This window comes from Electrophorus electricus, chromosome 21 (genome assembly GCF_013358815.1).
Source record: "Electrophorus electricus isolate fEleEle1 chromosome 21, fEleEle1.pri, whole genome shotgun sequence".
Lineage (NCBI taxonomy): Eukaryota > Metazoa > Chordata > Actinopteri > Gymnotiformes > Gymnotidae > Electrophorus > Electrophorus electricus.
This window is the reverse complement of record NC_049555.1, coordinates 13,563,076-13,635,164: the sequence shown is the minus strand read 5'-3', so window position 1 is coordinate 13,635,164 and position 72,089 is coordinate 13,563,076. Positions and strand designations below refer to the sequence as shown.

The 72,089-nt window shown below is 41.9% G+C and overlaps 3 protein-coding genes across 3 annotated transcripts in view; all 3 read right to left on the bottom strand.

Annotated features, from left to right (window-relative positions):
- The window catches only part of slc12a4 (solute carrier family 12 member 4), a 25,969-nt gene extending 4,643 nt beyond the window's left edge, over nt 1–21,326 (bottom strand). The window contains 18 exon segments of the mRNA XM_027031283.2: nt 50–154; nt 349–468; nt 715–813; nt 3,590–3,708; nt 5,075–5,249; nt 5,413–5,470; nt 5,689–5,787; nt 5,964–6,113; nt 6,116–6,127; nt 6,965–7,179; nt 7,644–7,885; nt 8,090–8,220; nt 8,487–8,541; nt 9,892–10,038; nt 12,008–12,139; nt 12,583–12,594; nt 12,597–12,682; nt 20,922–21,326. Of these exon segments, the coding sequence (XP_026887084.2) occupies nt 50–154; nt 349–468; nt 715–813; nt 3,590–3,708; nt 5,075–5,249; nt 5,413–5,470; nt 5,689–5,787; nt 5,964–6,113; nt 6,116–6,127; nt 6,965–7,179; nt 7,644–7,885; nt 8,090–8,220; nt 8,487–8,541; nt 9,892–10,038; nt 12,008–12,139; nt 12,583–12,594; nt 12,597–12,682; nt 20,922–21,060 (2,096 nt within the window). The 5' untranslated portion in view covers nt 21,061–21,326.
- A 20,880-nt stretch (nt 21,327–42,206) lies between these two features.
- Nucleotides 42,207–63,368, bottom strand: slc6a2 (solute carrier family 6 member 2). The gene is made up of 14 exons (XM_027031287.2): nt 63,049–63,368; nt 61,946–62,077; nt 61,464–61,701; nt 51,588–51,726; nt 51,224–51,358; nt 50,937–51,040; nt 48,819–48,943; nt 48,096–48,208; nt 47,345–47,473; nt 46,799–46,898; nt 45,580–45,680; nt 43,442–43,609; nt 43,088–43,159; nt 42,207–42,278 (listed from the first exon to the last, which is right to left on the bottom strand). The coding sequence occupies exons 1-14, from the start codon at nt 63,350–63,352 to the stop codon at nt 42,255–42,257; spliced, it is 1,884 nt and encodes a 627-aa protein (XP_026887088.1). The 5' UTR covers nt 63,353–63,368; the 3' UTR covers nt 42,207–42,254.
- A 7,717-nt stretch (nt 63,369–71,085) lies between these two features.
- Nucleotides 71,086–72,089, bottom strand: part of lpcat2 (lysophosphatidylcholine acyltransferase 2) — a 9,903-nt gene continuing 8,899 nt past the window's right edge. Inside the window, exon 14 of the mRNA XM_027031286.2 lies at nt 71,086–71,936. Coding sequence (XP_026887087.2) covers nt 71,749–71,936 — 188 coding nt within the window. The 3' untranslated portion in view covers nt 71,086–71,748. The remainder of the gene's footprint in view (nt 71,937–72,089) is intronic.

The window sequence follows — 72,089 nt, the reverse complement described above, 5'->3', positions numbered from 1 at the left end:
GGAGTACAAGGCGGGCTTGGCCTTTGCTTGTGCGAGTGGGAAGGCAAACCTCCAGTTTTTGGTGTGCGGAGGTCCAGCTTCCAAACGAAGGAGGGAATATCGAGCAGCACTGAGAGACAGACCCCGTATCCCATCACCCCATTCCTTCTCTGCTCTGAATCGGAGAGAGAGAGAGAGAGGTAGAAAGGGAGAGGGAGATAGCGAGGGAGGGAGATGGAGGCAGAGAGGGAGGGAGAGAGAAGGAGTGAGAATGAGGGAGGAGAGAGAGAGAAAGGCAGAAAGACTACATAAAGCTGGAACATAAGGATGTTCTTTCATGTTGCTAATGGAAACAGGATCATCACTCACCCCTGGTACTCAATGTATTTATAGATCATTCCAGCGATTCCCATCGCTACAATGGCATAATACCAGGACGAGATGAACATGAGGGCCAGACACATACTCATGCCCAGGAACGACAGAGCCCTGGAAGACAGACATACAGCTGTCAGGATGGAGCAGAGTGCCTCCAACAGACACACTGCAAAATACTTAAGTGTTTACGAGCAGTGACTGACTCTTCTCTGCCTCACGCCTCGTAAAACAATTGACGACTACCTTCAAACCTTCACCTTTGTGAGCTCACTTCAAAGATGTAAGGACGAGAACCACAGCTCAAGCACTGATTACGGTGACGCCCTCACACACCCACCCACACCCACCCACACGTACCAGTGGTAGTACTTAAACCTTGGCCTCCAGTTTGGGGTTCGTAAAAGAGTTTGTACAGCACACGCCAAATTTACAAACAGGTAGCACATCAAGAAAAACCTGTAAGGAATACAAAATGAGAAGTGTAAAAACCATGAAGAATAAGGGGGAAAAAAGAGAGAACAGAGCTGGTTAGATTACAGCATCAGAGATGACTGGTGAGATTACGGTATCTTTGCCTACTGCAGAAACTGAAAATTGATTATTTCACTTTTAAAAGAGCACATTTTAGAAAATTATGCACAAAATCTAGAATACAAATGCAAAGATACAATCCACACACACACACACACACACACACACACACACACACACACACACACACACACACACACACACATACACACACATACACACACATACACACACATACACACACACACACACACATACACACACACACACACACATACATACACACACACACACACACACACACACACACAGGCTTTTATCCCTTAACCTTTTTAACCATCTGAACATGAATGGCCACATGAGCAAGTTCCAGTATGTGTGCAGAGACCTGGGTCTCTGCGCCATTATTTAGGACTGTTCCCGAAAGTTCCTGGTGTGGTCTGTGGTATGAAATGCTGCCCTGAGATCAGTAGTAGGACAGTAGTAAGGATTTTAAGGGTTGTGTCTGCTAGTGGCAGTGCTTGGTTTAAAAGAGAACTTTGGGGAGGGGGAGAGGCTGGGACACCAGACCTCACTGTTGAGCCTTCTGGAGGTGTCGAGGGCTTAATATAACAAAACACAGATGAAGAACAGCTGAGCCCTGAGAACAGCTGAGCCCTGAGAGGAGCCGAGCCCTGAGAACAGCTGAGCCCTGAGAGGAGCCGGCCCGTGAGAACAGCTGAGCCCTGAGAGGAGCCGGCCCGTGAGAACAGCTGAGCCCTGAGAGGAGCCGGCCCGTGAGAACAGCTGAGCCCTGAGAGGAGCCGGCCCGTGAGAACAGCTGAGCCCTGAGAGGAGCCGGCCCGTGAGAACAGCTGAGCCCTGAGAGGAGCCGGCCCGTGAGAACAGCTGAGCCCTGAGAGGAGCCGGCCCGTGAGAACAGCTGAGCCCTGAGAGGAGCCGGCCCGTGAGAACAGCTGAGCCCTGAGAGGAGCCGGCCCGTGAGAACAGCTGAGCCCTGAGAGGAGCCGGCCCGTGAGAACAGCTGAGCCCTGAGAGGAGCCGGCCCGTGAGAACAGCTGAGCCCTGAGAGGAGCCGACCCGTGAGAACAGCTGAGCCCTGAGAGGAGCCGACCCGTGAGAACAGCTGAGCCCTGAGAGGAGCCGACCCGTGAGAACAGCTGAGCCCTGAGAGGAGCCGACCCGTGAGAACAGCTGAGCCCTGAGAGGAGCCGACCCGTGAGAACAGCTGAGCCCTGAGAGGAGCCGACCCGTGAGAACAGCTGAGCCCTGAGAGGAGCCGACCCGTGAGAACAGCGGAGCCCTGAGAGGAGCCGACCCGTGAGAACAGCGGAGCCCTGAGAGGAGCCGACCCGTGAGAACAGCGGAGCCCTGAGAGGAGCCGACCCGTGAGAACAGCGGAGCCCTGAGAGGAGCCGACCCGTGAGAACAGCGGAGCCCTGAGAGGAGCCGACCCGTGAGAACAGCGGAGCCCTGAGAGGAGCCGGCCCGTGAGAACAGCTGAGCCCTGAGAGGAGCCGACCCGTGAGAACAGCTGAGCCCTGAGAGGAGCCGACCCGTGAGAACAGCTGAGCCCTGAGAGGAGCCGACCCGTGAGAACAGCTGAGCCCTGAGAGGAGCTGACCCGTGAGAACAGCGGAGCCCTGAGAGGAGCCGACCCGTGAGAACAGCTGAGCCCTGAGAGGAGCCGACCCGTGAGAACAGCGGAGCCCTGAGAGGAGCTGACCCGTGAGAACAGCTAAGCACTGAGAAGTGCTCGCAGTGTTGTGGTTGTTGGGATGATGAGAGTTAGCAGGGCCTGATGTGAAGCTGTAATGGCGTAGGACCAGTATAGCTATATGACACACTGTAGGGTTACTACCTGTTCTGAACCCTCAGATCATTAGGAATGACTCAGTTAGTCCTGCCTAAGCTACAGACTCATCATGGAGAGGCAGCGTTTAGCTATTATGATTTTTACAGCGTTTAGTTATGGCGCTTCTAAATGGAACCAGTTGTCAGAAGATGTTGGAAGAACCCCGCCACTGCTGAGGTTAAAGCTAAACTAAAGCCGTTTTTCTTTGGCCAGGCTGTGGTCTCAGCTTAAACACTGTTCCCGCACATCCTGTAGCACTGCAGGACTTTTATGCACTACAATATATTTTTATTTATTTTAATGCTTTATTTGTTTATTTTATTTTTATTCTCATTTATTTTTTATATATTTTATTTGATTTTATATACTTTATATATTTTATTTATTATATTTATTTTAAATCAGGTTTTATGTCTAATTTTTCATGTTATTTCTATAAATGAACTTTAGTTCATTTTAACTTTATTTTAATTGATTTGTACATATTCTTATTTGTAATATATTTGTAATATTTTATTTATATTTTCTGGTATAAATTATTTTTTGAGCTGATAGATCTCGGGATGTCATTTGTATTATTTTATTACTTTATTATTTTTCCATGGCTTATACGAAGCCGCTGTGTATGCAAACTTCCCTTGCCCGTGTACGTTTGGTTCTGTTTTGCATGTGTATGCTTGTTCAGGTGACTCTCTAGTTTTATATGTGTGTACATTCTCATGTCTTATTCTCATTTTGTTCACATGTTCCTGAGGTTTTGCATGCAAATTTGTGTTCGCATGACGCTGTGATTTTGCGCATGAGCTCGTATGCATTTCCTGCACTGTGTTTTCGTCATGTCCTCACATGGAGAGAATGGGGGCCACCATGTCCAGGGAGGCGATGAGAATGCCCAACTCTGCTATGAGTGCCGTCAGGAGCAGGGCCCATGTGGGCTCTCCATTCGCTTTCCCGTGCCCAAACACCTAAAGGGTTAAAACACACACACACACACACAGACACACACAGACACACACAGACACACAGACACACACAGATGTTCTTATCCAGAAAACCATACTTTACATACTGGCATACAAATCTGTCTGACTCGACTGAAGCTTACCAGATATAAACAACGCACACATGCTCTCACGCAGATTCAAATGATATACTTCCAGGATGTGTAAAGCCCGGAAAAACTGATTATTTCTTTAACAGCCGTAATGAAGCAGTAGTGCAGCTTGAACTGTGCCAGTTTAGGCTTGAACAAGCTGATGTAAGCATGTTTAGCTTCAGCTCAGTTGTCTTTACAGTATGACAGGGGTCACTAAGGTGTTGGTCCCCATCTAAAAAAATGTAAAACAGTCTGGTTATAAAGGATGTTACTCTTTTTCCTGACATTCCTGATTATTTTGTACGTCCATGGGAAGCACATGCACATGCTAAGTAAGGGGCTTGGGAAAGACATTTGAAGGAAAAATGTGGATTGAAGTGTAGACTACTTCAGTCTGGCAGAAGTTAGCGATAACATTAAATATCACTTACAGCAGTTTAAAGAAGTTAGCTGAAATGCACTGTTGATTCTTACAGCAGTTTTAAAGATATGAGCTGAAATGCACTGTTGATCCTTAAAGCAGTTTTAAATATGTGAGCTTAAATGCATTGTTGATTCTTACAGCTGTTTTAAAGATATGAGCTGAAATGCACCGTTGATTCTTACAGCAGTTTTAAAGATATGAGCTGAAATGCACCGTTGATTCTTGCAGCAGTTTTAAATATGAGCTGAAATGCATTGTTGATTCTTGCAGCAGTTTTAAATATTTGAGCTTAAATGCATTGTTGATTCTTACAGCAGTTTGAAATATTTAGAACTGAAATGCATTGTTGATTCTTACAGCAGTTTGAAATATTTGAGCTGAAATGCATTGTTGATTCTTACAGCAGTTTGAAATATTTGAGCTGAAATGCACTGTTGATTCTTACAGCAGTTTTAAATATTTAGAGCTGAAATGCATTGTTGATTCTTACAGCAATTTTAAAGATATGAGCTGAAATGCACTGTTGATTCTTAAAGCAATTTTAAAGATGAGCTGAAATGCACTGTTGATTCTTACAGCAGTTTTAAAGATATGAGCTGAAATGCACTGTTGATTCTTATAGCAGTTTTAAATATTTGAGCTGAAATGCACTGTTGATTCTTACAGCAGTTTTAAATATTTGAGCTGAAATGCACTGTTGATTTTTATAGCAGTTTTAAATATTTGAGCTGAAATGTACTGCTGATTCTTACAGCAGTTTTAAATATTTGAGCTGAAATGCACCGTTGATTCTTGGAGACAGGGTTCTTACTCTGAGGAATGGAATGATGTTGTCCTTAGCAATGGCCTGCAGGAGGCGGGGAGCTCCAGTAAGAGACTGAAGACCTGCCCCCACTGTGGAGAAGAATGAGCCAATCACAATGACCCACGGAGAGGGCCAAGAGAGAGTGCCAACAACCAAGTTTTGCCTGACTGCATCTCCAAACCTACACACACACACACACACACACACACACACACACACACACACACACACACACACACACACACACACAGTCATTCGCAAAAAGCATTCAATAACATATAAACTCAAATTTCATTGTGATGTTCTAAACAGTATCTGGACAAATAGCGCAGGTCCTAACTTACTTGTCTCTAAGAACCACTCCCTCAATACAGGCCCCGAACAGGACCACAGAACTAAAATCTGACAACAGCAGTTTAGGAACACAGTCAGGGTCTGCATGCTTGGAGTCGTGTGGCCTGTTCTCAGCACCGCGTAATACTGGGTCAAGCTGAAACTTCACACCTTCAACCATTTAATAACGTATGTGTCATTTACTATTCAGCACAAGGTTCAACACCGTATTAATAACAAAGAAAGGTGTCAGTAAACAGTGTTCATGTTACTGTTGCTGAGGATACAGACTAGCGAGGTGGTCAGAATGGCCAGTATGGTGCCTACAGGGATGGACCTCTGAGCATCCTTCAGGTCTCCTGATCTATTGGATCCAGCCATAATACCTAAGAAGAGACATAGAAAGAGCAGAGAGAGAGAGAGAGAGAGAGAAGAGGTGAAGGAGACAGGTGAGAGAGGAAGCAGTTCAAGACACAGAAAGGCAAGTCCCAGAACTGACCAAGTTTCCACTTTCATTTTAAAAGGCGTGTTGTTTTTTGAACAAGCACCTGTCTCTTTTTACCTGTGGCTGAAGGAAAGAAGATTCCTACAAGGAGGGTGAAGGAGGTAGCCATGTCTGCAGACACGTACAAGCCAAAGGACTCCATGGAGCCATGCACATCCACAGACTTCAGATGGGCCTTCTCCAGAATCTGACCCTTTTCCAAATAATCCCCCACATATTCTCTGTAACAAACACACTCAGGTTGAAAAAAATCACATATGAACAGTCAGGAGCTCAGAGAGAAAGGATTAAGGACATTTCAGTACTTTGTCATTTATGTAGCTTGCATTTAAACATAATTAAACAATTTGTGTTATTTTAATTACTAATGAAAATAACAGTCATTTTATAAGTTAAAGTCTATAACAGAGTGTTGGATTGGATTGGAATGGAGTGTTGGAGCTATTGATAATACCTCAGAATACCTCTTTTATTAGCTAAGGGGACTCATATACATTACATTACATACCCTTCTGAAAATACCTTGACCCATCATCAGTCAGCTCTCACAGTGCGCGAGGCACCCATCAGGAGGGACAAACTGACATACACACACACATACATACACACACACACATACCTGTCCTGCTTTTTGTTTTGTTTTTGTTTGTTTTGTTCTCTCCTTAATTCAGGTCAGTGCTGATTTCTGGCCTGTCCAGGGTGCGCCTACATCATGCTGACTGCCAGCTAGTTTTCTCACTGTTCTTTCTACAGTTGTGTTCTCTCGCACAACTTATCGTGGAGAATAAAGACTCCACAACTGCAATGGCATCTCCTTCTCTGCTTTCCACCATCACAACATTTACACACAACCAGCAAACCTTAGCACAACTAACATTTGTTAATCCAGTAGAATAATACAAAAATACATTTACAATAACTTTGCTGTTTTATAGATGTTTGGGAATGGAAGTGAGTTTAATAGTCTGATAGCAGACAGGGAAGTGCTCGTCTGCACAAGCTGCTTTGTGACCACATACCACAAGTGTTCATACCACAGTGCGCGGAGACTCATCTACCTCGAATAATTCCGCTGGCAAGCCCAGGAATTCCCTGAATCTCTGTCACGTTGTTCTGGACAAAGTATTCATCACAGTGGGAGCTGCTGGCATTCTCTGAGCTGCAGAATTTCATCCGCAGCTTGCTGGGCAAAGTTTGGTTTTCCGTGACGACCGTCTTCGCACACACATCGAAAAGGTCCCATGCCAGTGTCCGGTTCCCCAACATGCAGATCCTGGGAAGCGCAAGTGACAGGAGGTGGAGGTGAACCAAACATTATCATGAGCGGCACAATGGAGCTCTTTGGGGTCCAGGACAAAGGCATTGGTGCTTTTACTCTGAAGGAAACGTGCAACCATTAAGCAAGTAGATGCTTAAATGCTTTGAGAAAACTGATATTGCATTTTGTTCTACAGCTTTTGTTCTACAGCTTATTGTCTCCACTTTGCTGTGGAGACAATAAGACACTTTGGTAAGTCGCTCTGGAAAGGCGCACTAGCCAAATGCCATAAATAAGAACATTAATGACTGGCTGCAGTCCCAGAGCTGCTCTTTTGGCACCTTGGGTTGGTTCAAAACGATCCCAGCTAGCTGCTTACTTTAGGACAGACTTTCACAGCTTTCTATGGACATATCCATAAATATTCCCAATGAAATCCAACTGTGTCCTGTTTGGACAGCGAATGTGCTGGGACTTACGGAAACTCCGGAGGGTGGAAGATGGACTTGGCTGCGCCGGCGTAGATGGAAACTATAGAGACGATGACGCAGGCTAGGAAGAGCGAGGCAAAGCGGTTAACGTACTTCACCCCCACGAAGACTACCACGGCCATGAGGCCGAGGCACAAGCTGCCGTACACTCGCATGTTGTTCAGCATAGCGCCGTTCACCACGTGGATGTCAGTGGCCTGAAATATGGCTGCCTGTGGCACCAGGTATTTCTGTGGAGAGGCAACATACGTCTGTTGAACAGTTCTAACTATAAAATACTCCCGCTCAGGGCAAACGTCAGGGTTGCGTGCACAAGAAACCACTGTGATTAACAACTTGTTTACATATCATATTGATCATATGTCAACTTACTTATAAATCACTTGTTAATTCTGTGTTTAGTGTTTTGTGGGGATGGGGTGCGTCTGGCTCACCAGTAGTATTTCGATGGCACCCAGGATATACATGGCAGCAGCAAAGGTTGTGCCCAGGTAGAAACAAAGTCCCACTGCGCCTCCAAACTCAGGCCCCAGGGAGCGAGATATCATAAAGTATGCCCCACCAGCTGCAATATGCACGCACACACACACACACACACACACACATGCACACACCGCATACACCGCACACGCACACACGCGCGCACACACACACGCACCGCACACACAGAGAGTATTTCACTGGCTATGGAAATATTAATTATTAAATTACATTTATATGTAAGAGTTTGTTCTAACTTGCCCCACTAATGAAAGAGAAAATCTTGCCAAACTTGATATGAATTCCAGAAAAAGATACTATTAGAACAAACAAGATTAGTCATGTTGTTACCTGGTACAACACCGTTGGTTGCAATAGCACTCATCGATATCGCAGTGAGCATTGTCTGCAAGACAGTATGAAAGTTGTTTAGAGGTTCCCAGTCTTTTAGACTTCAGCAAATACCTATTACATCTGCAGACATAAGGTTTTCATAAATGCTTTAAATGCATCCCAGTCCAGACCTCAGGGGCCATCAGGCATGTATTAGGAGCCAGAAGAGAGCAAAATGTAGACCGTCCAGGGTCCCTGAGGCTTTGACTGGAAAACGCTGGCATGGGAGACCATAGAACAGTGGCCGTGTTTGAAATAGTCTACTACATACTACATACAATCAGTATATACTGGATGCTGGATACTAGTCCCTGTAGTAGTATGCAGTATATTATCCAGTATGTGGCATACGCAAACCATAATATGGGGTCGCGTGATTGTATGAAGTTTCCACCCATTTCAGAAAGATTTTCTGGCAATGCTGCATGATGGGATGCAGTACACCACAGTTGTGTACTGTGCTGGAATACTTGGTAGAAGTATTGTGTCATCTGGGTATCTTTCGTGTACTGAAAAAATGTATTTTGGTTGCATAGGGATACTGATTTGGGGCCCAATCTGTGCCTGAGTATGATGTAGTAGGCTATTTGTAACACAGCCGGTGACTGTAGTGTGGAGACTTCTAAACTTTGTCTTGTAAAAGGGGCAAATCAGAGTCGTGATGCTTTTGTTTTATGTTGGTTTACAGACTGTTCTTGTCAGTTTTTACCACAGCAGCCCAAACCTTTGTCTAGGTGCATCTCTGACAGGCTGTTTTTAAGCAGGTCCACCTTAGGTTCTAGACTTTGGGGTGTTGTGTGTTTGTTGTCTGCATATAGCAGATATTCAGCACATCTATAAGACCAGGGCAAGGGGACAGTGGTGTCTCAGTGGTGAAGGTACTTGCCTAGTAATCAGAAGGTTGCCAGTTCAAGCCCCTCCACCAACTTGCCACTGTTCAATCCCTGAACAAATCCCTTAACTCTCAATTGTTCAAGTTGTATTCAGTCATAATTTGAATAGAAGCATCAGCTAAATGCTGAAAGATGAAAATGTGATAAATAACCCACAAACTCCCTTACAGTGCTCAATTGACTTCTCTGTAACTTATGCTTATTTGCACAACTGTGTAGAGGTTGTTGTTTGCAAATGTTCATATCATTCTGCAATTTTTTTTTTATATAATAGTTTTATCAACACGTCTTACCTGCATATGTGTAGATAGCCATGTATGTACATGTACAGATATTCACACATCCATTAGCTCCCCTACAAGGCTCCTTAGTATGCTTGTGTGTGTGTGTGTGTGTGTGTGTGTGTGTGTGTGTGTGTGTGTGTGTGTGTGTGTGTGTGTGTGTGTGTGTGTGTGTGTGTATCAACTCACACAAGAGCAGCACATCAGGACAATGAGGAAGGACTGCACTACTCCGGCTGTACCTACAATCCAGGTGAGACGTAAGAAAAGGATAACGCCGAATATATTCTGCAAACACGGCAGGTAAACTCCCATCAGTGTCCCCATATTTGGAGACTGCAGAAATGAAAGAGAGCACAGACAGGGAGCATAAGTGAGACTAGTCCATGTTTTTCCCAGATGATGCTGTTTAACTTAAATCAGTCTCAATCTCAATGGGGGGGGAAGTGTCTGACGCCCTCTAGTGGCTGCACAACTGGACGTTAGCGGAAGTGATTATGGATAACTAGTTATCAACCGGGATTAATGTGTTCTTGTATTTTTTGACCATTTGTTACACAAACCATTTAAATTTCTTTACCTTATAAAATTTCAAAAATTCATCACAAAACGTAATGGCCACTAAACTAAACCTGTAGTACGCTATTAACTAGTTTTTACCCGTGTACGTACACTATATTGCCAAAAGTATTCGCTCATCTGAACACATATGAACTTGAGTGACATCTCAATCTGAATCCATGGTGTTTAATATTATGTTGGCCCACCCTTTGCAGCTATAGGAACTTAAACTCTTTTGGGAAGGCTTTCCACAAGGTTTAGGAGTGTGTTTATGGGAATGTTTGACTATTCTCCCAGAAGCACATTTGTGAGGTCAGACACTGATGTTGGACAAGAAGGCCTGGCTCACAGTCTCTGCTCTAATTCATCCCACAAGTGTTCTTTCGGGTCGAGTTCTGGACTCTGTGCAGGCCAGTCAAGTTCTTCCACACAAACCTCACTCATCCATGTCTTTATGGACCTTGCTTTATGGACCTTCCTGTCATGTTGGAACAGGAAGGGGGCATCACCAAAATGTTCCCACAAAGTTGGGAGCATGAAATTGTCCAAAACATCTTGGTGTGCTGAGCATTAGCAGTTCCTTTACTGGAACTAAGGAGCCGAGCCCAACTTATGAAAAACAACCACACACCATAACCACCCCTCACCAAACTTTATACTTGGCACAATGCAATCAGACAAGCACCGTTCTACTGGCAACCAACAAATCCAGACTCGTCTATCAGATTACCAGACGGAGATGCGTGATTTGTCACGCCAGAGAACACGTCTCCACTTCTCAAGAGTCCAGTGGCGGTGTGCTTTACACCACTGCATCCAACGCTTTGCATTGCTTGGTGATGTAAGGCCTGGATGCAGCTGCTCGGCCATGGAAACCCATTCCATGAAGCTCTATATGCACTGTCCACAGTTGACTGTGGAATATTTAATAGTGAGGAAATATCAAAACTGGACTTGTTGCACAGGTGGCATCCTATCACAATACCATGCCGGAATTCACTGAGCTCCTGAAAGTGACCCATCCTTTCACAAATGCTTGTAGAAGCAGCCTGCATGCCTAGGTGCTTGGTTTTATACACCTGTGGCCATGGAAGTGATTGGAACACCTGAATTTAATTATTTGGATGGGTGATTGAATACTTTTGGCAGTATAGTGTATATTGTGTTTGAGCCCTGTATTAAGAGAGAGGGGGCATGCACTAACAAATGTGGGTGGGGTTTCTGAGGAGATAGTCCCTCCTACAGTCTCTACCACGTAACAGCAAGTTTCAGTTTGGACAAAATTGTATTGGAAGCAGGTAATCACCTGGCAAAGTGACAGCAATAGACTGGTCTGCTAGTAGTCACATTAGAATAGTGAATGTATGGTTTTCAATGCAATGGAGTTCCTGTTAAATAGATAATACACTGACTGCTATGCTAATTAGCCTACTGGTTATCAGTCCACTTCCTTTGGTTGCAACCTGAGACTTGACTAAATATATATAAGACTGATGTTGAGTGAAAGGACAGTTAATGAGTTGAGCACTTTAGAAATAATGTTTAGTAGGTCCACGGCATTTACTGCTTGTCATAAACGTCTTATAAGATGTTCAACTGTTAAATTATTATTTCACGTTAGCGTAACTGGACATAATTTTTCATACCTTTAAATTTCAATACTATGTGCTAGAGTTCTGCTTTGCAGTTATGTGTAAGTACATTTTAGTTGTGTGAGATGTTCTGTTGTGTCTGGGCTGTGAACCTTGGGTGGTTTCTTCTTGGAAGCCTCTGCACTCTCTGCCTCCTCGTGCTCCTTCGCTCCCTGGGAGATATTTGTGTAGTTGACCAGACGACTGAGGAAGGAAGAGACCTTTGGTCGAATGTCCAGCTCCTCCTGCCGGATGAGATCCACAACAGAGAGATCGTTTACAGTGCAGGGGTAAGTGAACCTCCCTCCAAAATACACACACACACACACACACACACACACACACACACACACACACACACACACACACACACACACACACACACACACTCACACTCACACACACCACTCACACACACACTCACACACACACTCACACACACACTCACACACACACTCACACACACACTCACACACACACTCACACTCTCACACACGTTGGATGTTGGATAAAGTAGAAACGTTTTGTTTTCTTAATCTTAAATAGAAACGATTGTGCACTGGATGGTCACTTTAGAACACACATATGTACATATTCAACGCACACTGCACACTGCAACGTTGTTTCAACTGAAGGTTCTAGAAAAAAAAAAAATCTACCTCCTAAAAATTCTCCCCATCTCACCTACCTCAAACAAGGCCCAAGTTCTTGTCGTAGTAGTTCGTTCCTCTTTGCAGACACGTCTGTACTGTTGAGGAAGGGACTGTCTTCTTTATGGTTCCCATGGCCTCCAAGAGAGAGGGAGATGATGAGGAGAAGACGAGAATAAAATGAGTGCAAGTGCATTGCATCACCACTGGCGGCCCTGTGTATCTGTTCATTTCTAACGAAGTGCACTTAAAGACCCTACATATTCCAGTGCAACTCCCAATGAGAAACATACTTAAAAAAACAACCCTAGCTTGTGTTCACTATATATTACAACAGTGTGAAGCCTGTGCACTACTAACAACATATCACACACAATGTATAAGAGCAGACAGTATGGCAACATTCCCACGTGACCTTAAGCATGAACCATACTGTAAGCACACAGAAAAACGGCAGCATACCTAAAATCAGCTGGTGCTATTAAACCTGATTATTTCAGACGTGCAGAGGAATGTATGTGGAAACACATTTACATTTAGCAGACTCTCTTATCCAGAGCGACGTATAAAAGTGTCACAAAGAATAATCCATGAAGGAAAATTTGTGAACTTTTTCTGAATGATCTGGGATTCTGCATAAATGGCTGCTAAACATATTATTTTTATTATTATTAAGTTTAATTTGTATACTGCCTTTCACAGAATCAAGGTCGCTTTACAGTGACAGATGGAGAGAGAAAAAGTCAAACCTCCATCTAATCTATAATGGCACATATTGTCTTTATTATTATAAACAATTAACAAACAACACCAGTTTACATTATCATGTGTACTGGGCAAATGGTTTAAAACATTAAGGTTACTGAGGTTGACCTTCCAAATAAATGAATGCGGTGTGTATGAGCATGGATATCATCTAACTGTTCTTTGTGCTGGGCAAACGCATTCGCTCCCTGATCTTGTGTCTCCAGACCATGACACGAGTTCAGAAGGAAATTTGCTCGGACACACCATCTTAGTCATACTTTGCAAAGTATCTGCTATTTGCTTGCAGAAAGCTTATAATTGGGTTGTTTACGCATAATAAAGCAGTCTCCTAGCCAAATTATAACCTCAGTGAAGACATTACAAAAATGTAATGAATGGTTTGATGTCCAGAACAACAGGATCATTAGTCTCTGCTTTATTTCAGGAAGACAAAGCCCTCAGAAGCCTGTAATAATAACAGCATTTTCAAATACAATTCAACCAATAAAGAACATTTGTTTGTTTTTCTTCATTCTTTCTTTCTTTTCCTCTTTTCCAGTTCCCATGCTTTCTCAGTACGTTTTTTTTCCCCAGTAAATCCAGATCTACTTGATTGCTTGTTTTTGTAATGTCCTCTGTGTTTTGTTCAAAATAATAATTTCCCAACAACGGATCTTTAATCTTTAAATTATCTTTAACTCTAAAGTAAACAGCTCACCACTAAACATATTACAGACATTGTTGCATTTAAAGTAATTATGTCCTAGAAATAGGATGATTGTGCGGATGTGTATATGAGCCACTGATATTACATCACCATACCTTTCAGTTCATCTTTACAGTGTATAATCAGGACACGTGCTGCATTCCTCTACAGTGAATTCCCCAAAATCAGTTTTCCGTAATTAAAATGTTCTCCAGAATATGACGTGCGTAATTTCTCATAAACAAATGATATCTCTCTTTAGGTGTTGTCTCTTCTCAACTTGGGAATCTCCAGCACTACTGAAAATATAAAACCTCCCGGGCCAAATTAACTCCCGATAACAAACTCAATACCGGTGACCCATCTTCCCTTTATTTGTCAGCAGGCTACCGACACTGAGGTCAGAACTGCTATCTGATGTGTCCCAGAGTCTGACCCTCTCTGAGGTCTGATGTGTCCCAGAGGTTGACTGTCCCATTTGACCCGGTACCTGGGACATGCCCAGACCCTGATAAAAGCACTAAATCTGAACCAAGCATTTTGTGTTCCGAACACCTCACAAGCGAGTGACTTGGGTGTGGATATGCACCTCCAGCTCACTCCCATTCTGCATACTGTAGGCAAATTTCCACTCACCTTTGTCTTGTGTTAGCTCACCATTGTTGTTAGTATTAGAGTTAGCGTTAGCACCACTGCTGATGAACATGTCTCACTGGGTGATGGAGTGTAAGCAAAGCTATGAGGTTTAGTCCACCTCTAACTCACACTGAGACAGAGAAAGAGCTGGTCCAATACTCAAATAATAATAAAAAAAAAAGAAGGAAAACACACACACACACACACACACACACACACACACATATACTCACACACACACAAAGAATGTGGTAACCCCCATCCCCCCCCATCGTGCAGTCACATACTTTGTCAAGACACATGCAGCAACAGAAACATTAAGTATAAACTGTCACACACACAGAGAATCTGGATGTGTTTAATCAGATCCCTACGAACACATACATGCATAATTGAGATGGAAAGTTAAAACATAAAAAATGACATCTCACACACCCTCACATCTGCATGGATGTGTCACAAATATTTACAGTCAGTTAGACTTACACACAAATTTGGGTTACAACTGTTTGTGTGTGTGTGTGTGTGTGTTCGTATTAGAGAGAGAGACAGGTGGAATAATAATTTTCTTTGAGAATATAGAGACCATTTCATTGTTAATGATGCAAAATTAAAGAATGGAACTTATTTATTTTTAGAAGTGTGTGCGTGTGCGTGTGTGTGTTTGGGAGTGAATGTGGTTTATTGCTTTTGTTGTTTGTTTGTATTTTGCTATTTTCCTCCATTCAGCTCCAACGGCCACTTGTGGAAAGAGAATACATGTGAAATTTGGTATAATGCTGCCCCCTAGTGTCTAGTGACACAACAGAAATATTATTTACATCAGTACTGCCAGTATGTGTAGTTTAGAGCAATACTAAATTTACATTATTGCTATCAGCTTGACTTTGTATTTAGTGACCTTGGTTTATGTTTTCAAGCGTAGTTCCTGTCAAACATCCAAGGTCCTGTTAACATGTCTCTTTTGTGATGCTAGAATGCCCGGAGTAGACCTCTAGTGAAAATAGTTTGACAGGTATTCCGGGCGTGAACTCTCTGTGAGTCTCATTACAGGGATTAAAGTCTAGGAGTAATTTAAGATGGTGAGCTGCAGGAGAGAAAAGAACACACTGAGATGACAAGTCTGAACACATAAAACAAGTCTGTGCAAAACATTCCACACAGCTTTGGAAATCAAAGCCAAGGAACAAAGCTAAGCTTTTGTTCTTACCGCACAGAGTAGACCCAGTGCAGGCTTAACACTTATCTGCTCTGTGTTTTTATGTGTGTGTGTGTATATGCAGTGGGCGTTTATCTTAGGAGAAGGAAACACGTGGCATACAGCTGTAGGCCCTGCTCCGTACACGTGCGTGTGCTACCATGTTCCCATCATCCTCTCAAAGGAATGTCTCACTATGCTGAAAATAGGAATTGTGCTTTTTCTGCCTACTGAGTAAAAGGCAATGCTCACATCCCCAGACATTATGCAAAGAAAACAAAACTGGTGTAATGTTAGTAAAGGCTCTATGAAAAGATTCACAGTGCATTTTATGTGAACAAGACAACATGTATTATGAGTTTGTGTGTCAACATTAAAATGTTTGTGTGTTCTGTCTTCACTCATAATTCATCTATAATTATCTTTGCACACAGGGGGCTAAAACTCCTTTGTGTGTGTCTCTCTGTGTGTGTGTGTGTGTGTGTGTGTGTGTGTGTGTGTGTGTGTGTGTGTGTGTGTGTGTGTTAAAAAACTAAAGCTGATTAACTGCAGAAAACATTTGACCACCATGTTAAGAGCTTAAGTCTGAAATCCTATTGCCCAAAGTTCTCATTTAATGGATTTTTAAAGATTTCATTAAGGGCAGATCATACTGTGTAGGGTGATTACTCACTGAGGTTTGTTGGCTAAGATTCCTGTTTTGGTGGTGCTCTGGACTGTTTGACATAATCATCATGATAATGAACATGGGGGGGGGGTGTGTGCGTATGTGTGTGTTTACGTGCAGTAGGATCTAGCGTTTTAGTATAATCACAAAGCTAAGTACGGATTATTATTTCTTGATGTTTAGAATGCTGCACACATCTGACCAAAGCAGACGTCTGTGTTCTGTAGCTACGGTGGCCCCTAAACTGCCCCCTGACAGGTGGAGGTTTAACCCCCTCTGCTCCTCAGCAGGTGGGACACAGACACCATCACAGAGCAACCTCGGCTTGCGTGGCACAGGTGAGTCAAATGGAACAACTGCAGGTTCTGACAGGAGATGACAGCGATTCCTCTCGCATTAAGTGGTTTCCAAATGCTGTTCACAAAAATGTAATTTTCCCGTGACATATTTTTCTGAGAAGATTATCTGTTATATTTACAAAAGTTAAAAAAGTATTCGGTGAAGCTGTCCGTATAGCCATTTTTATTTCATATATTGTTAGTAATAGTTTCTCTTGTGAATATCAAATTAATCTGATATAGCACAGGAAACTACTTTATATGGTTATTTGTACACTAACAGGCTAATTATATTTGCTGAAATTTGAAATCACATTTTTGTTAATCACAGTTATACAGTGAGCAGCATACAGGATCTTGGTTGCTGTGTAACTTCCTAACTTTACTGAGATAAATGAAGAGTCGTAAAGATTAGTTTGGTGTAGCTAGACAACATTATATAGCACGTAAAGCTCAGGAACCTGACTTCCTTTCATGAGCGTAGCCAGGACCTCCTGTTCTAATATGCAGCCCCACGATCTCAGCTGATCTGATAGCAACTGCATTTCCAAGCGTGAAGTTGTAGCAAACAGTTCACAGGGGACATGCGGTCACAATAAGGGTTTTGTAGGGTCTTGTTAGGAGGAAAGCAGCCAGGCAACAGACCCGTCATGTGACCCGCTTCCTCTGCAGCATCACAACACAGCACAGATCTGGAGGACGCCTGCCTTCCAGATGCTTCCCTAAAGCCTGTCCAAGTCATGACCCCCCCGTGACCTCCCAGCACGGGTGGCCGGGCGCTTGATACCTGTATTCGTGCTGTGTCTCTCCAACTCCTGACTGATAATAAGACTGTAATGGGAAAGTACAGTTGAATTAAGCAAGGAATGCCAGCCTGCTGCGAGAGAAACCTGTGCATGGCCTTTGAAGTGGTAAGGGATAATGCATCAGGGATCTCTCTCTCTCTCTCTCTTTCTGTGTGTGCATGCGTGTGTGTTGTTAGGGATAGAATGTGACTGTGGATGCTGGAAACTCTGATTTTCCCAGGTATAACAACACATATCGCCTTAAAATGTTTGAGTGGTTTGATGTTCCCATGGCATATATTGTAGAGATATGAGGCACTGAAGTCCTATTTTGCATCCCTGTAGTTGAAATTGCACAAAGGGGGTTTAACAGTGACATGAGAGGCCTTGCACTGGTAAACACGGCCTGGTTTAGCATTAAAGAATCCTTAGAGCCTCTCTTACATCACAGTGTATCACAAACGATCAGTACAACAAGCCAATTTCACATCATTAGGTACAGCTGAAAGCAACACTTCAAACAAAGGCAAACTCAACTCTGACAGTAAGTCTTGAGACCAATGCACCTGATATTAATATTACTGCGTCTCTCTATGTGCAGTAAGGGTTAGGTGTAGACACGGGCATTCTTGACCGGACGAGGGCAGGGGGTTCGTGGGGATTAAGGAGTGCTTTAGGACAAGCTCACAGGCCCTGGTCCACTCCTTATTAGGAGGCAGTGAGACAGCAAGGTGCTCTGCAGGTGAGGAGACAGCTGTCTCTCAGCAGAAACTAATAATGTCCCTCTTTCAGAGAGAGGGACCACTGTGGCAGGCTGAAGGGAGGTGAAAACACACATTCCTTCTGGCACGGAGCTCGCACTCCAGAACAGCAGAGAGTTGTTTGGGTGGGGTTTTTTTTTTCCCTGTGTCAGATGACCTTTCTCGCTGTGTCTGAAACAACATTCGAATGCCTCAGCAACTCCTGGGACATGGAGCCTATTGGCAAAGTTTACAGGGTTTTTTTTTTTCTTTCTCACTCTGAAAATTACACTCGATGCTAACCACACACAAAGAGTTGAAATTCCTGTCAGAGAAATGCCATACGAGTGCCATTCGTGTGTCATTTGTTCATGTGTCATGTTGAAAATAGTAATAACTAATTGTCCAATTTAACTCTACGAGATTACCAGTCACATGTTACTGCCTCTTCACTGCATGTGTTTTGAGCTAAAGGTACGACCAACAACTTTAGTCCTTCAGTGAACAGCTGCCCACTGCCTAGTTTTCCAAATAAGCGCACACACACACTCACTCTCACACTCACACTCACTCTCTCATCATCCCTCTTTCTTACCTGGTATGTGTTTATCTTTCCTTGGTGACTGCTGACTGTGCAGTACACAGCAGACTGTTTACGGGGCTGGTGTTGTTACTTCTCTGTAAAACTCAGGAATCTGATTTCATTCAGAAATGTGTTCATTAAGACCTTAAGTGATCTTAAGTGGCACAGATTCATATGTAAATACACAGGTAAATCAGACAGACACACACACACACACACACACACACACACACACACTTACTGAGGTGTGTACAGGCATGAGCACCAGTGCTCTAGCGCTTCCACTGCAGGTCCCGTGCTACACAATATGTGCAGTGTGTACCTGTATCCTGCTGTGTGCTCAGTTCACACTGGAACAAGGTTAGCACTGTGCCCACCCCCTAGTCCACTGCAACGCTAGGCCAGGCTGCTGTGGCCACCAGCACAGACACAGGCGCACACCGGAACATTTCAAACCAAAGCTTTACACACATTGGGCCTCTCATTGCCCGTGAGACAAACGTGCTTATACACATACATAACACTCTACAAACAAAGTGTCGATGTTCTAGTGTTTTTCTCTTTCATCTCTCTCTTCTACCCCCCTTCCTCCACCACATGAAGAAAACTCAACATACATTTTGTGTGTAATTCTGCTAGCACATAAACTCAGAGTCACTGATCCCAGTGGCGCAAGCCAATACTTTTATCCAAAGCGACTTACAATTATGTCTGAATACATCTTTTGCTCAGGGGCCCAACAGTGGCAACCTTCTGATTACTAGTCAAGTACCTTAACCACTGAGTCACCACTGCACCTGATACCCACTGAAAGTTGCTTCTCATTGCAAAAGAACTGATCTGAGATATGCCCATATGGGATAATGGGAGAATAACGGGGGTTGCAATGGGAGTGAAGGGTCTGGTAATGGTTTTACCATAAGGCACTGGGAGTAAACTCTGGAGTCTGTCTTTGCCCTGCTGGGCTCATTCGGTGAAGCGCGTGGGAAGGCAGTTATAATTTGAAAAAGACGATTTTCTGTCGCATGGCATTTAATTATTATTTTTTAAAAATGCATCAGGAAATTGAAAAAAAAAGTGCAAAGACCAAAACTTCAGTGGTATGAAAGCCTTGCAGTAGTGAAGCCCCCCCCACGTGAGACTCTTGGTCAGGCTGAACTCATGTGAGTGCTTGCTTCACATGCAGAGGCACCCTGGATGTGGCAGAGACCCCAGTGAAGGAAGGCAGGCATGAAGGTAGGGCCACACACTGCTTCCTACGGCCAGCGCTGGCCTTACAAACTGCAAACCTTAAAGCCGTATGCGGCGCTAGCACACCCGAGTTTTCCACCTCCTCCTTAAACCCCTCCCCAGTTTTCCCTAGCAGAGAGAGAGAGAGAGAGAGAAGAACAGAGGGGTGGAAAGCGAGAGAGAGAGGGAGAGGGCGTGAGACCAACCCACACAGCTGTCTCCAGAAAAGAAAGACAAGCTCAGCAGCGGGAGGGGGAGGTAGAGTGAGAGAGCTCCATCTTTTGTATGGGAAAGTTTGAGTCCTGTCTCCACCCTGCCTCACACCTCATGTCCTCACCCCCGCTGAAGTTGTTTTCACTGTGTCAACACACTCCTGTCTGGCACGGCAACCCACTAGCGTAAATGGCTGCTACGGTTTATCCCAAATCTTCCCATTGCCCTAAAAATAGAACAATCCCAAAAATCCCAAATGGGATACGAGTTTGGGAAGACTTGGAAAAGTCGGCTGTCAAAAAAATAAATAAATAAAAAGAAAGAAAGGGAGAAAAAACTCCCGTGATCGGAGAGTTACTATGGTTATTATAACTTACACTTAAACTGTCCCACACTCTTAAAAAATCTCGGATACTCCCAGTTGTCAAACTCAAAAGTAGAGTCCCATATGAGTACTTAATAACAGATTAGAAAGTAGACACCAAATCAAGAGTTTTAAGAGTTTCATAAGTGCTCAGCATGTCTGAAACTCACCATCAGAGCTGACTGTATCCCCATGCCCAGGGTATCCTCTCTGCCCCGTGTCTCTGTAATCCACCCAGTTAATTCCCTCCAGGCTGTCATAGTGGGACTGCGAGTTGTCCTCGACAGGCACCACAGTAAAGTGGGGCATGTTTGCTTCCCTTTAGCAGCAGTCACTCTGGTCTGTCTCTCTTTTTGCACAGACAACGGCGGGCTAAGCACTCTCGGCTCAACTCCACCACGTCCAAACGCATTCCTCTGCTCTTTGCTCACTTCCTCCCATTTGCAACACATTAGCATATTCCGCTCCCCCTGTTCCCCTGGCCCTGCCCCGTCTGTCAGGAACAAAGCGGGACTGACACATTGCTCCGATTCTCACTAACCCCTCTCCGTTCAGTCCTAGCTAATTTCTTCCTTATTCCAGGGCTTCCAAAAACATGACTCACACACGCTGAGAGGAAAAGGGAACAATGACATGGGTAGAATAGACTGACACGCTCTCTCACACTCACACGCCACTCAAAAAGAAAGTGGGTGGGATTAGTCAGCCCCAGCTGTGAAGTTCACCCATTGGCTGGTTGGGAGTAAATTCCAGGAACACTGAAGTCAGTGGAGTAAGTTACTCATGAATAGTGTGGATTTTCATTGGAGAGTCTCCACTGACATTTTGTCCATTCGACATTTTCTGCATTTAGGAAAAGCTCATATCCAGAGAGACTTCTACTCATGTAGTGTATAGCTAGTACAGTAGATTAGAGTTCAAAATACTGTTAAACTAGAATACTGATGAAATGCAGCAATCAGTGATGATGCCTAGAAGTTCAAAATAAGTATAAGCTGTATATCAGACAATAAGTGCAATAACAAACAATACCAAACAATAAGTACTAGAGTTTCAATTGCTCAACAGTGGAATGAATTTCATAGGATGTTTGGAAGTTCATAGCCAGTGGAAGTTTGTTACACTCTCTGGGAACCAGGACAGAGAACATTCTTGATGCTTGTCTATCATGGGTCTTGAAGTGTGAGATGTACTTTAGGTTTGAACTACTCAAGATACAGATCTGGCTTTGACGACCATCATCATGTATGGAGGGGCTGGCCCGTTTATGTCTTTAAATGGGAGCATCAATTACTGGAGTAACTGTGTGTGTGTGTGTGTGTGTGTGTGTGTGTGTGTGTGTGTGTGTGTGTGTGTGTGTGTGTGTGTGTGTGTGTGTGTGTGAACTTCAGAAGACTGAAGACTTCCAGTTTAGTTCAAGACTAGGCCTAACCAGCTCTCTTCGGGTCTTTTAAATTCAGTGTGATGGTAAACCACAGTGCAGATGTGGACCATCTGCTCTCAGCATCTACCCTGCTTTCACATCCTTGCGCCGTCTGTTGCTTTGGCTTGTATACATTACATGACCTTTTTGGATACTGTCTCTCATCCTGATGCACCAACTCTGCTTTTTGGGGGTTGGCACACTCATCTTTTGTGCGCCTATGCATGTGGGTTATTTTTTGTTAAACAAAGATGATGTAATCTCAACAAAAGATCTGTTTAATCTGGTGTTTTATCCACACTAAGAGGTGGCGTAGGCCTATCTGTGACATTGGAGTGAAAATCCGAAAAGAAGCAGAATGGTCTTGCTGCTCCGTAATGGTAGGGAAGCTGGCTCCTCCCATTTATCACACTGAACTTTCCCCTGAATATTCCTGCCAAGAAACAAGTTGACAAACACACACAGATTTCAACAAGTTAATAGTTGACAGTAGCAGCAGAAGCAGAACAGGTGTGGTTTACTTTGATTGGGACTAACCATCCAGTTTAATTCATGAACATTACAACAGTGCTGAAACAGTCTTATTTGTATGCAGTGAACAGATTTATTCTAAGACAGTCTATTAAATATCTCAGTTTAAGCATCATACATTCCCTGTTATAATATAGAATGTGCAGCAGTGTAGCTTTAACTCTGCAAGCACAGGTAATTCCTTTCAGATGTTTAGACCTACAGCATTATATGGTCGCTTGTCTTCGGCACTACATGGACATGTTGTAATAACAGTCAGTCCAGCTGCAACAAAATTATCTCATCTGTGGAAACAGTTCTGTATCTCATAAATGAACATGTTACTCTGTCAAGTAGTTGAAAAAAGATTATGGTACATTTTTTAAAGAGATTTTTCACATTTGCAGAAATACTGTGTTTCTCCTTTAAACTTGTTTTATGTACTCCAGAAGTAAAGGCTAAAATTGCCAGTGTCTTTCCAGCTCCTACGTGAAGTCTGTCATTACAGCATGGCCTTTTATTTTCCGACTCTCCCACGCCGTTCTTTCCAGAGTCATGTGCCTTTTATGTCCCCATAAGTCTACATCTTTTAGTTTGATGCTGGAAAATTATTAGCTGCTAACTTTATTACATCAGGCATTAAACAACAACAACAACAACAACAACAATAATAATGATGATGATGATGATGATGAAGATGATGAGGATGCGTTTCATTCATATAGCGCATTTCTCAAACTCAAGGTTGCTTTACAATAATAATACAGATGGGGAAAAAATAATAAAAACAAATTCATTACCAACTATTAACAGAAACGTGATGAAAAATGTTAAGTGCTGTGTTTTAAGTCAGGATTTTAAAGATGAAAGTGAAGAGCAGAGATGGAGAGACTGAGGTAAAGTGTTCCAGAGTTTTGGAGCCATGACACTTAAGGATCTGCCTCCTACAGAGACCTGTCTAAACCTAGGGATGGGGAGGAGACCTGCAGCAGAAGACTGCAGTGTACGGGTGGAGCAGTATGAGTGTAGGAGTTCAGCTAATTAGGGAGGTGCAAGACCGTGCAGGGGTTTGTATGTAAGCAGGAGGAGATCAAACTGAATGTGTTCAGGGAGCCATTGAAACTGATGTGGAATTGGCGTGATGTGGGCCGATTTTCTAACATGTAGGAGAATTCTTCCAGCTGAATTTTGAACATTTTGAAGTAAAATGCCAACGAAGAGAGTCGCAGTAATCAAGATGGGATGCGATGAAAGCGTGAAGCAGAGTCTACGTCTAGCGATATATTGCGGATACGAAAAAAGGCATTTTTAACCAGTGACTTGATGAGTGAGGAGTCAAAACGTAGACCAAGGTTCCTAACTGCAGATAAGGATTTAACCAAGACACCATCCAAATTGAGTTTTAGATCAGAGCCTTTTGAGATTTTGGATTCAGAACCAATACATAGAACTTCTGTTTTGTCTGGATTTAATTTGAGGAAGTTTAGGAATTTTCATCCACTGTTTGAGATCTTGGATACAAGAGAGTAAAGCGGGAGGTGGTAGTAGTGTTAGCCTTGGTGCTAATATAACTCTGAGTGTCATCAGCATAACAGTGGAAATGGAAACTTGCGGATAATCTGACCAAAGGGTAGCATATAGCTTATGAATGAGAGAGGGCCAAGTACTGAGCCTTGGGGAACACCTTGAGTGACATTATCTGTGCGATTTGTGTTTACCAAACAGGAAAATGTGATATATTAGAAATACAGTAGTTGAACCATTAAAAAAAAACATATTAGTAAGTCCATTGTTTTGAGAGCCGGGCAACCAGTATGTTATGGTTAATTGTGTCAAATGCGGCACTTGAATCTAGAAGGAGGAGAATACTCAGAACACCAGAGTCAGTAGAGAGAGAACTGTGACATGCGGATAACTGGGTTTATTTTATAACAAAACGAGCAACAATTGTAAACTGAAACAGGCGAGGATAATAGCCAGAGTTATTTCGGGGACATGCTCAGTACTAAATAGAGAGACTAAATAGTCTAGCAAAGATGCGATACAAGAACACGTAACAGATCCATCTCAAAGCTGTGCATAGGATGATAGGCAGACTGGAAAGGTCTGAATAGAGCCTGAGTAAAAGACTTGGCTGTTGTCGGCCAGAGGAGAATGGGCCCCCTCAGAGGAGTCTTGGTTTCTCTCGAGGTTTCTTCTTCATGGAGCTTTTCCTCGCCACTGCCAGCCTTGGTTTGCGCAGTGGGGGCTTGGACTTGGATGTATGTGAAGCTGCGTTGTAATAACAGCTTTTGTAAAAAGCGCTATGTAAATAAATTTGACTTTGACTTGCAGTTGAGAGGCTACAACCATTTCTAATACCTTGGTTAGAAAGGAAAGATTGGGAATGGGCCAGTAATTATCGAGAAGTGCAGTGTTTGTTCCAGGTTTTTAAAAATTATATATGGGAGTTATAGCTGAGGTTTTGAGAGATGAAGGACCATAACCTGAAGTAAGGGAAGCATTAATGCAGTGACAGATTGGAGCAGAAATAGCAGAAGAGCACTTCTCCTGAAGGAAGTCGGGGTAGGAGCAAGTTGGCAGGTAGATGAGCTAGATTTTGCTATAAGATAAAAGATTAGGGAAGGTTGGGTGGGGGAGAAGGCAGAAAACTCTTCAGCAGCAAGAGTGAGAATGCTGGTTCATTTTGCTTATTTTTCTTTAAATGATTTAAGAAAACTGTTCCATTTTCAACAGCACCAGAAGGAGCAGATGATGGAGGCTGAAAAAGTTTATTAATGGTGGAAAAAAAGTGTTTTGGGCTTATATCTGAATATGCAATATTTAAAGCTGACCTGACTTCATTTACTCATTTCAAGTTTGTCTTGTTTTTGGAGTTTCTACGTACTTAAACTAGCAAAACTAGGTAGTGGCCGGTAATTACTCCTGTTTAATTCCTGCTCCTTGCCACCTTAAGCAATATCCTGTGTGCTGACTCTGGTCTGGGCCGCTCCTCTATAATAAAAGTTGGGTTTGTTCTGCAAGGTGTGACTGTAAGGAACAGGAGAACTGACTTGGAGTCATACTATCACGGTAATTACCAGACAGCACAGGAAATGTTTGTACACATCTTGCACCTGGACAATGTGCACAGCACAATTACATTGGTAGAGATGAGCAGAGAGACAGGTCAGAAGGACAGGGACAGAGAGACGTGGCCTTCACTGTACTGCTGATCAGGGTGAGACACAGAGAGGTCATGAGCTTTACAGATGAACAGGGAGATTTGGATAAAGATGAGGAGAAAAGGCGAGAGCCTGTTGTGTGATATGACAGCATGATTAAGAGAAATGATGCTTGGGAGTTTTGAACGATGGTACAGATGTTGTGTCTCCTGTGAAAGTCACAGCGTATTCCACAGGAGGGCTCGAGGTGGGTCAGACCGCATGAGCCGAGATTCTTCCGGATACTCAAGGAACCCTCCGCAGGAACCAGCGAGGGAGAGAGCGAGTGCTGTCAGTGTGCGCCTTCTGCTTTTTTAAGATAAGGATGTTTTGATCTAGGGCCATTGGAACCGAGTAAAATACATGGGGTGATTCCACCAACTAATCAGTTTTGATATTGAAAAAAAAAAAAAGATATGGAAAGAGATAGAGAGAGAAAACATCAGTGGTCACAAAGTGACAGAGAGTGTGAGAGGAGGAATGTGGAATATGTTCCAGGAAACAGAGGGAGATAGGCCTACTGTGTCCAGGGAGCAGTGAGTGTATCTCTTCCCCTGGGTGTTGTAGCCCATTTATGTTTACACTTGTGCTGTATCATCTCTTCTACAGAGGAGGATAACAGGTTACTTTAAAGTTTAGACATCAAAATATCTATCTATCTATCTATCTATCTATCTATCTATCTATCTATCTATCTATCTATCTATCTATCTATCTATCTATCTATCTATCTATCTATCTATTTATCTATCTATATATATATATATATATATATATATATATATATATATATATATATATATATAATGGCCTCTGAACAGCCATTATAGTAATAAGATAGGACTCAAATAACTACTTCATTAACTATATTTGCTAAAAATATAACAAGTTTTCATAAAAAAGTTGCATGAGAGTAAAACTTCATCTCCGGGACTTAAACGTAAAAGCCAAATCAGCCTTTGGCACCGTCTGGAACAGAACGCGCCCCACTGCATCAGACAGACAGGGATCAAAAGCCATTACAGCTGCCTACGTTTTTGCCCAAAATGACTAATTGAAATAAAACTCAAACGTGCATTTATATGTTGTAATATAATTTTACAAATATATAAAATAATATCTATGAAAATATATAACAAAATACATAAACATATAGGTTTAAGTTCTTTAAAAAATCAGTTGCACTTGGCAAATGCTGTCTTATAGGACTATTGTAATGCAATCAAGTAATTATGAATAGTGTGAATATTTTTGTGGATTGCCATGCCTGAATATAGACAGAAAACTATCATCATTGTCTAACACATCTGCCTTGAATTCATTTGAAAAGAAGAAAAAAGATAAATATACTCTAGCTAAGTAATCTCATTATGTAATACATCCATGAAAAGAAACTTGATAAAACTGTTATTGTTACACTACAGATACTACTGTATGTAACACGACTGCAGATGCATATATACTATAGCATCCTGTGAGTTTTGACATTGGTGTTAGACTGTAATTCCCTTTTAGGTTCCACAAGGTGGCAGTATCTGCTCATATCTTAATGCGTGTACTATCACGGGAATGTATTAGGCTAGTGGATACATTCCCCCACCCCATACTTCAGTTATTAATAATGCCAGTTAAAATGCATAAAACGTGAGGTGGCGAGCCTGCTTGCTTCATAAAATTTTAGATTAAATCCAGCATGTGATCAGGACACAAATAGTCTACATAAAGAGAAACTGGAAACTCTGTCAGACAGATATGATGAAGCAGAATGCTTCTGAATATTTTTACAGATATAAGTTTGGTTTGGGAGACTGTTGACTGTGTGTCAATATGAGGGTTTAGAAGGGCTGAGGTTGCACAGCAGTTGTGTATCTGTGCAACACATGCAGTAACTGGGACTGCTGTGGTTGTTGAATTGTACTCCAGTTGATGTCTGTAAGCTGTAGGACTGTCCAGTGCGTGATGAGCTATGCAATAATTGTGGGACTGTGTGAACAACTGGACAAGCTGCTTTCTGAGACTGTGAAACATTGTCATTTAGAGCTCAAGTATTGAACATGTGTTTGCTTTTCTGTGTCCTGAGTTCAAGAAAAATTTCCCTGAGGGACCCTAAAGTATACATCATGTATCAAATATCATATCATATATCGTATCATATTGAATCATATTGTTTTGTTGAATCATATTGTATCCTGTCATATTTGAGATGGGCTAAACAGATAAACACTGAGGCTTGGAAGGCCTGTTAATAATGTAAAGGACCTTTCAGAGAACTCTGAAATGGAGGAGGTGAGTATTTACAACTTTGATAGGTTTGTGGTACAGAACAGGTGCAGCTGATGAGTCAGAGAAAGTGGCAGGGAAGAGGCTGTTGTGGGCAAGCCATTGGTTGGTAGGCTGGCCAATCCAAGCGAATGCGGACTGAGCAAAATGGAGTAGGAGGTTACTATTGGCAGCTTACATTGTTGAGGGGACTAGACAGCTGAAACTTCATTCTTAGACTTTGATCTTTATAAAGCCAATGGAGCATATAGCATTGAGAACTGACAAAAAGAAAAAGATTGCATCTTCTAAACATGATGCCATTCTGTCAGCATACACTAAAATCACCTCTGGACAGACATCACTTTTAAATGAAATAACTGGTGCTCCCCCATCAGCAGGTGTACAGCTCAGTATTTCAGAACTTTGATCACAGTCAATGCCTGAGTCGAACCTTTGGGCGTTATGACTCTAGTCTCCTTGGCTGTTTTGGGTTGCCATGGAGACAGAAGGGGCAGATTAAGGCAGGAATGTTGTGATTTAGTGAATGTTATTTAGCACTGCCTGTCATTCTTTTAATTTATTACTTTTTTGATTCCAGATGTGGCTTTGGGCCATAAATCCATCAAGGCAGGAGTTTGCTGTTTTACTTGTCTTTAATGTGACTGCTGACAAAATCCTTGACTCACTGTGGAATCACATTGACAGTTCTTGTTAGTAGCTGTTGGGGAGGTGTTCCCTGTATAGGTTGTCACTAAATGTTCTGTAATATGTGTCTAAAATCAATGTGAGGATAACCAAATTTATGCCATCTGGACTTGATGGCCAGCCATTTAATTTAGGCTAAATATTCATTAATTTAGGCTAATTGGTCCACAGTTTAGGTTAAATATTCATGTCCCAAAAGTGGCAGCTCCTGGGGGTGGGGTGGGGTGGCAGAGTGGTAGAGTGAAGGCAGTGGAAGCAAAGATGGGATATCGGCCCACAAGATGATCAGTCACAGATGGACTAAAGATCGGATAAAATCAGATGCGTTTCCTCTTCTGGTCAGCAACACCATAGACACAAGACAGGAGCAAGCCAAACGTGATTATGAAGACCTCCTCGCCTCTCTCTGAGTGCCCATCTCTCTCTCACGCACACACAAGCAATGTTCCTGATAAAATCCACTATTAATCCATTATTCTTTATATTTTAGTTGTTTCTAGCTTTCTTTTAACTGTGTTGTTGGTGACGTTAGTGGTGATGATCTTGTTCTTTACATGTTGTGTGTGTGTGTTATGTTTTGGGCCACCAGCTAGTCCATCATCACCTGTTTGGACATCTTTAATGTTTCCCATGTTGTTACGGATGTTGATGAACTTTTACATGTGGAAAATATCCCTGTGGATGCAAACACACCCCACACGCTGTAGGCAGATTCTCAATATACACAAACATGATGATTTGATTGTATTGCTCTGATGATGATAATGAGGATGACGACGACGACGATGTTCCTTGGAAAGAGCTCAGTTTGAATGATTGTCAAATAAACATCACTACATTCCTTCCAGTATTACTACAATAACTGATTCTTTTTATGGATGTATGTATTCTTTTGATAGTTTCCATAACTTGTCCACTATCACAGTGTCTGGTTGGCTTGCCACTCTTTATCTGTCTGCATCTGGAGGTCCCACAGGGCCTTGGCCTTGTTGTTCTTCACCACTCTGTGTGGTTCCTCCCATTTGGACGTTGGTGGGGTGTCCATCTCATATGCTTTGCATGTGATCCCTGATACTTGGTTGTGTCTCATTGTGTGTTTTCCCTACCAGCACCTTGCATCCTGCTACTAGGTGCTGGAATGTCTCAGGGCCTGTTTGCACAGTCTGCACCCCTGCTTCGATTGACCTAGTGCTTAGTACTTAGCCTTGTGCTGCCGTGATTAGTGCCTCTGTGCTGTCCTTCACTCCTGCCTTTTCCAGCCATTGGTAGGATTGTCTTATTTCAACCAATTCTGCATTCTGTTAGTGGTTCATTCCATGGAATGGCTTATCCTGCCATAGCACCTCGTCTGCGTCCATGGTGACCGTGGCCATTCCTTGGATGTATTCATGGATGTTTTGCGTTTCACCCTGGAGCGTGGATCTGATAGTTTGTAGGCCCCTCCCACCTCCTCCTGGGTGGCGTACAGCCTTTGAATGTAGGGCCTTGGGTGGAGTGTGTGTGGTGCATTGTGAGGAGTTTTCTGGTCTTGACGTCATCGGCTTCCACTTCTTCTTTTGGCCAGCTTACTGTGTCTGCTGGGTATCTGATGACTGGCCAGGCGTATGTTTACTGCTTTGATCTTATTGTTCACCTGCAGCTGCGTCTTATGGCCCTGCCTTACCCTGTTTAGGTATGTAGATGTTTGCTGCCCTTCTGGTTTCTGTCTCATGGTTCCCGTGTGATTGGAGAATCCGCAGGTATCTTTCCTCTATGTCTGTTGTACAGAATTATGGAAGTTTAGTTCCCTCTGTCTGGATTACTTTGTATATAAAATATACAGACATCTCGCACACACACACACACACACACACACACACACACACACACACACACACACACAGCTTTATATATTCCTGTCTGTAGATCTCTTGCCTGGCCTTTTAGCACAATAGTATCAAGGCTTGCCTTAGAGATGCTGTATATGGAGTTCTGTGTACAGATCTGTAATGGGATATTTGTAACTACAATACCCAAATGTTCCATTATGACTTGCGCAAGGCCTGTGACATTCTGAACAACATTTAATACAGACAATGGATCGATGCACGCATGTGTTAACTGTGACTTGGGGTAACACCCAAGTCCTTTAATTCCATAAAGTTTCCTTGAAGTTGACAGGGATTACCAAATACTTTGGATATAATGGGATACACCTACCTTTAACCTTAGACCCTGCATTCGGGTTGGGCGTTAGAGTGACTGAATAGGTTCTGTAAAACATATCAGATTAAAATGGCAAAAGAGAGAAAGTCTGCCCTCTGGGCCTTCTCAGTCTTTGTCTGAAGTACAGAAATATAAACACAGTTGAGATGGTAAGTGCCCTTTGCCTGTCATTTATTCAAATAATGAGCATAAAGCTCCTGAGAGGATAGCTTGTCTCACTGTGTACTTTATACATCTCATGACCTCAGTAACTTGATACCAAGCTATTAGTGATGTGGCAGACTCCTTGTTGGTGTTGGAGAGTACATAGTGAAACGTATAAGTGGATCTTTGGTAAACACTCTTATCCTAGTGTGTCTTTCTCTTATCTGTGGTACCTAGTCCTTTGGCGCTTTTTTTGTGTGCCATAGAGTCCATATCAGACCCGAAGGAAAGTGTTCAGTACTGCCTGGGAACAAATTGTTTATTGTTCATTTCCTTTAATTGCTGTCTCAACTGATGTTATCAGGTCTCAAAAAAGGGGCCTGTGGCAGGACTGTCCCTTAGCAGACATTTACAGTCGTACCATGATTTAGGCTGAACTTTTATGGTTACTTTTCCTTCACCTGAGTGCCACCTTACATGGGCAGGCTCTTGGCAGATATATGTAGAAGTCAGAGCGAATGGGGATGCCATAGCAACAGTGGCATTTTGTTGAACCTGAAGACCCATCAACAGGCCCTCGCAGGAGACAAAACAAGACACAGACATGCAAACACCCAACAGCTGCACAGGAAATATGCGTGCCGGGTGGGTTAAACAAAACTCCACGGTGCTGCCACAGCCTAGAACAACTGGAACAGAGGACAGGAGTGAGACATGTTTTCCATGACTCCCACTAGCCATAACTGTCTGTGATTTGGACGCGATTGGTCTTCAGTGGGTGTGACTGGGTGAGTTCACCCTCTGTCTTATGGGGGTGTTTTCCTCCCAACTTCTCTTTGACCAAGTGTTGCAGACTTTTAGGCAGCTGTGAGAAAGTAGTAGTAAAAACCTGAAGCCATGGATGGGATCACACTTGCTGTTGAATCTGAAAAAAATATGTACAATTATTTGCAGTATACAAATTCTTCTTGCTACTCTAAATCACTAAAACTAAAAATAAAAAGCTTTATACATTAAGACCTGAGTAAAGGAGTATTGCATAGATGGAAGATGGCACGTTTGGTCCACATTCCCCAGACATGTACCCTGCCACCACCACCCTGCTTTTGGTCCACATTTGTCTCTTGGATGCGGTTCTCATGCGTTTGGTGGTGTATCCAACCATCCAACCACATGGCATATGTGATGTCCTAAGCTGAGTTCAATCCAAACCAGGGGTGGTCATAATATTTTGATGTGACTGAGTATATATTGGGATATATTTGGGAGATATCTGGAGATCTTAATGTTCAAACTGGTGATGATCTATATATCTAAAGATGATTCCAGATGGGTGAGTGCACTCACCCTCCCCCGGGCAGTTATTTTCTTTCAAGCTCAGGTCCTCTACTAGAGACCTGGGAGCTTGAGGGACCTGCGTAGTATCTTATCTTAGCATTCTTCTGGACCAAGAGCTTGGATGTTGTTCTTGCGATCTGCTAGAGCCATTCTCTCAGGTTGAAAGTCACAGTCCTTAGTGCTCCAGTTACCATGGGAACCACTGTTACATTACACATCTTTTCCAGCTCTTCTTTCAGCCCTTGGTATTTGCCAAGCTTTTCATGTTCATTGCCACATCTATCTCTACAACACTCTCTTGCTGTTTGTCCAGTTGGTTAACCTTTTTGTCGGTCTGTATCTGGAAGTCTTACAGGAACTTAGCCTGAGCATTCTCCACCACCTTTGATGTTGTATCCAACTTTGACCTTGGAACCTGCAGCCCGTACTTGGCATAGACCTTTCTGTATACTATTCCAGCCACTTAGTTATGTCCTTCCACATGCACTCTGCCTGCTAGCATCTTGCATCTTGCTGTTATGTGCTGGATATTATATATACACACACACACACACACACACACACACACACACACACACACACACACACACACACACACACACACACACACACACACACACATACACTTCCCTTCTTGCTCTTTCCTCGTGGTCTTTTTCCTTCAAGATCAGGCTCTCTACCAGAGGTCTGGGAGCTTGAGGGTCCTGTGTAGTATCTTGCTGTCCCTAGTACTTCACTCTTCTGGATGGAGATCAGCAGTCTGCTAGATTTTAGAGGTATTATTCTCTTATTTTTCTGATCCCATTCCTTCTACATTCCTAGCCAGTTTCCACATTTCATGCTGGATTTTGAGTGCCTAGTGGTGGGAGAGTAAAGAATCAGACTGTATGATGGAAAGATGATCAGAGATGACCTAGTCTCTCTATCATTGGATAGACTACAGTAAGAATTTATTCTACAAGCTTCCCGGTATCCAGTAAGGAGTTCTCGTGGTGAATGTGGCCCCAGTAATGTTTGTACATTTCTCCAAAACATTGGTTCATTGGAAAAGCACAGGTTCTCTGACTGGCCATGAGCAAGATCTCCTGGGGAAAAGCTATACTGCTACATTTTAAATACAAAGCTTTATTAACAAATAAATATATTTGTTATTTTTTCATTTAGTTTTGTGTTTGAATTATTTGTGTTTCAAATATTGTTAAAATGTGTGCTCTGTGTGAAAAGTGAAAGAATTCCTTCTTTATTAGTGTTGAGGTTTATTTTTAGCTTAATTACAGAATATGGGAGACTTTTGATTTTGTGCGTGTGTGTGCGTGTGTGGCCATGTTCATTCTTGCCTGTTAATAGGTGATTCAGTCTGCAGGAATAAACTACAAACTCCATTGCAGCAAGTCTGCTATTTATGGTTGAGAGTTGCATGAGCCTGGCAGAGGGCCCAGCAGGCTCTGACCAGGACACTGATATCTGCACAGGCACTTAAACTCACACTTCTGAATGTGGATCTTTTGCTCCTCCATGTCTGTGATGGAATTTGTCTGATTCTGTCACTCCTGGTACTGGAGGTCAGACCACCAACCTATCCACACGTTTCAGAAGACCACCAACCTATCCACACGTTTCAGAAGACCACCAGCCTCTCCACACGTTTCAGAAGACCACCAACCTATCCACACGTTTCAGAAGACCACCAACCTCTCCACACGTTTCAGAAGACCACCAACCTCTCCACACCTTTTGCCTGTAGTGTCATTGCAATCGCATTTACTTTACACATTTGCTTTTACTTAAAACTCTTAATTCACCAAAAAGAACTGGAAATATCAGTTCCTAATTGAGTGCTGCCAGACTATTTTCTGATTCAACCTATTGTACATTTCAAAAATGTTTCCTTCTTTAGCAAAATCTCCAGGAGGAACTGCATTTTTACAGGTTTTGATCAACATAAGACCACCAATTGGTCCCAAGTCTGTCTCCTTTTTAACAACCACCTTATTAAACGGTGATAACAGTCTGGGTGAGAGCCTTGAATGGGTCCCCCAGGTGGTGTATGGGGATGGTGTCTGAACACGATTAGATGTATGTGTGGTCCAGAACCTCTGGCAGGAAATATGAGGTCAAGGTCAAGCACTTTCTTCTGGTTCACTGTGGGCATGCCCGTTCTCGGGTCAGCCTGTCAATGTTGTTCAGATCTCAAAGTAGTTTGTGCACAACTGTATGTTGTACATTCAATTGAAGGTGAAGTGAATGATATACATTCACACTGATAAGAAAAGTCCAGGGAGCAGGATGACCTTGGGAATGTAATTTCCACTAGAAGCATTTCATTATGTTTATAGCCACGTTAAATCTCTGACAAAGTGACAAAAGCCAGTGTTGCTGTGTGTTCGCATGGCCCATGTAGGATGCCAGGATAACAAAAGCATTTTGCTGTAACCTCTTCTGTTACAGCAGTTCTTCCGTGCCACACTATCATAACTCCTGTCCTGGCCTGCGAGGTTTCCGAGTAAACAGGATGCGTGTGCAGCTCATCACCACTCTGTGCTCATGGGAAGCAAACAATCCCCCCCGAACCATGGCAGAAAGGAATGTTGTGTAATTAGCAGCATTCCCTGCAAAGTACCACCACAACTCGTGGATTCCTCTGACCCAGTGCCCACGGCTGCAGTAAAGACGCCCGGCTCTGTACAGGCGGCCCCTCATGACCTTCTCGGGGTCTGTAGCTCCCACGGTCCCCAAGCTGAACCGCCATGCGCAGGGTCGCACACGGAGGTGCAGCACTGAAATTGCATTCGCTTTTCTTAAATGTTTCACAGCTTTAGAAAGGCTGCAGGCAGAGTGAGACTGGGAGGAGCGTACGTCAGTAACTGCAGCAGAGAAAGCTCCTTCCACTGCCATTCTCAGCATTTGCAGACTGTAGCATTTTCCTACAAACTGTTCCTCGAGACAGAGTATTAAAATCTCCAGCATGTTTGGCATGGCTCTCCTAATGGCACGTTAATGTTCATCAAACCGGATGCGTGGCGCTCCGAGTGTGTGCGTTCAGCCCCATCAGCCCCAGGGTTGCAAACGGAATGGCTCACGCTAGCTGTGCTGCCTTCAGAGAAGGATGTCCATAGTTTTGTTTTTTTTCTGTTTCTGCTCTGCAGCCTGGTCCAACAAAAGCACCGAGAGTATTTACAGTTCTGAAGAAGACCATTGATGCCTGACTTCCTTGGTCTCCACCCCATGTACTCCCCCTTCAGGGAGGAAGAGTCCTGCAGTGACCCTTGCTCTCTAATATTAGCCCGATGGCTATCGGGGATACACTCGGCATTCATAGAGAGAAGCTTCCTGCTAGGAAAGAAGGCAGGAACACAAAAATACGCAGACTGGATTCACACAGACACAGTGCACTCTCGCTGTTCATTTGGATATAGTCAGAAACACATGATGAAACCACTAAGAAATGGTCATGTTTTATGCATGTATGGTATTTTGCAATATTAACCGCACAAATTATTTTGTTAAATTTCAATGGACAGTCCAGATGTTCAGAAATGGATACATTTTCATATAATATTATGAACTTCTGATTCCACAGAGTGGAATCCCTGGTGTGACTGAATATGAAACTGTTTATTCTGTGTCTGTAAATCTTGCTTGTTTTTCGTGTGTTTTCCTCAGGATCACAGTCTGTATTTGTGGGTCATGGAGTGACTACAATAAGTAATCCCATCACTAGTGGTGATTTGCGATTGCTTTGAACTGTATGCCAGTGAATAAAAAGAGAACATGATCTGTGCTTTGGCTTTACTCTGCAAACATTCCACGTCTCTCACATAAAGACGTTCTCCAATAGGCCCTTTAATTTACAATGACTTCACCATCACTCTGCAATCGCATAGGTGTCATCTGTGTTTGCGATGGTCTTTTGACCTCTGCATAATCCACAATAACACGAGGACTAAGGAACTGCTTTATTTTCATGTGCAGTGCCTCTTGCTGTCAGCACTGGGAATTTCCTTCTGCACATCACCGACCCTTAAATTAATCCTCCCACTACTGACAACAAGCTCTTGTTTGTGTGTGGGGTTTTTCATTTTTTTTAGTATGGGTCCCAACCACTGACAAAAGGGATGGATTTTATTGGACCGGTCACATGGATTAGTCTTCGGCAATTGGATTACGGGAAGAGAAAAGGCCCTGGATGTGAGGAGAGCAAGCTAAAAGTCCCCAAGCCCTCAATCGCATTATGGCTGTGCAGGGGTGGCAATTAAAGCTCTCTGGGTGGAGAGTTGGCCTAACTCTTATTGGTTAAATACATTTTGTAAAAGTTTGTGGCTCTGACCTTTTTGGTACGTTAAGGATGAGCGACGGCAGAGAGAGAGAAAGGAACAAACTAAAGAGAGAGGAAGGGAGGGAGAGGCAGACAGAAGAGGAAGAGGAAGAGGACAGAGAGGCAGATGCAGCCCTGGGTAACTCAGAGCCCCTATCTGCCCTAAACATCTCTGCGGATCAGGAACGCCAGGAGAACAGAGTCTGTGGAAACTCAGAGTCCGTCCATCTCTTTCTCCTATCATGACAGGAAACTCAGGCCAAAAAATATGACAAAGAACAACAAAAAAAGAGTTAAAATATCGTGCAACAGAAATGATATTATCTCCCCCAGAATTGCTAGTGTGCCTATTCTGATTTTCCGGTCTGGGGATCTACATTCAAACTGGAGTTTAGATGTTTAGTTATCATGGGTTAATGGAGGGTTTATGATACATGGAGTAACCCTCGGAAAGTTGGATAACGTACATGCTTCATGGTGGCCTGCTTCACACGGTAGAGAAAGAAATGTGGAATGAAGGCCCTCGGTTAAATCGTGTGGCTTATCGTGTGGCTTTCTCTGATCTATGTGTGCAATCTTTGAGCTTGCGATCCAAGCCTTCTCAGGCTTGCCACAACTACACACTCTTAAGCTCTGTAAGATCTGTAGCTTCAGTAGTCAAACACATTGTTTCAACCTTCTTTTGAAATGACAGAACATACATTTTCCCAGTGGTGTAAGAACAGTGGAATTAGGCTTTGACACATACTATGATGAAATTTTCACACATTGTATTTACTGCATATCAGTCTAAATGATGATGCACACAACTTACTTGGGTGTGGGAGTGTGTAATATTACACATACATACACACAAGTGTACGCACACTAGTGAAATATGTGTAATTGTGTATGTGTGTGTGTGTGTGTGTGTGTGTAATATTGACTTTACTCTTGGTTTTCACTACCCAATTGCATTACATTTTAATAAAAAGGTTGACCAGAAGGAGTGAAATGGCACGTGGTGCTTTGCTTTTGCCTGGAAAAGCCACGATGGTGCTAATCTGGCTGTTACCTGTTTGATGGTGCAGAGTAGAACTACCTGATGGTTTAGGTATCTTAGCTGGATAACTCATTCATGCACATATGTATGACAGTTGGTCATACATGGGCTACTTCAGAAGTCATTTTCATTGTTCTCTGCTTGCTGGCCATCTGGGAGGTCACTTGTGGAGCTTTTCTCTTTTCTTCTTTTTTACTTTGTGTGTGTTATGCCGTCCCATGAGACAACCTTTGTTTCAGGTTGTCTTATGCAGTCTACTGTGGTTTGCCACTTGAGTTCACTTCACATCACTTTTGCTAAAGTCTTTTTTTTTTCATTTGAATGCATCAGTTAATGTTTTCAGTTTCAAACATATATAACAAATCTTCACAAGTAAACTTATCCTTGTGGAATTGTGATAATGCTTTGAAAAAGCTTAATGCAGTCATGCCAGTAAGGTCTTGAGTGTTACTGGTCACGACTGTCCAAAGCAGCAAACTGCCATCACTACCCTGCGTGCTTTGGCTCGTCAGGGACTTTGGAAAGGGATGTATCTTGTGAAGGGACTTTTTCTGGTATTCACACTGAATGCATATCTACTGGATGCTATATTTGAACTTCTGAATATTTTTGAGCGTTGGATCATGATCAAAAGTTTGAACAGGCTTTATTGATTAACATATCGAATCTGTCCCACACTGATGTGAAAAACAAAACACAGAAACCTTTCCCATGAATCAGAATTCCTGCATAACACGGAATACTTTCCACTTCCAGCTATACAGAAGAATGCTTCACATTCCTTTCCCATTTTTGTGTTTGCATGCATGGGTTTGCATGCTGCTTTTCTGAGCTGATTTGAAGAGTATAACAAAATAGGAATATTATTGATGTCTCTCTTTATACAAGTCAAACAGCTTTTTTTGTTATTCATTTTTACCTACTGCACCAATAACACCAATTGGGCTTAATGGTTGAACCATGAGATGAGGACATATTAGTACATTCTATGAGATTTGCATGCAGCCAATTGCAGAAAGTGATCACCAGAGTGTTAGTGACATGGCCTATATTGCTGTTTGTCATGAATACCCTGAGAAATGTCAGAGTCCACTTGCGCTTCAGAGGCTCCGTGGTGTGCGAGGGCCGACACTACAATCAGTAGCACTGCATTCCCTGGTACAGTGGGCAGTTTTTTTCATGCAGTCCAAATGGATTGAATCTGTAGGGGGTAATTCAAGCTAAATGTCTGTCTCCCTGAAAAGTCGGACAGACATATGAGTGTAAAACTGACTTGTTCTCCCTAAGTGCGGTGCCTAATGAGATTCATGGCGTTGTGGGACTCCAAATAACTAAAACCAAAAATATTTAATCAGACATGATTTTCCTTCAGTAATTATGTAAGATGGTTGGCGAGTTAAAATGTACTTTTCCTGTTTATGTTCAGTGGACAGATAATTTACATAGGGAGAACTGTGTGGTGTGTGTGACTAATTTAAGGAGACTTGTTATTTGGATACAAATGATTGGGACCATGGGACATATTTCATCTTCCAGATCACATAAAAAATTGAACTTCAAAAGTTACAAACAGTTTAACTTTAGCGTGAGGAAATGCACTTGGAAATCAGGATAAATCAGTATAATTTCCATCAATAACCCCTTATTCCCTGAAAGAAAAAACACTCTCCGTCTCGTCAGTGTAAGGTTCTTTAGCTCTTTATTGTAATAGTGTGCATATTTTGAATTCATGGTGGATAACTATCACTCACGATCAACAGGACGTCTGTATCTGTACTCATTCTGTCAACATTGCTCTGAAATGTTAGAATGATCGGTCTGTGTTCACATGGCTGAGTAACCCCAGTTACACAGAAGGACATAGCTTTGTATAGTTTTACCTTTACCTACATTAAACACATGATATAACAGTAGACAGCCTACATTTAAAATACTTTACATTCACGTTTCATTATAAAGAATCTGATAAATACAAGATTAGATATATAACAAAAGAATATATTTGTAAATATATAGTAACCCACAATTGTGGCTTGTTTATGACCAGTTACCATGTTTACAATGTCACCTATATATCTGTATGGACATCCACTCTAATAAATAAAGACAGAAAAAACAAAGGGAAGACGCTGGTCACTTAAAAACTAATTTTGAAACACATTTTTTGTTCAAAATGAAACACAAAAAGTAGTGTTGTATCAAGACAGTGATATCAACGTGAGTTTGACCTAAGAAATTATTAATCCTCTTTCTCACACACACAAACACACACAAAGTCAAAAGCAACAACAGACATGCCAATTACTGTTCACCTTAATGGGGTGTTGCAGAAAATACATTTTTATATAATCTTTTTAAGCCTTGCAGTAAATAACTTGCGAGGAAACATTTCAGACACTGTACTGTTAAATGCCACTATCCCACAATCCTCTGCAAGGTAAGAGTGACCAGCCAAAATGACACAAATAACACACATTTACCTGCAGGTGTGCTCCTGCACTTCCCACTGGGCCCTTTCGTCCCTACATCAATCTCAATTACTTAATTTGCTTCTTATAACTGATGACTCATCGACCTTGCATTACCTATGCCCATAATATTGGCATAAATGACTAATGATGTGGGCTCTACTTGGTATATCAAACATGCTTTAAATGGTGATTTAAGTGATAATATGTGGATATGTTTGTTTTTTAAAACGTGACAACTAAACCACATTTAATTTGTAAAATTGTATCTTTTGAATACATATACATGTTTTTCATCCAGTATGAATAGTCATATTTATGTTGCATTATAGTCTACTTGTGCTTAAAAATGCAATGAGAAAATAATGCATAAAGTCATATATAGTCTTAAGTAGACCAGATAATAAATTAATGAAATCACATCACTATTAATATAGTTGCTAAACTTTTTTCTATTTCTTGCTCTGTCTAAGCCACCAGTTCATTCATTCTCAATAAATGCTTTTTGGGAAATGGCTAATGTGGTTATAATTTTGTATTATTAATGTAATTGGATGATTTTAAATATTGAACTCAGGATCAAAGGTTCCTCTGAAAAGAAAACAGTGCTCATCAGAGTGTAAAGTCAATCACTTGAGTTATTATGGTGTGACTGTGGCACTGTTCTAATTTTGTCTATCAAATAATTAGGAAACGTCTGATCTCTTTTAGGTATATCAGGGTAACTAAAATATCCAGATAATTCTGGAAAATGACACTACAATGTTCCCTTGTAATTGTGTATGTCAAAGTTTCCAGTAAATTAATGCTGTGGTCACAGTGAACACCCTTTTGGGGTTTATAAAGTTTCTAGGAGGTTTCCAGATAAGGCACTAATGCAGTGATGCTTGTCTTGAAAACAGTGTCAGAATATATCTGCAAGCCAACTTTTACTGCTTAAAACAAAGTTATTGGGCAGTCTGTCCAGTCTGGCCCCCAAACACTGCACAAAGGAAATCTGCTTCCTTTCCTCTGTGAATAATACCTCACATTTCACCTACTTTAGAAAGGAAACTGTATAAGTTAACTAGACATGAACTGTTCATTAACTGGTCATTCTTGCTGACACACACATACACACATACACAGGTACACATACACAACTTCACACATACTTTTAGCATTTTTTGGTAAGTTTTCATCTCTACAAACACTGACTGGTCCACAAGTTGTAAGGGATAGTAAAATATGGCAACATTATGCTCAAAACTGGGAAATACCTGGAATGTCCTGGAATGACATGCTCAACACTGGAAAATACCTGGAAAGTCCTGGAATGGCACCCTTTTGGAGAGCTTACTGAGGTTTTAGAGGTTTAATATCTACATAAAAGAATCCTCACGGAATGCAAAGGAATAACATACATAGCGGGTGTAATGAAAACAGCTGCAGGACAGAAGCAGAGAGTCACAGGCTGCAGGGCTCATGGTTCTGAAACATAGACGTCATCGCTTCGCTTTGTCTATCTGGCTGAAGGTGCACTCACATACACTCACACACACACACACACACACACACACACACACACACACACACACACACACACACACACACACACATACACACACGCACACGTGCACTCACACACACACACACACACGTGCACTCACACACACACACACACACACACACACACACACACACACACACACACACACATACACACACACGTGCACTCACACACACACACACACACACACTCACACACACACACACACACACACACACACACACACACACACACACATACACACACGCACACGTGCACTCACATACACTCACACACACACACACACACACACACACTACAGCACATCTCCTCCAAGGTTCTTCAGCCCCAATGCCCACATCAGATGGCCAGCCAGTGCTTGAGCTGGAAAATGTACAGTAGCAAATACTTTAGTACTGAGGCAAACTGAGCAGAACCAAGGTTATTGACTTTACCAGTATGGAGAATAACTGGACCCAGTATTCTTGCATGCATTAATGCATATGAATAGCAGTCAGACGGTGCTGAGCAGAACAGAAACATGATGGCACCAGCAGGTAGGCCTGACTAGTGCTTCACCACCAGGGACTCTGCTTTATTTGAGGAATTGTCCTACAACTGCATCTAATAGTATATCCACTTCTTGTATATTGTTTTTACAAACTGGTCTTTATTTGCCATGACCTACAACTACAACATTTTGTCATACCATTACTTATAGGGACAGTTTAAAACTATTTGAATATATTAAGATTATTATAGGTTGTTTGTCATACAAGAACAATTTTACTAATAAGTATTTCACCAACTTCTGCCATTGTCATGGTGCCAAACAAATGGCTCTTTGATTTTTGATAAAAATCTAGAACTATACGGCAACGTGTGTAGTCATGTTGACATGCATGCAAACTATGCAGAATAATGCAGTGTGGAAATGCTGTCCATAGTACACAACTCAATTTGCTTCTGATCTCTGTGCTAACTCTTTCAGAATATTTGTATTGTTCTGTTTTATAATGAACATTGCAACAGCTTTTTTTAAAAATGCATTTTGAACCTATATATGGTTTTGAAATCAAATAATGAAATGAAATGGCCAATAGCATGGTTTTAAGCAGTCCTGTAGCCACTGGTGTAAAAGAAAAGTTCTAATTGTTTTGTCTGCAGATGAGGCACAACAAAGTAGGTCTTACCTTAAACTGCCTGACATTCCCCTCTTCTACCAGGTGATGTTCATGCTCAGGGGTGATGCAGTATGCTATCCTCTGCAACGGGGAGCAGAAGAATTACAGCTAAAGCAGGCGAGAAAGCCTGAAAAAGCAAAGCTATTAATCATTCAGACTAAAAACAGGCTCAAATCCTTTTTCCACAGTTGGCAATGCATGGCCATTTCAGTCTAATGCAGCATGGTCATTTCTGACCCATTTCTAAGTGTCAGGTGATGTATGAGGCAAAAAGAGACTTTTGGAAAATGTGCACCCAACGTATTAGAGTGCAAGAATGAGCTATTGAATATGTTTGTGAGGAATATTATATAAAATACTGACCTGCTTGAATGTGCCTGGCAAACTGAGGAACTTGTAGATGGCATAGAAGGGCACAAATAACATAGAAGACAAGGCAATGCCCCATCCCATCCAGACAGACCAGCGGGGGAAGACGTAGTCCTCATATTTAAGCTCACTGGTAGTAACTATGCTAGCTAACACCACAACCTGCAAAAGAGAGGAGATGGTCAACTGTCGTTCTGCAGTGACATTCAGAGACATCATTTGAATATGCACACCTTGGAAAAGAAAAAGAGGAAGCTGGACAGATTGGTGACTTACCAAGACACAGATTTCCACTTCAAAATATTCACCAACAATGTCTAACATTTAACAGTGTTATGATTTGGGCTTAATCTGAATACACAAAATCACCTTGTGGTGCATACGTGAGCCTAACCTTTGCTGTGATATTTCTGTTTCTGCTGGTATATTTGGGTTATTTGTGCCAATTCTGACCCCTGCCTCTAAAAAGCAAGCCAAGATGGCATACTTCATGCCGCTGTATCAATATCAAAGGGTAACGTGTGACACCATGTCCCAAATAAATGCCATCATTACTAAAGCTGCCCACAGTGGATCGGTTCCAGAGATTTCCCCTTATCTGCAGATATGGGTTTGGCTGTCTTCTGTGAAACGCTTGCTATATACTAACCTCCATCACAGTTTGCAAGAACCCCAATTCCAGAGAGAAAATGCATTTATTTATTTATATATTTTGCTGTTAAATGTGTGCTACAGATAGTTTGTCCTTTCTTTTGTTATCTTTCACCTTTCCTTTTTACTTTGTGCGACCTTTTCATATAAACACGACAGGGTTGTTAGCAATAAGCACAGCTGAAATATTCATACATCTGAACTTTGTCCCGGTCTTTGTGGAACAATGTTTTACCCTCAAAGGATCATATGGTTCCCCTAACCCTGTTCGTGGAAGCCTTCCGACAGAAACATCTGCCTTCCATTGTCATGGAACGGTCTGCGTCTACAGAGAGACACATGAAAACTGTTGGGAAAACTGCCTTTGAAGATACTGCTTTTCTTTACCTCCATTACACTTGGATGTGCCTAAAATGATTGAAGCAGGAAGTCCAGTGCAGTTTAATCAGTGTAGCTGTGCCAATTTAAATGCGATAAAATTATTTTTGCTAGTGTGACAGGAAAGTGATAACTGCATCAGCTAATTAGATTCAGTTTTTCTTCACAGCAGGTCAGAGTGACTTTGAGTTCTTGGCCCAGGCAGCATTGAGCAAGCCAGAGCAATGGAAAAAAAAACCCACCCTCCTCGGAACAATGAGCAATAAATCTTGGAAAAACAAAGACTAGAAAATGAGAGCATCCTTCTCTCTGGTCATTATCAGATATTAATTTAATATTGTTTTGTTTAAGACTAAGAAACTGTGAATTTTAGTAATTCTTTAGTGCATTAGGGTAAAGGGACATGGTTGCACAGTTTAATCATACATAATTCACTCTTTTGTCATCTGCAGTTAGGTCATCTCCAAAGGCTGCAGTCATTGCGTTTAATTACTCGAAGTGCCTGTTAATGAATCAATCATTTCTTCTTTATAAACAGCAGTTGTCATCAAGTGGAAGCTAACGTCATAACTAGATTATTATTTCAAAATCAGAACAGCAAAACTGGAGAGAAAGGGATTTAAATAGAGTGATATTTAAACATTTGATGCTGATTTGGAGAACCTGTTTGAGATCTTTGGGCAAAAATACTGCACTGATTTGGGTTTCCAGTCCGAAGCATCATGCTAAGAGGGACATGCAGCTCTCTGTGCTTTGAGCCAGTGTTGATCAACGTCCTGTTCATGTGCTCTTAGTCAGAGTAGTCAAACACGACAAGTCACTGTTTCTCCATCCAGTCATCAGGTTCTATCAGGATGTTCATGTATCGGCTCTGATCTAGCACTCAGTATACCCGTGCCAGGTGTAACCATGCCAGGTGTAACTATGCCAGGTGTTCAGCGCTCTTGGTTTAGGTCTGCACAAATAGGAACTGACCGGTGGCTGTTTAGCGGACTGAGAATCCTGAGGTAGGTGGAGATGAATCTGGATCCTTCTTGCTCTCAGTTACACAGCACATTTGGGCCTGATGCCACAGCTTTGCTTCCCTGGCTATTGACGCTCACCAGCAGAAAAACAGGGCTGACGAACTTCCAACACAGCCTCCAATAGAGTCCTGGCTTGAAACCCATCATCCGTTCAATGTCCTCGCTGAATCTGTCCACACCTGAGATGGACGAACAGGGACAGAGACATGCACGTGTACACACACACAGACACACACACACACACACACTCATACACACACAAACTCTCTCTCACACACACACACACGCACGCACGCAGAGGGTCATCCAGGCATCATTCCCAGTAGAAAAATACACTGATATCTCTCGTCTCAGTTTGACCTGAAGTTGGTGTTTATAAATTATGGGATGAGAGAGGGTTACAGCAACACTGAGAAAGTAAACAAAGATGCTAAGACATCTCAGCGATGCGTGATTTTAGTCAAACTTCAGACTCTCACAACACCCTGAAGCTGTTCCTGAAACCCTCTGATTAAAAGCTGTCACAAACCAAACCTGTCTTAAATGAATCCTGCTTCCTGCTGAGATATATGTCGTGAACTGTCTACGGGAGGAAACTTTATGTGATGTTTCGAGTCATTTTCCAGTGTTCACTGTGGTCACATTGCTTTCTCACTCAAAACACAATATGATATTCTCATATTCTCTGATGATCTCTGCTAGCACACTGTCTCCATGAAGGATTTTTATGATTTTCCTACTTAGAAAAGCCTTTTCTTTACATAATCATTGGCAAAAACAAAAGTAGACACAGCAGTCTCAGCCTGGCTAGGGTGACATAACTAGCTTTTAACTAGCATAACTATTCCTTTTAAGGTTAGGCAGTTTCTTCTATGACTGAAAGTATATGAAAACATAAACAATGTAATTATAACCCACAGATGCTCTTGTGATTGGGAAAGACAGGTAAAGAACCACAGCTGTTTCAAACATAAAGGCTTGGGACTGTACAAATGCTGTATAATTTCCCGTGGTTTGGCTGTTTTGTGGATATAAACTTGCTTATGTAAATGTGGTTTGATGAATGCTGATTTTGGCGTGACTTAAAAGTGGCGCAGTCTTCTCTCAGTATGAGCACCCTTCACAGTGTGAGCACTCTTCTCTCAGAGTGAGTGCCCTTCTCTCAGTGTAAGCATGCTCCTCTGTGTTTTTCCCAAGGTGGGCTTATAGCAGTTGAAAACAAACAAACATACAAACAAACAAGCCAGCAGTAGCGAGGAGAGTCTAAAGAGGCTGGGACTACTGTGAAGTCACCCACCATAAAACCAGGACACCCCTATGGCCTCCACAAGAACCCCAAACAGAATAGAAGTCCCCGCCGCATAGGTGTCCAGCAGGGTAAAGATATAGATTCCTCCCTGGGGACAAAATGATTTAAGCAAAGGCAGAAAACCAACAGGTGAAATGCTGAGACACAGAATAAACGCAGATGCTTTCTGAAAGGCTGAACGGTATCTGTGATGCACCAGTGGTACAGACCAATGGTACAGATCATTTGCCCTCTTTACAGATTTATCTCTATTTTGGTGGTCGTATACTAATTCCATCCTCTGTTTAACTGCTAAGTAAGGATTTATATTTGAAGGCCAGATTGTATTGATCACTGTAAAGTACATATAAGTATAAAACAGAACGATAAAATAATATAAATGTACAAAAACAATTACAGGTATACATCGGCAAATTTTGGCAATGTTGTTTTGTTGTAACTCGACTGTGCATCTGGCATGCACGCATTAACACTGCCAACAGAGGTTCGGATCCATGCCTTGAGGGGTGTGTTATCACGTGGGGTAAAACGTACTTTAGTAATGCAGAGTAAGGCAACCAGGAATGTCCCAAAGGCAGTGACGAATGTGAACAGTTTCCTGTTCCTCCGCAGGATTTTGAAGTCATCTGTGAGTCCAGTAATGACTGCTTCCATACCGCCCATCTATACGAAACATGATACCAGGATGAGAGCATGTATGTGCGCAGTAGTGACTAGGTTTGTGCACAGTAGTGTCTACGTATATGTACAGTAGTGACTAGGTTATCTGCCATTTCTGTTAACAACTTTTTTGCCATGTCTCAAGTTTTTCTTATTAGTTACGTTTGTGGGATTTTTTATTTTTAGCAACTGGCACAAACTTCTGAAGTACAAAATCCTGTAGTATTAACAATAACAACTTGGGGAAAGAAATCTTTTCAATATATTTTTTTCTTGTTATATGATTCAAATCCTTGCCATCCGTACCTAATTATATTAGTGCGTCAGGTTTTGATATGTCAGTGCCTGAGTTCACGTTCTCCATCTCTTGTATTTTTTACGTACTGATAAAGAATATTACTGATGGAATGCAACCTAACAGAATAGATCGCCTCAGCTGTTTGTAATACGCATGATGAAAGGACAAAGCGGAAACAGTAACATAGAAAGAATAATGAGGCCATACTCTAACAATGGGGGCCTGCATGAGTTCCAGATGCTTTGCCCAGCTGGGTCGCACTTGCTTTCAAACCACAAGGTATGGTTAGGAATCATGGAACGTTATTCCATCCAGTACGACACTCACTGAACTGTCTATGCCGAGGGTGAGGAGCATGATGAAGAAGAATATGGCGAAGAAAGTTGAGCCAGGAAGTGTGGAGATGGCCTCTGGGTAGATAATGAACACTAGACCAGCCCCTGAAACACAGACAAAACAGGTTGTCTTGGTTCCTCTCAAGGTTTCTTCATCGTGTTCTAGGGAGTTTTTCCTTGCCACTGTTGCCCTTGGCTCGCTCACTGGGGGCTTGGACTTGAACATTTGTAAAGCTGCTTTGTGACATCTGTTTTAAAAAGTGTTATATAAATAAATTTTGATTGATCGATTGACAAAACCAGAGGCATGAGTAGTACAGTCAAAAAAACAAACAAACCCCAAACCAAATCATTACCAAGTACAACAGTAAAAAAAGTAGATGCAGCTTTACAGTTTGCATTAGGATTCACGTAATTAACCTTATTTACTACAGTATTTTAACAGAACCTCAGTATTAATAATTCATAAGCAATGTTGACAAGTTAATTAACATCATTACTTCATCACCGTACTGCAGCTCCATGACATCATGGTCAATTATATGTTCCACAATGCCACAACAATGGTGGCTGCTTTGTTCACATTATGTATGGTTTATTAATGTTGATATTAATGAGCTATTATTGTTAACCAATGCCACAAGCAAAAGCCAATTCAAAAAAAGGCACCTAGAAAGAACCAGGGGTGGAAGGGAGACTGGTGTGTGGTCGATACCTTCAGTGGCCACCTCCTTGATGCTGACACCATGCTCGTGGGCCATGTAGCCCAGCACGGAGAAGATGGCAAACCCTGAGAAGAAACTGGTGATGCAGTTGATGGTGCTGGTTAGGATGGCATCCCTGCACAAAGAACAGGAAGCAACAGCATGCCTCAGGGCATCGTCCAGAGTCTACAAGAACCCTGCTGATTTCAAACCAGTGTTGGCATTTACCTCTCAGTGACAAAGACCTACAATGATCAGACTGCTGATGTTAGGTCTGTGCTCCTATTGTGGTATAGGTTTGTTAAAAGTCAAATTTGATGGAAACATGAATGCCATCGTAACAAACTCACTAATACTGTATTCTACAAGCTACTATAAACCATCTTTCAGAGACCATAGTACGAAACTATGTGCATAAGCGATGTGAAAAAACTGTAGGAGATACTGTAATCCAGGGACACAACCTGACCATCTGTAATTTCTTCCTACAAGTCATTATGCAATGGTTGTTCAACAAAATGTAACATGTACCATGTTCAGTTTGAGACTTTTGTTTATGGACCATTTCATGCACTCACTAACATCACCAAAATGGGACTTCAGAGTCTTCAGAGTCATTTTTATTTGAACAGTAATTTATTTGAACAGTGACAGGCTTCCCTACTAGCATAGGCTACAGGTTGCGGTTTTTCAAAAGGAGGAGCTGCTTTTTCCCACACCATGAGATCTCATGCTTATGGAAACCATTGAGCCATCACTGGTTTGGGAAGATGCACAACCAGAATATAGAGTTTTTTCTTTGGAAATGTGACAGTCCTTTGGGTACACGTATACAGCTTTGGGGTCTGTGCTCCTATTTGTACTTGTTGCATGTATACCAGCTCAAGGGAATTTTGTTATATGAAGTTTTGTACATGACTGAGTAAGTAGCTTTCCAGGTATTTCTTGAATAGTTTAAAAACAGTTTGAGGAATCAACAGGCATCTTCGTTACGTTTGGAGTTTTTCAGAAGCAAGTCCTTGAGGGAATCTACTTGCTCTTTCATAGATTGTTACAGGGGTATTCATTTTGCCCTTCTGTCACGCTTCTGTGCGAGATTCATGAAAAATTGACTGTCCATTAGTAAATTTTATACTTAGTTAAAGGTTTTTGTTTCAAATTAAGCTAGTACATGAATACGGAATACTGTGCTGAGCAGCTCATTTCCTACAAGCTTAATATTTTGATATTCTGTGAGGCTTGACAACTAATATAAAGCCATTGTTCAGTGCCATTCTCTCAGTCCCTCCTGAGATTTGGTGAAATAGTGTGACAGACCACACTTTACTAAATAAAAGTTTTAGACATTTATTCCACATTTCTATACTACGTTATTCATGTATTTCACTAGTTGTGTGAGCCAAACACTGGTAAACTTATTTCAAACACCAAAACAGTTGGTTCAAATGAGTAAAGGTATATTTTCACATGAGATATGATACGATTCTAAAATCTGACTTGATATTTTCAAATTTAGAGCCATATTATTGCTGACCTGAGGTTGTTCTGAACATTTTGATCTGAAACATATGGGTATCATGCTATAAGCAAATACCTTTAAATTGAATTTTTGAAAATATGCAAAAATCCAGAAAATGCCCTGACATTTCAGAGGGTTAAACATTGGTCATCAGTGGATTTTTATTATATAACTCGATTTCATACAATTTCTAACGTAAAAGTTTGTAACCCTTTATATTTCTAACAAAGAACCAGGCTCATAAACCCTTTTATAATATTTCTCACATAAACCTGGATTTATTAAGACTTGTGCACCTCACAGCAGCACAAATGCCCTTATCAGCAGGTGGGAGAAGAGACTGTCTGACATGCTCTTTAGAGAGGGACACAAACCAGAGACACTGGCTTGACCTGAGCAGAAGTTCACCAGGAGCTACAGCGCTGAATTCAATTAAGCAACAGCTCGAAGGGAAAACCTGGAGATCGGCGTCATTTACATGGACTGCCATCCACGTAATGAAAGTGAGAGGTGGGCGCAAGACTGATGCATCTGCCCTTTATACTACAGGGCTGGTGATGGGAGGCTGTGATATCTGAACCCACCACCTTGCAACAGAGACAAGTCTTACCTGTAACAGTTATTGTTGAATTTATTGTAGCTGGCAAAGGCGATAAGGACTCCGAAACCTGCCCCAAGAGAGTAGAAAATCTGAGTGGCTGCTTCAATCCAGACCTGCAACCATAAAAGCACAACCTACACTGCAGAGAGTGACAGGGAACCCTCCAGCATGTACAAGGAAGTAAACAATCTATATTAAAAGGGATAGACAGTGTTAAATATTGTAGCAGTGCTGGTAAGTTAAATGAGTCACTTCCAGGTCGTTGTAAGGTAAAGTTCAAGCAGCCAGAGACTCACTTGAGGATCGTTGAGCTTATTGAGGTCAATGTGGAGGTATGCACGGATTCCGTTCATAGCGCCAGGGAGGGTGACCCCTCTTACCAGAAGCACCAGCAGTACAACGTAGGGCATCGTGGCCGTGATGTACACCACCTGCACACATGCACATCGACACCTTATGAGGCACGTGCCTGTCTTAAACACCCACCATTATTCAAAGTTATACGAAGTTATTAAAAACCTGATTCAAATAGACATTCATACTTTTCTCAAAAAAGTGTAACTGTGCAAAATAGATGATTTAATCGCCCCCCCCGAGATGTGTAATATCCCAATCTGCTGCCAGTTTTTCAGCGAAGGATACACTCGAGAATCATAGTACCTTCCCCGAGGACTTGACGCCCTTCCAGAGACTGAAGTAGAGAATGAAGACCACCAAGCCCAGGCAGAGGCTCAGCTCCCAGCGGGGCTCCTTCAGGTCATGGATGCCGTGGCTTTCATGGAGGCGCAAGACCTCACGTCTAGACAAAAGGCCAAATCAAAATTCTATTAGATTCTCAGTATATGTGTTAAAATGTTGATTCTATGCTGCTCTAATTATAGACTACAGAGTGGTTTATCTTACAATGCAGATTTTATTTCAAAACAAAAGACTGCAGATTAGAATGTCCCTGTCACATGAGTAGTCTAAGCACCATACAGTGTAAATTATTACTTTTCACTGCTACTGTACTACTACTTGAAATTAGGGATTGCAAATCATTAAACAAACAAACCAAATTTACTCAGTGATGTTGCTTCACTCTGAGGCAAGACAATGATGTAAACAACACTGACTTCACCATTCACCACCAGAGCAAAGGTTTCCATTGGATTAAAGGGGAAAGTTCTGTACTGGCTAGTTTAAAACCAATATAAATCCAATCATCCATGCCTTTCATTTACCAACAAGGGGGACCTTCAGGAACCCTTCAAAACCAGACCTATTCTAGATGGCAAAGTGTGCATCTCAAAAACAACAACAACAACAAAAAAAGGTTTGTCATGTCAGCTAGCTGTACAGGCCTGGAACAGTTGTTGTGTGCAAGTACTATTTAACCAAATACTGAGCTATTAGTTACTTTAATTAGCTCAGATGAAATGGTAGGTTGTAGGGGTCTGAACACAAAAAGTGCCATGATTTTAAGTCATACTTTGACTTCAATTTTCTAATGCTTACTCTGGATAGCACATCTGTAATCCAGAACAGTAGTAGTAAATGACAGCAAGACCCATTATTAAGTTAAATGTCGACAGTAACAGGCAATAAAATTGTCATTGGAATCTCAGTCACAGCCCTTTTAAAATCTTAAGTTATTTAGAAATAAAGCACTTAGCACTATGTAGCCCTATGTAGCCCTATGTAGCCCTATGTAGCACTTAGGAGTGAGCTGGTTAAAGTTATAAATACAGCAATCTGGGAATAATAATAATAATAATAATAATAATAACAACAATTATTATTATTATTATTGTTGTTGTTGTTATTAATAATAATAATAATAATAATAATAATAATATTACTACTACTACTGCTACTAAAAGAGTGTCAAATACTGTTAAAATCACAGTAACAGCACAAGAGTAAAATATGAAAAGTAGTATTTCAGATATTCATGGATTCCTGAAGTTATACAAAAAACAGGTGGTGTATTTTATCATACATGATCATGGGACAGCAATGATTTATTTCACATGCTTTGTGCAGAGACAGATTAATAGTAGATTATTTTTGAGAAGACATCTCAGCTTCTTTCCATGTTGTTTGCAAGTGGTACAGAAGTATTGGCATCACTGGGAAATATGAGAAGAGGCCATAGAAAATGTTTGTTTTCTGGCTTATTAGCTTGATTTTACAATGAAAAATCATCCACGACTTCCTGTTTCACTGGGCTATAAATATGAGGTTACACGCAGACTCCACTCCTTATGTCATCCATCATCATGAGGGAGATTACAGAATACATCATTTATTAGGGCAATAAATAAGAAGTTTCAAACAACAGGAGAACTTGTGTGTATTTTGCCCCATGCACAGAAAGAATGATGGTTCGAGAGTCAAACCTGCCTCCAAAGATTATAGTGTGGAAAGCTTGCAGCTCACTGGAACTTTGCAGCAGGGTTCTGTTTTGTCTGAGGGGATAAGAATAGAGCTTCCCAGCAACATGCATCAGAGGTGTCACAAGGTAACACAGGAAATAAGGCAGAAAGGCTTGCCAGGGGAACTGTAATGCTGGGGGTAGATTTTCTTCAGATGTCTTGGAAATCATGGTCAAGAACACGGCATCGTGGACTCAAGAACCAGGAGGCCAGGCCTAGGCAGGATCTCCCAGTAGCCAATGAACCAACGCATTCAAAACATAACTGTAAATCTGTGGTTCATGGACCACAAAAATAGCTCCTGGACCACAGAATGAAGCTTCTTCTGTAGCTTTCCTAGTCCCTGACCTAAATCCCACTGAATGTCTGGGTTGAGCTGAAGAGGAGAAGCGAGCTAAAAAGTGAGCCACCTCTGGGTGCCACCTCAGACAGCATACTAAATATATATAACCTACCTGAATGTTCATATAGCTCTCATTTTTGACATATTTCAGAGCCTTTTTGCTCATCTTTACCAAGTGTGCCTGTAATTCTAAAGGAAACTACATTACTAGTATTATTTTAAATGTTAAGATTATCTACAGATTATCAGAAGAATATGAAAATGCTGGTAGCCTCTTTATGAAACTGATCCTTTTATTCGTAAGGGCATGTATGCTCAGGAGAAATTGAATCTGTATTTTACGACTTCAATTCTTAGGTTGTCACTATAAACATACACACAAGGCCTTTCGTCAGCCTCTTCAAGTGATCTGGCAGATTGTGGATTACCATTAAAGCCCTCTGGGATTACTTTCTCTTCTTCCTTTTCCCCCCTGTTTTAGGTGGAAGGGATTTCAAAGATGTTTTATGGTTGCATAAATAGAAAAGAATGAAAAACACAAGAGAGATCTATGGGGCCTTGATTTTACAGTGATAAATAATAGTGTTGCTGCATGTGTCCGAGAAAAATATTGACCCCACGCTTTCTGAGAAAGGACTGTTGAGAATGGTTGTTTCTGGTTGCCAGTAATTCAGTAATTCTCTGAACTTTAAAGGGAAAAGAAGGTAAAGCCTTCGATTTTAAATAATAAACAAACCACTATAGGAATATACGGTTTTCTGCATTTCCTTCCAAAATAAAAATCGTGTGCAGGAACATGGGTTATTCTTTTCTTTGTACTTTACTGTTTATGGGTTGCAATGTATGAAATGATACAGGACATCTTAAAGAAAATTTTCTTTATAACAGGACATCTTAGAGAAGACTATAACTTTCTACCAGGACATCTTAAAGAACACTATAACTTTCTAACAAAATAGCTTAAAGAAGACTTTAACTTTATAACAGGATATCTTAGAGAAGACAACAACCATATAACAAGATATCTTAGAGAAGGCTTTAACTATATAACAGGATATCTTAGAGAAGACTATAACTTTGTACACTGAAAGGAATGGGAAATTTAATCTCAAGTGTTCATGATGCACTTATCACTGCAACCTGTCATACCTGCAGGTTTCAGGACTCAGTGCCCTGAGAGTTCATTTCCCTGGTCACAGACACTCATCTGAACATCCTGGTGTATGCGTTCTGCTGTGTAAACAATGGTTAATTTGGCTTCTCTGAGAAATATGGACGGGTCTTTTCTTCATAATCTGAAACAGACTTCATCGGTCTCAGCTAAATGTTCAGCAGCTGGGGGGTTCGGAATCCATCACATTATTCTGCCCACAGTTGTCAAGAGTGTGTACATTTCATCTTATCCTCTTTTCATGCCTTTTCCTGCTTTCTGTCTCTGCCTGGACCGGCACCACTTGATGCATCCTCCTATCTTCGGTGGGTCCAACATTCTTAGTGACGCACTTGGTAGTGTCTCGTGTTACTGTAAGCGTGGTGGTCCTAATCGTCCATCAAGACTGTCCTAACAGCAGTTATTCTTACGGTTTGCACACTGGTCTGCTTTCTCAGTATAGCTACACTTCTATAAAAGTCTTTTTCTAGTGCCTCCCCCCAAGCCTCTAAAGAGAACACAGATTTTATTGTGAATGGTTGTGATTAGAACTAAAGGAATGTTACTTTGAAGAATTTCTTGTATAAACACTTTGCTGTGGATGCATTCACTAATACTACTGATTATTTGATTTGGTAGACATGACACTGGCTAATTATCAAGTTGATTCCAAGTAAATCATGTTGATGGAACCGATCCATCATGGCTGGGCATTAAATCGAACACAGCTGTTTCAACATGTACATCACTTGTGATATTATTAAAACAGTAGACACTGTATATTTTGTTCTTAAAGAGCCCATACAGAACAGAGTGCACTTGCTAATTACATAACTGTGTTAGTGATGTCGTAACTGGAGAAGTCGGATTACAAGGTTTAAACTTAATCTTCATATCCATTGCCTGCAGATTTTGTTTACACAATCTAAAACATATTAGCTATTTTCAGCATTATATACTCTGAATTAATAAGTATTGCAATTAGAAAGCAACTGTTGCACTGCAGTTGATTGACTTATATAATTCATGAGCTCCTTAACCTTGTCTGGTAGTGAGTGAGGGAGTGTACACAAGCTAACAAATTGTCACGGAATGCTCCCCCCCCGCGGGTCACGTGATATGGCCCGCTACATACAGGGGGAACCACGTCTGTTTGTAGCTATGCTCTCCATAAGGACACACACCTGCATGGGGTTAATCGTAACATGTCTGTCTATTTAAACCCCAATTGGTATGCACCTCCATGTGGGTCATTGTCGATGTCATTGTAGATGTAGATAATGTTTTGTAGCCTCAATGTTAATGTTTCTTAGTCTTTGACAGTGTTATTAATGTTCATGTTGTAAATGTAAGAATGTTCACCGTTTGTGTTTTGTGTGAGTTCCAACGTTTTCTTGTATGTTCTATGTTATGAAATGTCTCTAAACGTCAAAGAGGTCTGTGCGTCCTGTTCCGTACCCTGAGGCACTCGGGCAGTCGTTACACAAATCTTATAGACTCTAGGCTCAAAGTGAACAGAACAAACAGAACAAATCCCTGGCTTGCCACAACTATTAGTACCTGCCAGGAACCAGTTAAGGTCCCGAAACCTAACCTTGACTCACCTCCTGCTTATTGACACCACAACTTGAACTCTCATTGGCCATTTCCCACGCATGTGTTTAATCCTACCCAAATGGACATGGCTTGAGCGCTTCATTAAAGTCCAGGAATCACAATGAATATCTTTTCGGGTTACTGTTAAAATTCATAGTATGCCACACTGCAGCATCTCTGTTGAGAGTTGAGGAGTCCCCTACTGTGGAAAACTGAATTTCCCTTTTCCCTGCCTACTAGCTCTGAGTGCTTTCTTGAATGAGGCACAACACAGGACTCCCAATCAGAACAGACCTCATTTATCTTGCCTCCGTCATAAAGCCGCAGTAATAAAAACAGCATGTTTAATTCTAAAGTATGAAGAGAGGCTGGAAAATGCTTGTGTAAAAATGAATTATGATTGCTTTTGTAATATAGAGCCACACAAATGTTGTAAGTGGACATCAAGGAAAAAATATAAAATAAAACGAAAATGTAGGATATGAGCCCTTTAAAGTTGCCTAAATAATACATTCCCTCTTTTCCTAGCTGAAAGTAAATGAATGAATAATGATACAATGATAAGTCTACATCATCAGTACTAAAATGTCACTCCGATGATCTAATTACAGCTTCTTCACTTCATGAGCATTACTTGTCTGTAGTCTACTATATTGCACTCTTGATGTTGTTCTGGTTTTGGAGATAAAGAGATGAGATCGAGAGTGGAATTGTGTGGTGTTGACATTGCCGTGTGACCTGTCTGCATGCAAGGGAGTCAAATTCGTGCCAGGCAGTAAATATTCTCCACACTCTGGTCAAAGCTAATTGGTACTTTGACCCCCCTGCCCCGCCCCCCACTCACGGGCCAGGGGACTGGACAGTGGAATAATTCATATGATCACACACAACAGCTTTCAGATCCCTTCTGAGTTTCAGTGAACCAGAAGAGCTTACCATTATAATGTAAAAAGATTTCCACCAGGAGAGAAGTTCAGGAATGTGTGTGCAAGTCTTTATGATGACATTAAAAAAAAGCACCCGTGGACTACTCAGAAGGGCCCGAGAGGGTTGATTTAAAACCCCTGCCTTGCTTCTATGTCGTTTTGTTGATGCCTTATGCTCCTGTCCAATTTTCATAATGCAAATTCTGACTTCACCATATGCTCTGTCAAAATGAAAACAAAGCACTCATTTAGCGCTTAATGATGTTGTACACTTTGGTTGTTGTTTCCGAAAATAAACAAACAAACAAACATTTGTTGAGTCAAGACGTGCCACACCAATTAATTCAATAGCAAGATATGTTTCACTTCTTTTTCTATCAAGCTTTTCAGTGTCTATTATCAGTTTATTTCTGGGCAGTATTTAACCTGCACTGAACTTCCGTTCTAAAATCAGAAGATATCTTTTCTCGTTGTGCTAAAAAAGATGCTCAAAAGGAGAATGTAATGTAATTTAGATGACGACGAAGTTTGTCTCCGGGAAGCTCCCCCATTGAGGGTTTTTTCTTGACAACTGCTGTTGCTATCTGCTCACCAAGGAGAGAGATTGACTAGCAAAACAATGCTCTGAAAAGACACGTGGGTGGTTAGCTAGTTGGTGAAACTTTCTTTTGTTGAGGATGTCATATAACATCACACTTTCCTTTGTCTCGCTGCCATAATTGATTACCTACTGCAGTGGAAATGGTGGTGACATGAATACTCATGTGGAAACAGTGAACATATTCCTTCGTTTTCTGATTGCCTAGTGTGCGTGCTGTTTCCTGTTTCTTTACTATACGGTACTGACCACTATGCCGATCATTCTATTTATTCATGCTTTGTTACAGAAAATGACACCTAAAACTGATGCGGTTAGTTAGCATTTTCTAAGCATGCTCCAACTGTGGAGTCAAGGAACAGACTTCAAGGTGTTTGTGACACAGCAGCGGTTGGTTCTTCAGTGGACAGCTGGTACCATGGTTGGCCATTTGGATAAGCGAGGTGCCTTAATCCATCTGAGGCTCATTGCATAGGACAGCTGTGTGTAACGCTACACTGGAGAGATTAGGCTACCTGGGGCTCAGATGGATCATGGCTGTGGTAAGAGAGAGGTAGAAGGAAGGCAGAAGGAGGGAAAGACTGCCCTCCGGATCCCTCCGGGCGGACCGGCGAGTCGAGGAAACCACGACCCAAAGAGAGCACGCAGACATGTGCAATGCAAAGAGGCAGGGAAAGGGTTAAAGTAGTACACTGAGGGCATGTGGAGTGAAAATGCATGAAGCTAGAAAAGAGAGACAGAGCAGAAGACGAGGCAGGTTGGGGGGGCTGAGCGTCTGTGCAAAGCAGCAGGCAGTTTGGCACATCTGCTCTAAAGGGGATGTGTGTTTTATTGTCTTTGCGTGCTGGGGTAGTGATGCCTCAGGCTTTCTGTTTAAAAGACTAAAGTTTATCTTTGTGATTTACACTGCCATTCACACGTCAAACAGCTTAACTATGACGTCTTCTGAGCTGAGTTTAACAAAGGTATCAAACAACACCTTCCCATGCACAGAGCTTGATGTACAGTGTTAGGAGTTAAACTGTACTTCTCTGGGAAACTTTTTTGTCCAAAGTGTTTTTCCTTACAATTCTTACATTCATGTTTGCTTTTTCAAATAAAGACTGTACTGATTTGTCATTCTCCACTGAAAAATGTAATTGAGTCTAAGACTGTGTTTAGTCAGAGGGATGTACATGAATTTTGTAATGATAGACAACAGCTAAAACGAGCTAAATACAGTGTTGATGGTTGAAGCTTGTTTATCTTTGACGTGGTAGAAATTAAAATGTTTTGCTTGTTATTTTAAAACAGAGGAATGCATGTTAGGGAGATATTATTAAGCTTTTTCATATCACAAAGGATACGGAGAAAGCTTACAAAAACATCAGAATAAATGACCACACTTGTTTAGCACAAACATTCTAAGGGGCAGAGAGCTAGGGGCATTCGGGCTGATAACTGTTTGCTATGACACAGTCATGCACGGTCATGCAGCTCAGAGATGAGCACTCTGTATAATCCCACTGGTTGCTCTGGGTTCCTCTGGACTTTAGAACCCTACCTCCATGGTCAAGTGGAGATGGCTTTCTTTGAAGTGCAAACCAAATGCCTTTCTTCTCGTCTACTTCAAATGTCCCAGCATGCAGCATTAGAATGGAGGCAGCAGATTTCAGGGGTTTGGCAGCAAACTGAAAAGTTTCATTGATGCTCGTGGTAGTGACCCACTTTTACTGTTCAAAAGCACGAGACAACTGTGCTGGTAGCAGGCAAGCTTCAAAAGAAATGACAGATCACAAAGCTTCTAATCAGTGTTTCTGCGTAACTCTGTGCTACATGAAGTAAACCATCCTGTCTATCTGTTTCTGATCTTCTAAAATCTGAAGATTTCCCCAAAATATCTGGAATTTCCCCATCCTCAAGTGTCTGCTTAAAACTAAACAGAGTACCTGAGGGAGGCCTTTTCAGCGTCACCTGAATGCTGCTGATATATGGGGAAATATAGGTTAGACAGAGTGGCACAAAAATGCTCCTTTCTTTAAGTCTACACTTTAACCACAACTGCTGAAGCCAAATAAAGCAGAACACTAATGCTGCAACCTCAAGAACAGAAACATTTAAAACAGATCTATAGATTTTTTTTTTGTAAATTAATTTAAAAAGTATTATTATACACAACACACATGTCGAATCCAGTCTGGTAAAATGTACTGACCTATGCATCAGAAATGTGGTTCAGAACTTTAGGTGAGAATTCAGGAACACCACATTGTGTTGCCACCACACCAAATGTCACTTGAATTATTACCACTAAATAATTCCTCATCATACTAAGTTTCGGAATGATAAAGTCTATGCAAAACATTTAACTGTCAAATCATATTGTCAGACAAATGAGAGAGGTCACAATATCATGCTTCAAAAACCTTTCAGTCCAATGCCTAAAACTACCCTCTGTGCTTCTTGATTTCGTATCAGTAATTCAGGAACAAACCACTCAAATCTTGCAGTGATTGACTACTGGATGTAAAACCAGATGGTCTATCTTAAAGCCGGGAGACATTCTGAATGGCCCACTTCGTAAAAGTCATTTTTCTGGATGTTTCCTCATATGGAGGGAACTTTTTTGCGTTATGACTTTTCCTGCACCTACAATAAAGAGAACGTAAACCTACACGCTCTGCATCCACCTCGCAATCTGACGCTCGCACGACCACTGCGCTTGGCTCACTCCTCTCCGTTACGACACCCTGCGCCGTCCTAGATGGTCACCATGTCACGTTACAGCCGATTTAAACATACTGTTCATCTGTTTCTACAGAATCCAAAGTAACACAGCCATCTTACAGATTTTTATCTTTTTAAAAAAAAATTCCTCACACACATTTTGGCAGGAAGTTGCTGACATTGTGCAAATGCTTTACAGGGTCCCCACTAGCACAGAAAAACCAGTACTAAGCACAATGGGCCTGCAGAGATAAAAGATGAGAAGAAATGCTGAATTTGAAAAGCATTGTGGTGGGTTCTACATAAGGGGCTCTGTCAGTCAGCTGTAATGGGATTCTGTCGATGAATTAGGCAACATGACAATGTCAAAAAACTAGATATGAAAACAAATACTCCATGTTGTCATTTTAATGAATATGGCAATCATTCGAAAGCATGGAAAGCACTTTTTTATTTGAGCGGCACTTTCTAGGAAACCTGGAGACCTGGACAAACAATTACCTGCAATCCCCACTGCACAGCATCTCATTGCCACGTACTTCCCACACTGGGCTAGAAGGCACAGATGCTGACTAACGTCGAGTCTTTGCAGTGCTTCTCATTAGAGGTTTTCAGAACAGCCCCAGAGAAACACCTCACTTTGGCACGCATCACACCAGCATGACCAGTGCTTGGCGGTGCCTGGCGTATCACGAGTCAGGTAAATTCAAAGCACTGTCCCCCAGAACTGTTGCTGGTCATGAACACTGCAAAATCGCAGTGGGACCAGGAGATTAGACACTGGGAATTGGAGGACTTACGTGTAGAACTCAGCAGCAGGTGTCCTCTTGTACTTGGCATAGGGGGTGTTGCCCAATGAGGTGGAGCTATTGAAGTGCTTGGGGTCTTTGCACAAGGGACTGTTCCACGTGTTGTTACAGTGTTGCCAAGGCAACTCGCTTGTGAATGAGGAAAACAGGTAGTAGATGGACCAGGCTATAATGACGTTGTAGTAGAAGCCCACATACAAAGCGATGATTATCACGGTGTAGCCCACACCTGTGAATGGAAAAAGAATGTTCTGGTAAAGGCTCATAAAGACTTGCGGTCACCTTAAACTGTGGAATGTATCTCTGTTTTCAAATGAGGCACATGTGGGCACAGTAAGCACAGAAAGACGTGTTTCATTTCAAAAAGGCAGTCTACTGGCTATTTGACACCACGGCTCATTTTCGGCAGATGGGAGTCAGAAGAGAGAGAGAGGGAGAGAGAGGAAGTGAGAGACAGGTTTTTAAAAACACACCTTTGAACACAGGGCAGATCTTCCACACGGTGGCTGCCCCTTCTCGGTTATACTGGCCCAAGGCCAGCTCCATGTAGAAGAGAGGCATGCCCGCAATGAAGAGGAACAGGAGGTATGGGATCAGAAATGCCCCTGGAGGAACAAAGTGTATGGGCTTTATTATTGTGGAGACAGAAATAAAAGTGAGAGAGAGAGCAAGAACTGTCTACTACACTGAATTTTGCAGCTTCTGCAGTGAAAAAGTGAATTCTGTGAACAGCTGCAATTCTCTAATATTTTTATAAGACACACATTTATAATATTTAAGGAGTGATTGATGGTTGCACAGTGCTGAGGCTTCGGGGTGCTTTTTTTGAGCAGTCACATGTAAGCCAACTTTCTGTCCTACTGCGTAATGCTGGCCATTACAGTCAGAGGAGACTCTTCAGGTTTGCTCATGTTTAAAACATCAGATATGTGTCAATTAAACGTCTCTTTCAGAAGCAGCTTTTGTCTAAGAAGTTAGTAGTAACGTTTTCTTGTTAAACTTTTTTTTCCCCCCTGAAATCCTACAAATTTTGAAAAGTTGTTATTTCAGAATTGTTCATTTAGAACTGTGGGTGGGTTGTACAGAAACTCAAATAAACACTGGGAGAACAGACGACTGCATTGTTTATGCTGCTATTGCAGGATACATTATACAAAGCAAAGAACGCACGCTACAGTAGTGGCAGTTAGCTGCTGGCGGGTTATTTACACAAACCCATTAATATTTTGCGGAAAGTCTGAACTATTCTATCGATTCCTGAATAATTTCTGAAAGGCGCTTTCACGCGAAACAGCGACAGCACTGGACAGTGGTTCAACAGTGTAAATGGATCTGGTTGATTTGATTTAAGTTTTCTGATACTGTTATGGACACTAACTAAACTAAACTTTAGGAATTTTTCCTTCCCTCGCAAAATAGTAACAAGTCATCCCAGCACTGGGGCTTAATTCTGTTTTCTTTCGGGTTATGCAAACATTATAAATGTTTTGATGTGCAATAATATAACCGTGTAACAGCAAGTTAGGAAGAGTGATGCACGTTTATGACGAGTTAAAGAGGCGCTCGGGCTACTCACCTCCCCCGTTCTTATAGCACAAATACGGGAACCTCCAGACATTGGCCAGGTCCACAGCAAAGCCGATGACCGACAGCAGAAAGTCGAGTTTCTTGCCCCAAGTCTCTCTGTCGTCTTGTTCCGCGGAGCCAGAAGTGCGGATGCGGGTGCAGGATGCAGGGGTGGCGAGGATGGACGAACTGGTGTACTGGACCCCGTTCTGGTCCTTCACCAGAATCAGCTCCACGTCCTTCTTCTCCACGTTGTACATCTTGAGCGGCGCCACTGACGATAGTTTATGTTCCGGCATCACCTGGATATTCATCTTCGCGGCACTTCGATGCTCGCGCACCCTCGTGCTCTCACGGCCCCGAGGATGTGGCGAGGTTGAGACGGACGCCGCTGCTAGTCGCGCTGACGACGATGATGATGGTGATGATGATGATGATGATGGCGATGATGGTGATGGTGATGATGATGATGATGATGAAGAGGAGAATGCCTCCGCTAGGACAGTTCTTTGTCTTGAAAAGTTGGAGATATCCACTCCGTTTCATCAGCTGTGGAACAAGCATACACAAGATAAAACAAAATAAAAGTTTAGCAACTAACTTATAAACTGTGCGGGACGCAGGAGAAAGTGACACTGTAGGATGCAGTTTCAGCATTTTTAAATCAGACAGCATATATAGTCTATGCGTAACTTCCAGTGAAAGAGATTTAAGTATTTTTAAGGTTGTGAGGGGATATTGCACTATTAATGTCTGTTAATCTCGTGACACCTTGGCAGCTATATCCTCTCGCGCTCGGCCGATAGCTTTTAAAAGCAATGCACGTTTACCGACACAGCAGCCTGAACAGATGAAACCGTACTGTAATTATACATGTTCCCATGCCGAATGGAGCTACATTAAAAGTAAGTGTTAAGTAGGAGTCTAATCCGTACTTGTCAAACTGAGAAGACTCGTCCATGACTGGTTGCTCCTGCGGTCTCGATGCGAATGAGAGACTGCCAATTATGAAAGAAGTTTTAATGGTCTCCTCCCTTGGATTTAGAGGCAGTGTAAGTTGTGGGTATTTAACTCGACATCCTCGTTTTTCCACGTGATATTTTGTATTTGAGATCCCCCCCCTCTCGTTCCTTTGGGTAATTGTCTAGGTTGATGCGCGCCGCGAAAGCGCGCCGCGGATGCTCTGACGGTTTGTGAGTGCATTTGTGACAAACTTCTGAAAGGCTGTCTGAACAAATCATAGCGGTCTTGTCATATTCTTGAAAGTCACGACAGGTGATAACTCACAAAGTCCCTACAACGTTTATTCTGCTGGAGATCGCGCACTTAATCACGTGTGTAAATGCGGGAGAATGTTGCGCAGTCTGGCACAAAGCAGGTGTTTTTCATACTAGTTGGGATATTAAATGATCCTTAAACTGCAGAAATATACCTGCAGCCGCGCCAAAAAGTTTTGTAGGAAAAATAAATAAGTAACTAAACATAAGACTTTTTTTTCAAAAAATGTTTTATTCCTCTCTTTAATTGTCTGTGTCTTTTCTCTTCTTCTGCATGGATTCAATTACCCGTTTTCTAAGAAGCGGTAAAAGCATTGTGTTCCATGTGTAATCGAATCTCACGCAGCTTTAGCCGACGGCTATGATTTTCTATTAGATATAGACGTTCAGTTCATCCCATTAAAGTCAATGAATGTCCATTTAAAGCTTTCCAGCGCTTCTTTTATGAAACCTTTACAGGCCTGTTTTGAGGAGCTTTTGTTGATACTCCAGCAAAGATTAGATAATAAAAGTGAGGAACCTGGTTACACAAGCTGATTTATGCATTCATTTGGGGTTCTTTCCTTCTCTGGAAGCTGGAATTTGCTATTTCAGGAATACGGGTTGGAAAGGGTGATCCCAACAAACAAACAGGATATACTTGCATGGTGGTGTAAAGTACCCTATGCCTGGATCCTCCACCACTATTAATCCTGTGAGTACTGTCCATTTTACCGAGGTCGGTGCTTATGCAATGATATAAACTCAAGACCTGTTCTATAAGACCACATCTTTTCTATGTAAAAACTCTGAACAGACTCTGGAAAGCAAATAGACTCTTAAGTGGTGACTCTTCAAGCAGTTGTATGCTGTAGCATTTCTAACCACCAGTCACTTTCTTAGAAAGACCACTTACTGAAAGTACATGGTAGGCATACAGTTAGACTCAGCTGCCCATCTGTGACCATGCACAAGTTTTTGATATTTATTAACAGCATTTATCTGACACAAAGCAACTGAGTACTATTCAAACAATTGAGGTTTAATGACCTTGCTCATGGGCCCTTGAGGTTACCAGTACCTTGGTCATTGTGTGGCTATAAACAGCAACCTTCTGTTTAATTATCCAGTACCTTAACTTCTGAGTTACCCCTACCCTTACTAGTTGGATATTTTGGGATGGTAGAGCAGTCTCAAGCCAACTGACCCCCCCCCCCCCCCTCCCCCCGCCGTACTGCTATGCCTTGTAAAGTTGTAGCATTTCAACACTCAGAACAATGCCACTACTATGCCAGTGTTACTGCCATACTGAGTGGTTAGTCCTTGACTCCTGAATCATAGCAGACCTCCAGATAAGAGCCTTGTATTTCTATTTTCAGTTGCCATGAAAAATCATGCTGGACTTCATATACATGGTACAGACTGAAAACACCACATACATTTTGAGATTTACATTGTACATTTTTGGCATTTAGGAGATGCTCTTATCCACAGTGACTTACAAAAGTGCTTTGTCATTTACTCATAGAATGCATCTTAGCCAGTACAGTAGGTTCCATTGAACTAGAATACTGTTATAATACAAGGATCAAAGCTGATACCTAGAAGTGTGAAACAAATATGAGCTATATATCAGACAAAGATAAGTGCAATAACAAACAATATCAAACTATATGTGCTAGAGTTTCAGTTACTCAACAGATGCAGGATCAATTCTAAATATTCCACAAATAGTTAAGTCTTCAGTCTGCATTTGAATACTGCAAGTGACTCTGCTGTCCAGTCAGCCAGTGGAAGTTTTTATCACCATCTGGGAACCAGCACAGAATAGCTTTAATGCTTGTTTTTCATGAGACTTGAAGCATGGTTGACCCCACCACTGCTAAGTTGCACCTGAGCAAGACTCTTAACCCTCAGTTGCTCATAAGATATGTAAATTCCTTCAAAAGCACATGAGTGATGCTGTTTGTTTTTTGCCTGGTATGCTTGTTTATGGCTTTCACTGCATGCACTGTATGAATATTTAGATTTTTTAATCTGTCACTTCAAAAGGTTAGTCCCAGTGAGAGAGAGAGAGAGAGAGAGAGAGAGAGAGAGAGAGAGAGAGAGAGAGAGAGAGAGAGAGAGACTGACTATATTTTAAGGATATTTAAGCAATTGCTTCCTTTCTATGATGCAATTTTATATAGACACACTATGTCAGTATTGTTTTCTGTTGGTTTATTTATTTATTTATTTATGTATTTTCTTTGTTGTTAAATATTATTTAACATTAATTATTAATTAAACATATATTATTAATTTTGTCATGTTCCTTGTTTTTACATATAACTTTTGGACTTCATTGATAAAACTGTATAATCACAGAGAAATGAATGAAAAGAGAGAGGGAAAGAGAGAGTGTGGAGGTGTATGAGGAGGAGATGGAGCTGTATGAGAAGATGGAGGTGTATGAGGAGAAGATGGAGCTGTATGAGGAGATGGAGCTGTATGAGAAGATGGAGGTGTATGAGGAGGAGATGTAGCTGTATGAGAAGGTGGAGGTGTATGAGGAGATGGAACTGTATGAGGAGGACATGGAGCTGTATGAGAAGATTGAGGTATATGAGAAGATTGAGGTGTATGAGGAAGAGATTGAGCTGTATGAGAAGATGGAGGTGTATGAGAGAATGGAGGTGTATGAGGATATGGAGCTGTATGAGAAGATGGAGGTGTATGAGGAGGAGATTGAGCTGTATAAGAAGATGGAGGTGTATGAGGAGATGGAGCTGTATGAGAAGATGAAGGTGTATGAGAAGATTGAAGTGTATGAGGAGGAGATTGAGATGTATGAGAAGATGGAGGTGTATGAGGAGGAGATGGAGCTGTATGAGAAGATGGAGGTGTATGAGGAGGAGATGGAGCTTTATGAGAAGATCAAGCTATAAGCATTTGAAGGCAGAAGGAGAATAAAAGGAGGATAAAAGATTCAGGTGATGGACAGCCTTGGGCTCAGGGTCAAAGGTCACTCATTAGACGCAACAAATAGAGTACTGTCAGACTTGTTTCATCATCCACTTAATTACACAGCATCCAATGACCTTTCAGATTAAAGTCACAGCTTTGCAGAAACTGAGAAAAAGACATTGCCTTGCACACATCTCCTATGAAGAGATGACTAACACAATTCAGCAATTTTTGCCTGTTGGAAAGTATAGAAGAATTTATGATATAAAATTCATGGAAACTTGCCTTTTTTTAGCTTTGCTCTGGTTTTCACTGGTTTTACTGTAACTAGTCGGAGCATGTTGCAGGAGGCTGAACCGTGCTGACAGCATGCAGAATGTCCTGCCTCTTCACAGACTGCAGCCTGGCCAGATTGTCAGTCAGAGCATGACATAGACAGAGTCCCCTGAAACTGAAAGGATTTATGCTGATCCTTCAAACACATATGGTATATATACCCACAAGAATCCAAACTAGTTTCTCAGTCACTCAGAAATAGGGGACATATGAAAGATTTTTGTTTTGCTGTTCAAATAACACAATGAAATCTGTTTAATCTTTATATATGGAGAAACTGAAGAACCCCTCAGTGTTACTGCAGTGTTTTTGTTTTTGTTTTAAATCCAGTTCACATTTTTTCTCCTACTGGGCTCCCGGTATTCAGTGTTCTTAATGGTTCGGTTTAGTTTGTGGGTGCGTTTAAGAGTACCAAGGACGAGGTCGAGGAACATTGCATTATTAGATATGGACATTACTGAAAATCTTTTGTTTACACTGAGAACATACTGAACACCTCAGCTTACCTTTAATGGTATAATTGCAAAATCAGAAATCATTAGTTATCTTCTGTTAATTTTTAAAGTTGTTTAAACTGGAGTGGCTAATTTTACAGCTCACACATGACTACTAATGTACACAATTACTCTTCTGCCATTGCTCCAATCAACACCCTCAGTAACATCACTGTTTCTCTTCTGGGTACATTTCAAATCTATGCCTATCATATAGCTCCAGTGAATCATATAACTGCGCACACATGAATCAAAACCACTGGATACAAAGCAGTTTATACTCGTTATAAGTACAAACTGATTTTTTAAAAATGGTGTGAGCAGGATGGATGTAAATGAGCTCCAGGCTCCAAGTTACTCCCAAAACAGTTTATTCCCATATGAGAGTTCATATGAAAGTAATTATACTTGCATATCTATATGGGGGTATAATCATAGTGTAATCATAAAGTGTCTATGAATGCCATTGTTTCTGGATCACGTTTTATATATTTATATTACCTGAACCAAGCATGAAATGGATATAACGTCAGGCCTTCTTTTTTACTTTAAAAAGTCTTAAGTATTAGTTGCATACTAGAGCATCTTTGTAGACTTGCACTTTGATTCAGGAAAAACAAAACAGATACTCTTCTGGGAAGCAATCCGACAACCACAGTGCTCGATGAAATTCAAACTCAAATGTAGGGAAACACAGCTGTGCAATTTGTTCTTTTTGCTTCTTTTTCATTATTAAGTGTTGCACCTCTGCAATCCTTCGAACTGGATACATTATAAGAAATCTCTCCTGAATAGAAGAACTGAACAAATCAGCATTTTGTCATACAGGTGTTTGGAGGATGGGCTGTCTGTGTTGTCATACAGGTGTTTGGAGGAAGGGATGTCTGTGTTGTCATACAGGTGTTTGGAGGAAGGGATGTCTGTGTTTGCGTCTTGCCCAATCGGACGTGCAGCTGGGGCTTCTGTGGTCTCTGGCCAGACTGACTTCTTCCTTACCTCAAACACACGTCACAGCGCTACAGGTGGTGTGTGCGTATAACGGGGATGGGACTGGAGAATCAGACTGTGCGAAGCTGTGGTATACCATCCATATTTAAACACACACACACACACACACACACACACACACAGCAGTGTGATACGTGTAGAACATAGCAAGGCTCTGAGAAGTCAGGTACCGGCATATTAAACAACAGCTTCTACACAGTGTGAACTAGAAACAGAAAGAGAGAACAAGTATGACACAGAGGAGGGACTCGGTACAGCAGTCTGGCATTCGCATATCTAAACAGAGACGTCACGTATATCTGAAATATAATGAATGCAAGAGCTGAGTGCAAATATGAAAAGAATCCATAGGCCTGCACCCTGTCCCCGCGAGCTTCAGAACTTCACCCCGCCGCGTTTAGCGACATCCTCGCCCATCGTTAATCAGCCACGCGGCTGGGCTGACCTTTCGCGCGCGAGCGTTTGATCAGTCCTTCCCTCATCTGCTCGCTGCGGCCCCAGTAGCCGACGCTCGCGTGGTTTGTGCAAATAAAACCCGATTAGTGACCGCTGATCGATTACGATTTGACTAGACAGACAAGACCTGGGGCTGCTGCAAAATGGATACAGCAATATTAAGGTGAAGGCAGAGAAGAAGGGAGAGAAAGAAAGAGAACACGACAGAAGTAGAGAGAGAGGACAACATTACTTAATTGATTCCATGCCATCTCATCAATTGTGATTAAAATGAAATGGGCTGCTCTCGTCTGAAAAGGTTAAAACAAATTGAGGTTGGAAATCGCAGCTGGTAATGGCAGCAGGCTGAGCAGCAGGGCTTTAATGAAGTGAGCTCGGCTCCATTCTTCATCTACCTGAGCCTAACAAGAGCAAGCATCAGTCTCCTGTGGGACATCATCGTCACTGACCCCCGCTGCCGAGATCGCACAGACAGTAGTACTCAGAAAATTGCTTACTGCGCTCACTAGCTCACAGTTTTGTATCATTCTATTAGTGAAACTAAGTAATGCCATGCCTACACCTAAACCTAACCTCAATTCAGATCTTTGGCCCACACACACAGCCTCCCACTACCTGAAGCATGCACACATAGCCACACCCCATCAGTCACACGTCTGCTTCTCGAGTCGCCGTGTCTCGTTGGGATCGTGACAATACCGGAATATTCAATGGTAAAAAAAAAAACAAAGTTTCAAAAGTCTCCAGTCAATACACGTGCAGGTCTACAGGTTTTATGTCTGTTAAGTTATTGTTTGGATGTTATTGTTTAAGATGTTTTATGTCTTTGCTCAGCATGAGAAGACAGCATAATAGTTATCTGGTTTGTATGTGCACTTATGTGCACTGTGAAATGACCCTTTTTCCGTTGCACAGGAAAGCGCGCGCACACACACAATATATATATATATAGAGAGAGAGAGAGAGAGAGAGAGAGAGAGAGAGAGAGAGAGAGAGAGAGAGAGAGAGAGAGAGAGAGAGAGAGAGAGAGAGACAGCCAGCCAGCCAGAGAGCGCTATCCTATAGTCAAACATAACTGTTTAGAACCACATTGTAACAGACACTCACAGGCAATACTGACGCTAATCTTCACGTAGAGAACAGACCACTGCTGCCACCTGGTGGAAGAGTTTCCATTGGGCCACTAAAGTTTTCTACAGAAGGTAAACCCCTCTAACAAATGTCTGTGAAGTGGAACATAAAAGACAAAAATTAATAGCAATAATTATTTTTAAAAACCTCTTAACTGTAATTGCAAAGTGCAGTACAGGGCGAGTGTGGAGCAGTCAGTACAGGGCGCCAGACCAACCCCAGTTGATGTGTGCTGAGATGCTGTTTGCTAGAAATTAGACCTTTTTCATCTCCTGGATGCTTTACACTAAACAGGGACTGAGCGCTAGCTCAGAATGCTAACTCAGAGCGCTCACTCAAAGTTCAAAGAGTGTTAACTCAATGTTAACTCAGAACGCTCACTCAGAATGTTGACTCAGCAGAAATGCAAATAACAAGATGTCGGGCAAAAACCTTTAATTACTGCGAACTTTCTGCACCAGAGTCACAGAGAGAGAGAGAGAGAGAGAGAGAGAGAGAGAAAAAAAACAGCGTGTGTACTCATATCCTCCCTCCCTTTAGCCTGCCGTTGTTGTGAATCATGAACTGACATGCACCAGCTCTGCAGCACTGCTGTGGACCACCGCACATCAGTAATGTCGTAAGATTGCAACATTAAAGCTTTATTTCCCTGCCTCCTGTAAGCACTGGATGTGTAGCACCAGATAAAAAAAAAAAAAAACTAAACAAACAAAATAATATCATAACACTTCTTGCCATAGTCACAACAGCAAGATGCAGAACAGTGTAACATAATACTTTAAACATAAACGACTCACGACATCATGGGAACAGTAGGTGGGCACGGCTCAAACAAGACTTGCATGCAAAACTTCATGTAAGGGACACGTGCCCCTTGGGAGAAATCTTGCACACGTTCTTGGCAAAGGCGGTTACTCTGTGCACCGCCAAGACACGTTACGATGAGTTTCCTCCAAACGGAAGGTTGTATTTATAATCAACAAAAATGCCAGTTGATTGCTGTTCTAAGCTCTGCGGTGGTTTCGATCCACCTCACTAGACCCGCGGGGCATTAGGCCTGGGTTCCTCCTTCGTCTGGTACTGTTAAGCGTCTTTCTTGTGGGAGTTGCTGTCTTCCTGGTGGTCACTAGGGGAACTGGTACCCCACTGGGAGAAGGCGGAGTCAAAGTCTGGCTCCTCCCCTTGGAGGCCCTGGTAGCGCTGGAGCTCGATGTATGTTGTGAAGAGTTTACCGTACTCTGGGTGGGTGAGAGCGAAGGTGCGAAACTCATCTAATCATTACAGGAGAGAGAAAAATACAAGCGATTACTTTGAAACTATAAATATTAATATTAATTAATTAATTCATTAATTAAGTAGTCCATAATACGTACTTTCAGTAAGTGTTTAGTACAGGAATGTACTCAAATTATATATGTCATGTA

Excerpts from the sequence above, each read along its gene's own strand:
- slc6a2 (XM_027031287.2), bottom strand. The coding sequence starts at position 63,352 with ATGAATATCCAGGTGATGCCGGAACATAAACTATCGTCAGTGGCGCCG. Across the intron at positions 48,944-50,936 it reads TTCAACAATAACTGTTACAG|GGATGCCATCCTAACCAGCA; the intron begins GTAAGACTTGTC and ends TTCTTTGTGCAG. Across the intron at positions 45,681-46,798 it reads AGGGGTGTCCTGGTTTTATG|GTGTGGACAGATTCAGCGAG; the intron begins GTGGGTGACTTC and ends CGTCCATCTCAG.